This window comes from Phaseolus vulgaris, chromosome 11, assembly GCF_000499845.2.
Source record: "Phaseolus vulgaris cultivar G19833 chromosome 11, P. vulgaris v2.0, whole genome shotgun sequence".
Lineage (NCBI taxonomy): Eukaryota > Viridiplantae > Streptophyta > Magnoliopsida > Fabales > Fabaceae > Phaseolus > Phaseolus vulgaris.
Window position 1 is genome coordinate 52,962,270 of NC_023749.2, and position 61,669 is coordinate 53,023,938.

Sequence of the window (61,669 nt, forward strand, 5' to 3'; positions counted from 1 at the left end):
CAAACTCATATAGAAACCCATAATATGGCATATGAACCGATTAAAACAAGATAGAATACAAATGAACCGATTAAAACACAAGGAAACACAAATGAACCGATTAAAACACAAGGAAACTCAACCAAAACCACAAGAACAGCAAGCTAGAAGAAACTACTGAACAAAAACACAAAATAAGCAAGTTCTACCGATTGAAATGACTAGAAACATCAAAGACATGTTTTAGAGTTTGTTTTAGAATGGAAATGGATGAAGAAGATGAAAAGAACTCGGAAACTTATGTGGTTGTAGCTCTTGGAGATGTGCACGCCACTTGAAGGATGAAAGGCTTCAAGATGAGTGTAGTTGCTGCCACTTGAGAGTCCAAGAATGCACTCAAGATAAGACTAGAAGAGAAGAAGACACAAGTCTCTCTCAATTCACTCACCAATTTGGGAGAGGTTCTTTACTCAAAAATCAATTCTATCATTTCAAAGACCCAAGCCCTCCTTTTTATAGGGAGAAGGACCAGTCACCTATTACAAAAGAAGCTTACAAAAGAAGCTTTCTAAGGTAGCCTTTTAAACTCTTCCAATTCTAGCGCCTAAATGGAGAGTGAAGAGACACCTTCTAGACTTTTCCTAAAACTAATGCCTATAGGTGTTATACCAAAGATGATGGAAGAGGCCCAAGCACAAGCCCACATGCAAGCCCACCAAAGGGTAGATTTGGGCCAACCCTAGAGTTATGGCCAAGAGGATCCAAGAAGACGTTCTTTTACATGTTCAAATGCCATAAACTCTAGTGTAGAGTAGACTTTAATTTTTTGTCAAAATTAGCATAGGAACTTTATTTGTAATTTTTCTTAGAATTAATTTTGGCACCTAAAACACCAACCTAGGTAAACTTAGAGTTTCTAAAAAAACCTCTAAATTTACCAAGGCCGGTCTAGAAAGCCCATGGAGGGGGTGAGCATACAAACTAGACACACCCATCCCCATGTGCTCATTTAGGCTCCACTTTTGGGAGGGAATTCATTTGAATTTCCTTCCACTTTCTTTTGAATTTCCAGCCCTCTAAACACTATAAATTGAAGTGCTTGGCTCTCATTTTGTAAGATTAAATTGAGTATTGTTATGCTGCCAAACTTGAGCCATACATTACTCCCTTGCCTAGAATTTAGGTCTTAATCTTCAATACTTTCACCTTCCAAACGGGCTGGCCGAACCTTCCTAAATTCCCTACTCTTTCTGCACCTACAAGGCATCCACACCTCTTAGGAGGGCCTTGATCCATCAACAAACCACTAAGCTTCCACAAACCACCCCAAAAACACAAAAGAGAAGAGCTCAATGCCATCAAAAGAGGTGTCTTAGGTTTCCCTCTTTATCACCTTCCTAAACACTATTCTATATTATCTACAAATTTATACAAAAGAAACTATAAAGAGAGATATTAATTGGAGCCCATTCTTGAATGCTTGTAGTCTTCTTTTGGCTTTAGGCTTGGTCCTCTCTTTATTTTAATTCTTCTTAATTTTTTAGAAGACTAGAAGGAAGAACTTTAAATGTTTGGGTGGATGGCCTCTTCCTCCATTAGTAAAATCCTCTCTTACTTGATCTCTATCAGTATTAGAGTTTGAAATTTTTACCAGACGGTAGTCACTGTGTCTTTTGTGTTTTGGCTGAGATTTGAGCCCCAGATTCGTCCCACAAGATTAGCAATAAATTTTTTATTCATCACTGCCAAGTTGAAAGGAAGGTTCGTTTGTCTGTGAAACTGTTAATTTTTTTTGTCTTTTAATAGTCATCCATTTGACATAAAAGCTTTCTCGTTTTGTCCCAATCTCAGTGGAGATTCTTGTGTTGAATTTCAGGAAAAAAACTATTTCGGGATAATTTTTCTGCAATTTGGCGCAAACCAAGGTTATCCTCTACCAAAACTTGTGAAATTTCGCCCTACTTTCTGCAATTTTATTCTGGGTCCGTATTGCGCTGAAAAAATTCGATCAAGTACTTTCATATGTTGTTTCCATCTAGATAAGGAGGCATGTCTATAAACAAATCACAAAAAGAAGATACGGGGAAGAAAAGCCAAGACGTTTTGTTTTCGGAAAACCAGTTTTGTTCACACTTAGTCTAGGACTTACTACTCCTTACTCCTTGGGTATTTTTGTCTGAATTTTTTACCATACGGTCTTCAGTGTGTCTGTTGAGTTTTCGTTGAGATTTGAGCCCCAGATTCGTCCTACAAGATTGGCAATAAATTTTTTATTCATCACTGCCAAGGCTGAAAAAAAGGTTTGTTTCTGTGTGAAACTGATTAATTTTTTTCGTGGGTGAGTACTCATCCGTTTGACCTGAAATTTGTCGTGTTTTATCCCAAATTCAGTGGAAGGTCTTACGTAAAATTTCAGGAAAAAACTATTTCGGGAGAATTTTTCAGAAATTTGGCACAAACCAAGGCTATCTTCTACCAAAACTTGTGAAATTTCGCCCTACTTTCTGCAATTTTATTCTGAGTCCGTAATGCGCTGAAAAAATTCACACAAGTACTTTCTTATGTTTTTTGGACCCAGGTAAAGAGTCATGTCCATAAAGAAATCATAAAAAGAAGATACGGGGAAGAAAAGCCAAGACATTTTGTTTTCGGAAAACCAGTTTTGTTCACACTCGGTTTGGGACTTACTACTCCTTACTCCTTGGGTATTTTGGTCTGAAATTTTTACCAAACGGTATTCACTGTGTTTGTTGACTATTCGCTGAGATTTGAGCCCCAGATTCATCCTACAAGATTGGCAATAAATTTTTTATTCATCACTGCCAAGGCGGAAAGGAAGGCTCGTTTGTGTGTGAAACTGTTTTATTTTTTCGTGGCTGAATACTCATCCGTTTGACCTAAAATTTGTCGAGTTTTGTTCCAAATTCAGTGGATATTGTTACGAGGAATTTCAGGAAAAAAACTATTTCGAGAGAATTTTTCAGAAATTTGGCACAAAACAAGGCTATCCTATACCAAAACTTGTGAAATTTCGCCTTACTTTCTGCAATTTTATTCTGGGTCCGTATTGCCCTGAAAAAATCCATACAAGTACTTTCATATGTTGTTTGCACCAAGGTAAGGAGGCAGGTCCATAAAGAAATCACAAAAAGAAGATACGGGGAAGAAAAGCCAAGACGTTTTGTTTTCCGAAAACCAGTTTTGTTCACTCTCGGTCTAAGACTCACTATGCCTTACTCCTTGACTATATTGGTCTGAAATTTTTACCAGACGTTCATCACTGTGTCTGTTGAGTTTTGGATGAGATTTGAGCCCTAGATTCATCCCAAAAGATTGGCAATAAATATTTTTTTCATCACTGCCAGAGCTGAAAGGAAGGTTCGTTTGTGTGTGAAACTGTTTGATTTTTTCGTGGGTGAACACTCATCCGTTTGACCTGAAATTTGGCGCATTTTGTCCCAAATTCAGTGGAGATACTTACGTGGAATTTCAGGAATAAAATATTTCGAGAGAATTTTTCAGAAATTTTGTGCAAATCAAGGCTATAGCAAAACTTGTGAAATTTTGCCCTACTTTCTACAATTTTATTTTGGGTCTGTATTGCACTAAAAAAGTTCGAACAAGTACTTTCATATGTTTTTTGCACCCAGGTAAGGAGGCATGTCCATAAACAAATCACAAAAAGAAGATACAGGGAAGAAAAGCCAAGACGTTTTTTTTTCGGAAAACAAGTTTTGTTCACTCTCGGTCTGTGACTTACTGCGCCTTACTCCTTGGGTATTTTGGTCTGAAATTTTTACCAAATGGTCATCACTGTGTCTATTGCATTTTGGCTGAGATTTGAGCCCCAGATTCGTCTCACAGGATTGGCAATAAAAAAAATTTTATCACTGCTAGGGCTGAAAGGAAGGTTCGTTTGTGTGTGAAACTGTTTGATTTTTTCGTGGGTGAACACTCATTCGTTTGACCTTAAATTTGTCGCGTTTTGCCCCAAATCCAGTGGAGATTCTTACGTGGAATTTTAGGAAAAAAATATTTCAGGAGAATTTTTCAGAATTTTTTTGCAAACCCAGGCTATCATCTCTAGCAAAACTTGTGAAATTTCGCCCTACTTTCTGCAATTTTATTTTGGGTCCGTATTGCGCTGAAAAAAATCGCACAAGTACTTTCTTATGTTGTTTGCACCCAGGTAAGGAGGCATGTGCATATACAAATCACAAAAGAAGATATGAGGAAGAAAAGCCAAAACGTTTTGTTTTCGAAAAACTAGTTTTGTTCATATGGACATCAAGTAGAAGAGGAAAGTGAGGCCCAAGCTCAAGAACCTCATGGAAGGATTACAAGGAGTAAGGCTAAAGTTTTGGGTAAAGAGCATCAAATGCTTTCTCTTTTTGTAATAACCCTTGTGTAAATTTGTAAATAATATAGGAGTAGCCGTTAGGAGAATACCAAAAGTGGAAAACCAAAAGACACATCTCATATAAGGCATCTTAGGTGCTAGTTATAGGAAAAGGCTAGAAGAAGTGTCTCTTCCTACTCCTTTCTCTCTTAGGCGCTAGATTAGAGAAGGAACTAGAAAGGTGACTCTTCCAACTCCCTTTTCTTGTATAAATAGAGGTACATGGTGCCTTGTATCATAAGTTGAAATGAAATTTTTTAGTAAAGAAAGTATACCAAATTGATGAGAGAGTTATGTGAGACTTGTTCTCTACTCTTCTTCCTAGTCTTATCTTGGGAGGTTCTTGGGACTCTGAAGTGGCGGCATCCACTCATCTTGAAGTTTTTCCACCCTTCAAGTGGCGTGAAACACTCCAAGGATCATCAACCACATAAGTCCATCTCCCTTCATCTTCCATAATTACCCATTTGTTGTTTTCTTGTAGTTTTTCAATTTCAATCGATTCAATTGTTTCCTTTTGTTGTTTCCTTTAATTTGTTGTACTTGTTCTTCACTTTGTTCGATTATTTTCCATTGTTCTTACAGTTCTTGTTTCGTTTTCCATAGAAACCCAGTTCTATATTGAATTCTTGAGTTTCAATTGATGAGTTTTATTCTTTGTTGTGTTTCAATCGGTAGTTTTAATTCTTGTTGTGTTCTTGTTTCAAATTTTATGTTTTTTTGTGTTCTTGATGAGTTCTTGAATGTTTTAGAATCTTGATCCAATTCTTGAAAGTGTCTTTTCATATACCAACTCACATCATGTTCACTCTCGGGACTTACTACGCCTTATTCCTAGGGTATTTTGGTCTGAAATTTTTACCAGACGTTCGTCACTATGTCTATTGAATTTTAGTTGATATTTGAGCCCCAGATTCATCTCACAAGATTGGCAATAAATTTGTTCTCATCACTGCCAAGCTGAAAGGAAGGTTCGTTTGTATGTGAAACTGTTTGATTTTTTTCGTGGGTGAACACTCATCCGTTTGACCTGAAATTTGTCACTTTTTGTCCCAAATTCAGTGGAGATTCTTACATGGAATTTTAGGAAAAAACTATTTCGGGAGAATTTTTCAGAAATTTTGTGCAAACCAAGCCTATCCTCTACAAAAACTTGCGAAATTTTTCCCTACTTTCTACAATTTTATTTTGGGTCCGTATTGCGTTGAAAAAATTCACACAAGTACTTTCATATATTTTTTGCACCTAGTTAAGGAGGCAGGTCCATAAAGAAATCACAAAAAGAAGATACGGGGAATAAAAGTCAGGACGTTTTGTTTTTGAAAAACCAGTTTTGTTCACTCTCGGTCTGGGACTTACCACGCCTTACTCCTTGGGTATTTTGTTCTGATATTTTTACCAGACATTCGTCATTGTCTCTTTTGAGTTTTGGATGAGATTTGAGCCTTAAATTCATCCAACAAGATTTGCAAGAAATTTTTTATTGTGTATGAAACTATTTGATTTTTTTTCTAAATAAATACTCATCCGTTTGACTTGAAATTTATCGTATTTTTTTTCAAATTCAGTCGACTCTTTCAAAAAAAACTATTTCCAAAGAATAAGTAAAGTATTATTAAAAGTTATTATTAACAGTAAATTAGTTCGGTACAACTATATGATAATAATTAAATTGTAACTATCATCATTAAATATCACAAACATTTTTATCATTAATTTAATATAATACTAAAAAAAATAATATATTACAAAAGATCTATTTAAACAAATTTCTTCATAGATATTTAAATAACCTAATTTTTATTCTCTTCTATCGGTTTGTCCAACAGATGAGTGTTTATAATTGAAGACCATTTTGAAAGATAAGTTTCAGAAACATGTTATTATTATTATTAACCCTTGACACATGGCTTCAAGTATTCTCTCACACGCTTACACGTGTGAATAACTATCTTTCTGCATGTTCTGAATAAACCACGTGTTGCTGCATGCAAATCTCCAACACCGCCAAACAAACCCTTATCCATGCATATATACATATACATATATATATAGCTTTGTTTCTGTGACAGATAACATGGAATTTGGTGTGCATAGAAAAGTTTGAAGATGGCACAACAACAAGTGGAGCTGCGAGATGAACATGGAAACCCTGTTGAACTGACAGATGCATATGGAAACCCTGTTTGGCTAACAGACGAGAAAGGAAACCCTGTGCACCTCACTGGTGTGGCAACCATTGCAGATCATCACACTCTCCAAACTCCACACCATGCTCCTCTTCATTCCAACCCTACTTCAACCTCACTTTCTGTAAGTATATATATATATACACATCAACTATGTCATGTAATCCTATTTTCTTGTGGTATTGTTCTTTGATCTGTTACATATTAATTTAGTGTTGTAATATCTGTTGGATTTTCAGTGTTATAATAATGTCTTTTTGGATTTTCAATCAGCTTGGGTATTAAGAAATTTGATTGGGTGTTTTTTTTTTTGATAAAAAAAAACTATGTTATGTATATATTTCTTATGTTTATTTCATCTATATATATAAAAGTAGATGAGAGATCTGAAAATTTTCTTTCTCAAATTTGAAGTAATTGCATTAGAGTTTTTGAATTTGAAATTAATGATTGAACTAGAACAATTTCACACTTATTCATGCATTTTTTTAAGTTTTACTTCTTCCCTATGTTGACTATAGATTTTTGCTAATTTGAAAATTTTAAACAAAAATTTTAGATATGACCCATTTTAGTTTTAATTTCTCTAGCTTTTTTAAATTAGTTTTGTTTTTTCACATATATATATATATATATATATATAGTTGTGAAAATTAGTTAATTTCATCATGTATATAATTAAGACGATTTCTAACTTTTTAATGTAACTCATTTATTTTATTTCTAATAAATCTTTAAAATATTTTAGATAGATAAATACTATATGCTTTAAAGATAGTAATCAATGCCTTAATTTTTATATTGTTAATTTTTAATATAAAAAATAAATTACCTATCTAGTTATATACTTCACTTATAAATTAATTGAATTGAATTTTAAAAAATATATATATTTCTCCAAGGCATAAAACCCCTTAAATGCTTATAGTTTTGCATTTTTCCAATATAGTTTTTTTATTCTCTTTTTTTTCTTTATATTTTTTATGATACTATATTAAAATATTTTAATACACCATTAAAAATAATTATTTTGAAATTAATAAAGATTATATAATCTTCCATTGCCCAAATTTGATTATTTTTCTAAAAAATATTTATCAATGGAAACTTTTTAGTATCAAAGTTGTGTTTCTTCATTTTCTTATATAAAATACATAATCATTATAACTAATTTACAATTTGATTATAATATACCTTCCCTCATTGTAAAGAACTCTAACCTTTTGTGAAAGTGTGAATGATAAATTTGCATAAGATTTTATATAATTGAAAACTTGTCCATTATAAACACTACAATGAGGAGAGGAAAAAACTTATGCATTGACTCTAAAAGATATATACTCCACTTTCATTTAATCAAATCATGAACTCATTCATTTTTACCAGATTACTTTAAAACTTCATTTAAAGTTTCATTAAAATATTTATAATTGACAGAATACTTTAATTTATGATGATTAATTAGAAACATAATTTATCATGTATATTTATATATACACATATTTTACTTGATTTTGCTTTAATTGTTCTTCAAATGTAGTTTGATGATGAAGGGTTTGTGGATAAAGGGTTTGATGATAAAGGGTTTGTGGATAAAGGGTTTGATGATAAAGGGTTTGTGGATAAAGGGCATGTAAGGAGGAAGAAGAAGAAGAAGAAGGATAGAATAAAAGAGAAGTCTCCAACAGAAAAAAGTGAAGAAGAGATGAAGGAACATTCACACAGCAAAACATCACCAAAAGATCCAATAGAAGAAGAAAAAGAAAAAGAAGAAGAAGAAGAGGAGAAGAAGAAGGAGCATTCACACACCAAAACTTGCACCATTAGTGGTGGTGGTGACCACCACACAAGCACCACCACCATCACCACAAGAAAAGGGATAATAGAGATGATCAAAGAAAGATTGCCAGGTCAGGGCAACCACTAAAGTTTCACCATATCCCCAAAGAAGTAAATTTCACAATCAATACATTCATCAACTTGTTAAGCTTTTTATGTTATGTATGTTTCTGAGTTTTGCTTCAGATAAGCACATATATTTTAATAAGAGAAATGTGTTATTTCTCACAAACATCTTTTACAATAAAAGAGAGAGTAAAAGAAGGAGAAATATGAAGTAACATGAATGATGTGATAGTAAAATGTGTTTAATTTTTAATGTATTAATGAAAAATAATTTTATACACTATTTTTAGTTATTTTAAAAGATAATAATATGTATTATCAATGTAAACAAGAAAAAAAAAATCAGTAACTAAAAACATCCAAAACTGTTGTCTTTGGAAGGTAATAACTTCCTACTTTTCCAATAATTATTTTTCATTTTGTATACTTATCTAATACTAAACAAAACAAAACATATTTTTAGTCATAACTTATATAAAAGATAAGTATTTTATTTTATATTGATTTGGGGTGCAGTCTATTACGATACTTGATAATTCAAATAGGACACATAAATTTTATTATGATTATAAAAATAAAAAACAAATTATTTTAACCCATTATAAAAAATTTCTTTTAAAAAAATTAAAACATATTTATATATATAATTTTTTATTATTAATTTATATAATTCATAGTTATAATCATTGAGCTAAAACTAGTTTTTAGATGTGATTTTAAAATAAATATAAAAATAACTTAACCATCTTTTTATATAGGAGTTCTACATTGTAATGATTGGTCTTAAACTTTTTAAATTGAGGGAGCTCTCTTCAGAATATTAATTGTTGTCGTCTTTTGTAAAAATGCTTATTTTAGTGTTTTAAATTTTGAAAAAAGATCAAAAAAATTTAAAAAATCTCACACAAGTTGACTTTGTTATTCTATGCTTAGTAACCCAATTCATTTACATTCATGCTTGACATGTTCTCTACGTGCAGTCACATAATGTGCATATGGTTTATTCATTAAAAATATATATGTATTAAATATTAATCAAATAAATTATAGATGACTAATTATGATTAAAAAGTATAATTTACTTTTAAAAATTATCTACCTATTTTTTAATCTTAATTATTTAAATTTATTTTTTTCATTTTTGTCAAACTTCTGTGCTTACAATAAACTATGAAACAAACTGATCTAACAGTTGAATTTTTATATGACTTAAATAACATTTTCTATCAAATTTAGGTCAACTTTTTTTTTATTTTTCATATTAAAAAAAAACAATCTCTATATATAGTCTTGTAATTGGTAAATATAAGTCATTTTTTATCCTTAAGAACTCTTTTTTATAAGAATCAAGAGTGTCTTATTTCTAAATTAAGAAGACTTTATCTAAATTTAAGAAATCAAAAAAAAGAAATTGATAAAATGACTCTCACTAAGCAGATATACATATATGTATGAATCTATATCAGTGAGTCTGAAGGTATAAATGTAAATCAACTTGTTAAAAAAGAACCATTATGATCATCAACTTATGATCAGTGAACTTTTTATATATAATCACTGTAAAGAATTTTACTCCATCCACTGATCATCATCAAACTTGTATTTTTTAATGCAGCTATGATGATCATAACTGAAATAGTAAAAACATTAAAAACATGTTGTTGATTTAATTTAATTAGCTTAGTTCGGAGTGTGTCTACATGTTAAAAAAAAAATTTGACATCTGACAATTCTAACATAATTTTAAAAAAAATGTATAAACTTCTATTTTGATTATAAAAATAAGCAACCATGATCTTTGACATAATAAAAAAATTTATAATTTATTGTTAATTTATATAATCAATTTATATAATTCATAAGAATATAGTAGGTAGATTTGTGTTTAATGTTCTACAGATTATTATTTGTATTATTATTCGAATGGAAGTGTCTGTGTTTATGTCGTAGTAGTGTCTGTGTAATTTGTATTATTATTCGAATGGAAGTGTCTGTGTTTATGTCGTAGTAGTGTCTGTGTAAAAAGTGTAGTAGTGTCTGTGTAAGAAGTAAGAAGTAAGAAGAGAGAAGTTTAGTTATATTTGTGAGAATCTATTGCATTGAGAGAATCAGAGAATGCTCCAAAAATCAGTGCAAAAGGTGGCTAAAGGGAAGGGAATGGTGAGTTTGACCTGTTCAAAGAAAGAAAGGAACCGTTTGGTTTGGTTGGTTTTGGGAAATGCTAAATAAAGCAAACAGAAACATGCAATGAACCAGAATTGAGGAATCATTGGCTAATTATTGGGAGCACAAGGTTGTGATCCCTTCATTTTTCTCTCCAAAGATTGAAGCAGTTAGAGAGAGAAAATCCCTTATAGGGATACTAGAACACCACATTTGAGACTTCTTTGTTGTTATTATTGCTCTTTCATTCTAAATTGAAAAATCCTCATCCTCATCAACCCCAGGAGGTATGGGGAAGATAGAAAAAAAAATGAAGGCAATGACACAACCTTTTCTATCACCCTTCAGCTCATCATCTTTGATGGCTATCCTCCTGGTCATCACCATTCTCTTCTCCTTCTCCTCTCCTTCATTAGCCCTTCCTCCCTCAGAATCCTTCCAACCAAGAGACAATTTCCTCATTGATTGTGGTGCAGATGTTCAATCCACCCTCCCTGATGGAAGACAATTCAAAACAGACCCTCAAGCAAGTTCTTTCTTGAATGCCAATGATGAGTTCAAAATCAATGCACAAGATAGCAAATTATCCTACCCTGTGTACAAGAGTGCAAGGATCTTCATCCAGGAAGCAAGATACTCCTTCCATCTGGTTCAGCCAGGTTTTCACTGGGTTCGGCTTCATTTCTACCCCATCAAGAACAACATCTTTGATCTCCAAAAGGCCACTTTCTCCATCTTCACAGATGCCTATGTGCTCCTCCACAGTTTCAATGTCAACAACACTGACAAGCCAATCCTCAAGGAGTACCTCATCAATGCAACTGAGCCTCAATTCACCCTTTCCTTCATTCCCCTGAAGAACTCTGCTGCATTCATCAATGCCATTGAGGTTGTTTCAGCTCCTGATGAACTCATCTCTGACACTGCCACTGATCTTTTCCCTGTTGGCGAGTTCTCAGGCATCACTGCCTATGGCTTGCAGCCTGTTTTCAGGGTCAACAATGGAGGCCCTCTCATCACCTCATCAAATGACACCCTTGGGAGGACTTGGGAATCTGATGAACCTTTTCTCACAAACAAGAATTTGGCCAAGAAGGCCTCGGTGGCAACCACTGCTGTTAAATTCCCTCAACACAACCCTGCAATCTCCCCTCTCACTGCTCCACAAACTGTGTATGCCTCTGTCACTGAGATGGCTGATGCTGGTGTTAATCAGCCAAATTTCAATGTCTCATGGAAATTTGATGTGGACAATTCTTTCTGCTACCTTGTTAGGCTGCACTTCTGTGACATTGTTAGCAAAGGGCTGAATCAACTCTACTTCAATGTGTATGTTAATGGGAAAACAGCAATCTCCAACTTTGATTTATCAGCAGTCACAGGTGCCTTGTCAACCCCCTATTTCAAAGACATTGTGGTGAATGCAACACTGATAGGGGAGGAGGGGCTATCAATTCAGGTTGGTCCAGCTACTGGTGTTGGTGGAAGTGCCAATGCCATTGTGAATGGTATAGAGGTGATGAAGATGAGCAACTCTGTGAATAGTTTGGATGGAGAATTTGGAGTTGATGGAAGAAGTATTAGTGGTTCAAACAGAGGAACAGTGGCAGCAGTTGGATTTGCCATGATGTTTGGAGCCTTTGTTGGGCTGGGAGCCATGGTGGTCAAGTGGCACAAGAGGCCTCAAGACTGGCAGAAGAGGAACAGCTTCTCTTCATGGCTGCTGCCTCTGCATGCTGGTGACACAAGCTTCATGAGCAGCAAGAACTCAATGGGAAAGAGCAACTTCTTCTCCTCATCAATGGGACTAGGCAGGTACTTCTCCTTGTCTGAACTTCAGGAGGCAACCAAGAACTTTGACTCAAAGAACATCATTGGTGTTGGTGGATTTGGCAATGTGTATTTGGGTGTGATAGATGAGGGGACTCAAGTGGCAGTCAAGAGAGGGAACCCTCAATCAGAGCAAGGCATCAATGAATTCCAGACTGAAATCCAAATGTTGTCCAAGCTCAGACACAGGCACTTGGTGTCCTTGATTGGATACTGTGATGAGAATGATGAGATGATCCTGGTTTATGAGTACATGCCTAGTGGACACTTCAGAGACCATCTTTATGGAAAGAACATGCCTCCTCTCTCATGGAAGCAAAGGCTAGAGATCTGCATTGGTTCAGCTCGTGGTCTTCACTACCTTCACACAGGCACAGCTCAAGGCATCATCCACCGTGATGTCAAGACCACCAACATCTTGCTTGATGAGAATTTGACTGCCAAGGTTTCTGATTTTGGACTTTCCAAGGATGCACCAATGGGGCAGGGTCATGTCAGTACTGCAGTGAAGGGTAGCTTTGGATATCTTGACCCTGAGTACTTCAGGAGGCAGCAACTCACAGAAAAATCTGATGTATACTCATTTGGGGTGGTTCTGCTTGAGGCACTCTGTGCAAGGCCAGCCATCAACCCTCAGTTGCCCCGTGAGCAAGTAAACTTGGCTGATTGGGCTATGCAGTGGAAGAGAAAGGGCTTGCTTGACAAGATCATAGACCCTCTCCTTATTGGATCCATCAATCCTGAATCCATGAAGAAGTTTGCTGAGGCTGCTGAGAAGTGTTTGGCTGATCATGGAGTGGATAGGCCTTCAATGGGAGATGTTTTGTGGAACTTGGAGTATGCTTTGCAGCTTCAAGAGGCCTTCACACAAGGAAAAGCTGAAGATGAGACAAAGTCATCTGCAGCTGCTCCTACTTCACCACATGTTCCACCAACACCTTCCACTCCTTCTGATGACCCTCCGGCTCCAGCGGCAGCTCTGGCGGCATCTCCGGCTGCTCCACCACCTGCCGCTGCAGTGGTGCCGCCACGTGCTGAAGTGAACAATGCTACACCAGAAATGAACTCTATTGATGACCATTCTGGAACTGCAATGTTTGCTCAGTTCAGCAATCTGAATGGCAGGTAAAAGACCAATTCAGTTTAGTGATGCCTAACATGAAAGTTTTTATAAAAAAAAACGGATTCAGTTTTTTCATAAATGGCACCCCCAACTGAACTGCCACAACTTTGATCATCTCTAGGAGATGTTATAACTTTGTGAAGGCTTGGACCAAAAAAATCCTGTGTAATGGTGTGATATTGGTGTTGTTTCTGGAGTAGGTTCTCTTGTACTTTTGTATTGTGTGTGGGGTATTGTTCTGCATGATAGTAAAAGAGTGTATCAAATATGCAATGTGATTAACTTATTGGCTTGTGAGAACACAGTACCATTAATGATGTATGGTATTACATAAATGAATTGTTGTATATTGTTATGTAACTTGTAGGGAGATAATTGTAGAAGCATGTTCAGAGAAACTGGCTACTTCAGGTAGTGAAGTTTTGACTTCAATTTTTATGTAATGGACCAATATTCTAGCAGAGTTTTCGAGTCCTTCTACAAAAATCTCCTATTTTTCTCATTTGGCCATATGAGATTTTCTACTGTGTGTTTGTTCTTTTTTAAATGTCTCTTTCATTCTATTTCTCATTTTTTTTAAATTCGAAACAACGCATTTTTTTAGTTATATTATTAATCTAATTGATGTGGAGAGAAAAAAAACAGTTATCTTAACTGAGATAGAAGATGTAATGACACATAAATATCAAACGAGAGCTTCAACTCTTGGTTTACACAGGTACTGATATAAACAGTGTCTTCTCTTAAACTTTTTGCTGTCAAAAAGTGAAACACGTAAATAAATAGGACAAAGACAACATAGCTGAATCTGGTGATAAAAGTAGAACAATCTCCTTTTCCTACCTTGTAATGATCCAAATGGAGATAAAGATATCTTCTGTCCACAGAATATTCTAATATTAAATTTAAATTCGACATCAAGTAAAAATAAAGAATATTTCATATGTATTTTAAAAGGTTTATCTTAATTAAAATGGATTAGTACATAAGTAAATTTGCACGATTATGTTCTTTACTTAGTTGATCCACTAGCATAAGACAACCATTATTGTGTAAATTTATTGTTATTGTCAAAATGACAATTATTTTATCTAGTCTCGCTTCTAAATTAAATAGTAGAACCAACAATTATTCCATAAATCTTCATAAGGTCCATACTTCTTTTTTATTACATTCCTATTATTAAAAAAATCAATAAATAAAAATTAATTTTAAATATTAAAATAATTAATTACTATTTAATTAAATTATAAATTATTTTATAAATTAAAAAAATTATCGATATTTAAAGTAATTTTGATTACTTTGAAAGTGAAGAAAACATTTTGGTCAAGCATTACACTTTCATGCTGTTTCAAACTTTCAATGCATTCCGCAATAAAAAAATGAAACACCATTCGATTGTTTGTAGTGAACCACCATCATATTAGTCACATCCTCACGTTAACATAATGTACTCTTCTTCACACTATATTATGTAATTGCTAACTTTTGTTCAACATTTTGATATGTTCATTTGTTCAACATCTAAAGTTTGATATCTTCCTTGGACATTCTTCTTAAATGTTTGATATATCATCTATGAACTTGAATATTCTTCTTAAAAGACATGTTCAACATCTAGATGTACACGTTTGATGTCACCTAAAATTTGGATACTCTTCTTAAATGACGTGATATCAAACACCAACACTCAATCTAACACTTGTAAGATACATATCCATGAAATGTCTAATTCAAAAAATATTTGTTAAAATTTTAACAATTCCAACACAATTTTAACACAATTTTAAAATGAAAAATACATTAATTTTCTAAAAACTCAAACTTATTATATAAATTTTTAATATGATTATAAAAATCATTTTTGAAACAATCATAAAAAGATATTTTTCTGCTAAAAAAATCTAAAACATTTTATATACATAAATTTTTATTGTCAATTTATATAATTTATAATTATATAATATATAGATTTATATATTATATCTTACATTTTATTTATATTTTAGAAATTATATGTATTTTGTGTCCGTGTCATGTGCTACATAATTTCCAACTGTGTTCTGTGTATGAGAGAATTGTAATGAATCTTATGCACATGGTATCATTAAGCCATTATAGATGGCCATGCCTTGAACAAAAACTGTCAGATTCAGCAGATTCAAACAGATTCAGCAGATAAAAGATAAATCACATTTCAAATCTAGAATATAGTATACATGACAATAATTGAATAGGTAATCAGTTTGCAAAACTGTTGATCATCAGTAATGCCATGTGTGAGAAAGTTAATTCATGAGGTCAATGATCCTCTCTGTCAGGCGTCAGCGAGAATAATACATGCTGCAGCTACTGAGAAAGCACAAAGGAGAAGAACAGTATCTATGTCAAGCAAAAGACTATTAGCAACATTCCTAACAACTAATATGGCCAAAAGAATCGCCAAACCTCCCTATCAATACAAAATTAGGATGCAAGAATTCATGCTGATTTTAGTTCATGAACTGACTATGACAATCTTCTCTTTTTAAAGCTGTCTAAATCCCCATCAAGCATCACAAGATCGTCTTCGTCGTCGATTACTTCCAACTGCTTTTGATGCTTTGTGTCGGCATCGGCGGTGGTGGCGCTTGAAATGTCGGTTTCATCGGGAAGCTTTCGCTTCTTCAAGGTTGAAACTATAGTTATCTCATCATCCTTCTCAGATTCCACAGCTGTTACTGCTGCATCTGAGGTGCTTCCACCATTGCCAACAGATTTGTCTTTGTTTTCTGCTGCTGACACTGGTTGAATCCATCCTGAGAGAACCATCTCATCAGGTTCTTTCTCTTCATCAAACTCCTCTCTGAAAATTACCCAGAGAGAAAATAGTTTAAAACAAGCAGAAAAGAGATAAGGATTCCTGGAGATGGGAACAAAAACAATTCTAGCAGAACAAAAAACTAGAGTCGAGTAAAAACCTGTGTTTGATGTTAATATTGCAAACAAATTCCTGTTGCATATCCTCCACTGTAAGCATTGTTCCACCAGTTACTGGTGAAGGAAGCTCAGCTAGGACCTGAAAGAGATAGGAAATAGGCTCTGAAGCTTTGAAGCAATACTACAACACTACAAGAAAATCACTAAATAGAAATTAATTTTAGAGACCAAAAATAATTAGTCACTATATTAACTAAATTTGATATTATTTTAGAAAAAAAAATTATTGGTATCTAAAATAGTTTCTATTATTCATAAAATTTATAAATTAGTTTCTAAATTGGTATCTAATTAGCTGCTGAGATTTTAGCTACTAATTCACGATCATATATATTCCAAACAAAAGACAAGAAATATACCTTTTCAAGGTTGGACTCATAAATGGCAATCATGTCGTCCTCAACATCACCAGCTTCATAAAGGAGGTTTGAAGCACACATAATTAGAGGAATGTTCATCCCTAGTTTTGCCTTAACAATTTTTTCGACTAAGTCTTTCAACTTTGAACGGTTGGTGTTTATTTCAAGGGATAAAGGTGTCTGTTTAGCACATAAACGAATATATTGAGTGTGAGCATGTTTTTAACAATGACTTCAGGCAACAGATATAACAAAGGGAGATTTGCCAAACCTCGGAACAAACATAACAAGACTTGTTAGGTTCAAATGGCTCCACAGGCATAAGCAGCATGTTTCTTGATGGATGTTCCAGACAATATGTCATTCTGAGATGTCCAGAAAAGATTAGAAAAAACATTAAAAATAGTAAAGTTGAATTGTAAACTACAGTGTCTGTACCCTCTTTTAAGTCATGATTAAGGGCATTTTTTAAGCTTTTTTTTTAAGAAAAATGTTTTTTCAACTAAAAGCAATGGTTGACAAGTTGCACTTTTCTCAAACAAAAACAAAGTTAACTTTCTTTTAACCATTAAACAACAAACAAGCCCCAGGCAATCTTCTAAAATCATAATTTTATTCAGTGGCGATAAACTACACTGATTTAATATTTAACAAACAAAAATGATAATTATCAAGCATTCAAAGTGAAATTTGGGTGTAGCTCTACAATCTAGCCCCACCAACATGATTATCCTACAAATTACGTTTTGCCCGGTAAAAGAATTGTCAATAGCCAGTAGGTAGCATTTTCTTCCAAGGTATTTTTTGGTTAAAATAACATTTCACAATGTTTCCTGAAACCCAAACATTAAGGTAACAAAGCCACTTTCCCATCACTACAAATAATCCAAAAAAGAATACACAGGAATTGGAATCACATCATACCTACAACTTTCAATGTCATTTTGTAGCACTTTGATTGCTTCAATGACAATCAACCCAGCAATAACAGCATTTGTAGTCGCAACAGCATGCACAATATTACCAGCAATACCTTTAGCTTCAAAAAGGCTGTGCAGAGGGATGCCAAAGGAAGCAGCCCGTATGTTAGCAGCTGCAGTAACAAATTCAACAGCCAACTGATCATCTTTATCAAATCCTAGATTGCCAATCTCCTGCTCAAAGATGAATTTAAAAATAAAAACACAATGTTGTATCTAGATATGAAGATAATATTAAAATATGATAGATCTAAATAAGTATCGCAAAAGACCTTTTCCCTTTTTGTAAAAAATATTCGCAATGCTTCAAGAAATATTTTAGAATTTTCTCTGAGACTCCAAATATCCTGTGGATTCTTCATACCCAAAGATGTCATGGCAGATACTGATAATTCATCATTACAGGCACAATTTTTCTCCAAATTTCCATTTTGTTGAACCAGATCATCAGACAGAACATCCTTGCTGTATATAGGCTTTGGTCTATTACGATTTTTCCATGTCTCTTCATTAGACAAGGCCAATTCGATATTATACCCAAATACATGATCAAAAATTTTCCTTCCATATTGATCAATGTCTTCATCTTTCCTGCGTTCAAATACATCATCTACATTTTCTGAGGAACTAGCACCATCACTTGATCGAACATTCAAGTCATTATCCTGATTCTTATCCCCAAATAACTTGGCAAAAAGTAGGTCCTTTGCCCACACAACACAGTGAACAAACTGCCGTAAACAATGGGAGATAAAAGTTTAGAACTCATTAAACAGAAGTTTGAGGCAAATGTCAAAATTCATACTTATTTTGAAGCAAATTTTATCTATTTTCATAAAAAATGACAGCCTTAAATAATGTAAAAAGGTATTTATCTAGTAGCATCCTTCAAGATTCAACAATGCAACATAGATATCCCATTCATTGAAAATCCAAATAATCATGAACAACCAAAAATTTCTATGAACTACCACAGCTCCTATAGTTTCATTTTCTCTGTCCCAAGATACAAACTGTTAGATGCCTAGCAAAAGATATGACTAACCAAACACAATCAATGTATAACCAGTAATATCACATAAAAAAAATTTAAACAGTCATAGACTACATGTTCGGAGGCCTATAATTCAATATAACTTTTCCGGATAATCTCACTAGTGTTTTGTTTCTAACAAACACTGTCATTTACTACACACAAATGAAAATGACAATAAATCATACCTTTGATGGGGTACTAGTGATAGTACAGACAGGATATGTCTTGGGGGCTGGTTTAGGCTGACACTCATAGCACTCTGTTCTTCCCTTGACATGTACAGTTACCTACTTTCAATTTCAACTAAATCATAAATTTGATTGAGAAATAGCAACTTCATATATTGCAGTAATTAACAACAAATCGCATTAAATTGACATTATGAAGAAGTTGACAATAAAGACTGTAACACACATTTGCCATGAAAATCCATAGGCAGAAAATCCATGGGCAGATGGGGTAACAAAATTAGCAAAAGAAACATCAAGTATTAAATATCAAACCTCAAATGTCACATAATTATAAATTTTAAATTTAAGAATTGAAAACTTCAAATCAATTTAATCAGAGAACATGAACAAAACTGAAATAGAGGATGAACGTTTTAGTGGATAATCTGAGGACAGAATTTAAAATTTAGCTGATATCCACATGTTAAAGCATAAAAGCATGCCACATAAACACATTGCTTTCCCAATAAGAAATTTGCCTACCTAGGAACAGTGTTGCCAGTCACTAACAATAAACAATTTTCTTAACTAGATATATATGGACAGCCAGATAATCAATAATTCAAAAAAATATAGACACTTATATAAACATAACCATCAAAAACAAAAATTACCACTCAGAATCTACCAAAAATGATAAAAAAAGTCAAACCTAAATTGGATATCACTTACTCCGAACCAATAAATACAATTAAATTACCTGTCCAAGGAACCCAGTAGTTCCACTTTCAACCAAAGGAACATTAGCTGCCAGGCACAAGCGATTCACATGCCGGCGTGCATCTAGATTGTCAAGTCCATTTAGAACAACATTAAATTGCTTAAAGAAGTCCACATTGAATTCAGGATCTTTGACATTTGCATGGTATGGTGTAATATCTATGTGGGGCCTAAATTTTAACACAGCATCCCTAGCAACCTGGTTGAACACTTCGTCAGATGGATGCACAACTGAAACCTATACCATTAACAATAATAACCATAACGGTTCAAACTTACTTTAGCTTTAGATTGCCCAACATGAGATTGTCGAAATAAAAATTGTCTATTCAGGTTACTGACTTCTATAGTATCCATGTCAATCTGCACGTTAGAAATAAATTAAGAAAATTTGATAAAGTACATTCATAGCTTAAAACAATACAGTTAGATCAATAGAAAATTTAAAAAAATGACTAGTAGTAGTGAGCATGTGCACACACACAATATCAACTCCTCATACATAGAGCAAGAATCCATGAGGGGTTGACTGATTGCTGACAGTAAGACTGCCAAATCAATTGTAATGCTCAAGCCTTTATCCAGGAACTCAATTTAGTAGAAAGAGTGGCATTGTACAAAATCAGCATGAGACAATTGTAGGATAGATTTTTCAAGAAACAAGGATGGTGAAAAGTAACACACTTGAGCTATATTCAAGATAGTTTTCAACCCAGTATGCTTCCCTTCAAACAGCTCTGCAGCCTCCAAAACTATAAATCGAAGTTGTCCATGAAAAATAATTGTAAAACTAAAGTGACATGGCAAAATTTGGCTACACTTAATGATGCATTGATTACAACAAGTGAGAATCTAACTTGCAATAATAAATAATAAAGTCATCAATCTAGATAGCAGCAACACACAGTGACAAACTCTGAAAATGGTATAATAGGATAACAAGAAGTGGGAAGGCCGCTACTTTAAATATTATTATTATCTAATAATTATTATTTACTACGCTTTAATATTTTTAGTCCCTATAAAATTAGTAAGTTTTGTTTTTGGTTCTACAAAAAAATTTCTGTTTTTCATCCTTATAAATTTGAAATAGTTATTATTAGCCCTTGTAAAATGTATGAATCTTGATTTTAGTCCTTATGAAATAATTTTTCTCTAATTTTCATCCCTCTAAAATTTCAAATTACTATTTTTAATCCCTAATATTCATTTTAAGATAGAGAAATATCAATTATACCAATTAGCAGTTGACAAAGGATATACCAATTAGCAGTTGACATAGGATATACCAATTATTTAGTACAAAAAAATCAGTTGTATACCGACGCAAGACACATGCTGCAACCACAACACCCTAGCATCCACAACAGTGGCTGAAGTCACGATTGGGAATCAGAGAAATTCCTCAACATAATAGTGCTAAAGTACCACTATAGTGGCTATTTAGCAACACGAAGTAAGAACATATAATAAAGTCAAAAAATGAAGGATGATGAAGTTAATAGAAAAAGAACATAACGAAATACTAAAAATGGCTTTTTGGAGCCTATAGCATTGTTCTGCCATTATAACATCTGAAAAGCCATTACTGCGGCTGCAATGGCTGGTTATTGAAAATCACTTTGCTATTTGAATCCCATCGTAAACTACTATGATAATAGATATATACACATGTATAGATACAATTATAAACATATGAGAAGATCCTTGATGAAAACATGTATGGCACAAGGTCACAACACACTCATGATTCCATTCAGCAGATCCACAATTATCATTAACCTATCACCCTCAGCACTGAGTAGCTACACCATCTCTACCAAAAAACTCATTTTAATTAACATTCAATTCTCGAAGATCTTATTAGCCATAACTGTAATTACTAAAACTCAAGATTCCCAAATAAATACAAAGATCCACAACTACCCGACTAACTAACACCATAAATCCACTATCCTCAACATCAAATAGCAAAATAGCAATTCAAGTCAACAAAGGGTAAGCTCCAACACAGCAGTTCCAACAAGAAACACCCCATTCTCCACTGAATACAGTTCATACCCAAAAGCATAAAAACCTGCTCAAAACTCAAAAACTCTTCCTCCTTCAACAAAACATTGAAATTCGGAACGAGAACCTATCAGCCACCAACTACACGAAAGGAGAAAAAATCAAACTACCAATCAACCCTCCCGAAACCAAAACCTAACAAATCAATTTTCAGCACCATATTGCCCCACCCCAAGACCTCAATACAGTTATGGCAGCACAAACAACACTAACCCCTAGCGCTCATAGACACCTCCTTAATAAAACCAAGGCGCGAAACATTTGAAACACCCATCTCACGAAACGCACGAAGCTCGAAACTTTGACAAAACCCCAACAGCACAAAACCCTAAACAAAACACCCAAAAAACTCAAATCCCAAAAAATAACTCGAGAACCCTTTTCTAACTGAAAAACCCTTTTCTCAAAACAACCTCAAAAACCCAGATAGAGAAGAAAACTAACGATGTGAATGTCAGGAAAGCCGGAGAGAGCGAGAGTCTTGAGAAGCTCGCAGCCAATTCCACCAGCACCAACCATAAGCACTTTTGCATCCTGAAAAAAACCCAAAACGACTTAAGACTGTATACAATCGACGAGACACTCCCAGTGGAAACGACAGAGAGAAAGGATGTACCTTTACAACGGCGTAAGAAAAAGGAGGAGAAGCCATTGGAAAGTGAGACTGTGGAAGAAGAAGAAGTAGAAGAAAAAGAAGAAGAATCGTTGAAAAATCACATGAGAGAGAAGAAGAGAAAAAAATGCAACGAGGTTTTAAAAATTGAAAAGGGGAAAGTGGTGCAGGGAATCGAACCGTTGACGTGAGGGAAGTGGCAGAATCTAAAAGGGTCGTCAGGGAAAAAGCGCCAAACCCCAAGATGAAGCCAACTTCAGCAAACTAAAACATTATATATAAAACACACTCTATTGTGGAAACAAGAATACCATAACACCGACACAAGTGTGTTTTGTTTTTTGGTCAAGTTCAAACTTTTATTTTACCATTATTGTTAGCTTTTGAAAACTATATTCAAAATATGAAACTATATGCTTAATATATAATTCACATTTAAATATATTATTTTTCTTTAATTTATTTAATATTTTTTTAAATAAAATCATGATAGAATACTAACTTTTAAAACGAACTATATTTCGATTCCTCAACAAAATAAAACATAAAACAGTTGAAATTAATTTGTTATTAATTTTTTTCTTTTACACCTTATCTAATATCATTAATTCTTGTAGTTGTTTTAATAAGATGGTGAAATGAAAACAAGTTAGAAATAATTATATAATTTACAATTTGTTTAATTCTGTTAAATTTGTTTTTGTTGAATTTTATGTTAATCAAAATAAATATTTTTTTTCAATCAATTAATTTTATTGTAAACTTATTATGTTGGTCTATAGAAGTATTTGAATTCATGTTAATATGGAGATGAATAAAAATTAAAAATATTTTGTCACTCATATTTAAGTGGGCATTTACTTACGCAAACTTTAAGTGCAAATTACAATTGTATAATTTGTTTTTATGTGAAAATGAAAATCTTGGAATCTTCACTCAAAAGACAAGTTCCATTGATTATTCCTAAATAATATAAAACATCACAGAAACATAATCAATTCTTATTATAGCTTTTGACTAAACATATCAAGGTAATGTAAAAAAGAATCTACTTAATATTGTGATATTAGAAAAAATGTATAGAAATTGTTATTGTTCATATTACATGTGGTTCAACTTGTCTTTTGTAAGGGTTGAACTAAATATTTTGCTTGAGAGGTAACCATTACATTGAATAGTACATTATAAAAGTAGTGAGTTTCTTTATATTAATGAAAAATACAAGACAGAATAAAAAAAAATCATGTTATGCCATGTGATAAGTAAAAAAATTGTTCACTTGATTATTATTTTAGACCATTAACTTAAGTTGATAAATAAGATTTATAATATGCTCACATTTATCAATATGAATAAAATAAGATATAAACTTTAAAATTGGTTGCACAAGTTAATAGGCTATGATTTCACTATTGAGTATAAACCTGGAAAGGAGAATGTGGTTGTTGTTTCTCTTTCACGATCCTTTATGATGATAATATCTCAACCGAAACTACAACTACTTCCAAACTTAAGGGAAGTTATCGCACAAGATAATTAGTTAAGTGCAATAATGTTGTTTTGTATGCAGAACAAGCATCTCAATTCTCATTATGCAGTTTGTGATCAGTTGTTGTATTGGAAATGCATATTGATTTTACCTAAAGGACATGAATTGATGAGAAAAATCCTCCAGGAATTCCACAGTATATTCTTGGGTGGACATTCAGGATTCACAAGAACCTTGAAGAGAATTATAGTATAATTCTATTGACAATGTATGTATGTTGATGTAAAGGAGTATGTGCATTATTGTTTAATCTTTAACAAACAAAACATTATATAACTCTTCCATCCGGGTTACTACAACCCTTGCCGATTTCGAAGCAAATATGGAGGATGTGGCCATGGATTTTATCACCAACCTTCCCTTTTCCAATGGACGCACTATTATTATGGTGGTCATTTACAGGTTTTCAAAATATGCACACTTGGTTGGTTTAAAAGGTGACTTCAATAGTAAGCAAGTGGCTAAGTTGTTTGTGAAAACATAGTAAAGTTACATGGTTTTCCTAAAACCAGAATTTCTGATTGAGATAAGGTGTTCATGAGCCAATTTTGGCATCATTTGTTTAAGTCGAGTGGTACCGCTTTGAAATTAAGGATTGCATACCACTCGCAAATGGATGGTCAATAGGAGACATTGAAAAAATGCATTGAAATGTATCTACGATGCTTTACATATAAAAATTCTAAGGAATGGTCTAAACTGTTACCATGGGCATAATATTGGTACAACTCTTCCTTCCATTATAGTACCGACATAACACCCTTCAAAGTTGTTTATGGGAGAGACCCCCCACAAATAATTAAATATACCATTAGTAGCCAGGATCCCTAATGTTCAAAATCAACTCATATAGAGAGATGCAACAATCAACAAACTCAAAATAAAAAGACAACATCACATGAAGAAAGTGGTGGATAGAAGATGAAATCCACTACAATTAGAAATTGATGACATGATATTGGTTAAACTTCAACCCTTTAGACAACATTATGTATTGCTAAGAAAGAATCAAAAGTTTAGCCTTTGATATTTCAAATCCTTTCCTATAATTAAGAAGATTGGGAAAGTAGCTTATAAACTCCTTTTTTCCTTTTTGCAAAAAAATCATCACGTCTTTCACTGTACTCAATTGAAATTGTGTAAAAGTGATCATGTTAAGACATATGTCCCATTACCCATTACAAATTAAAACATAGGTTTTGTGATGCAACCATAAGTCATACTACAAAACAAAATCATTAGAAGGAATCAACAACCATTCAACAACACTTAATAAAGTGGGAAGACTTGGAAGACCACCAAGCAAAATGGGAGGACACTATAACTTCGAGGCAAGCTTTTTGCAGAATTCAACATTGAGGACAAGGTTTCTTTTAAAGAAGAGGATAATGTAACAAATAGGGGTGGCAAAACGGGGCGGGTCGCGCGGGCCGACCCGCAGCCCGCAACAAAAAACGCGGGAGGGTTCTCTTTTCTGACCCGCTAACCCATTTAAGCCCGTCCCGCATAACCCGTGGCCTGTGCGGGCTTACGACAGGGCAGGACGGGCTGGCCCGTCAACTCACTGCTGAATGTGAATCGTGATGTGCAAGTGTTGGTGCCATTTTTTTTCTCACAAATTCACAATCATTTTGAAACCCTACAAAAAACAAGCAGCATCCACGACCGCGAGCGACATCTGTCGTCGCTGCGATTCTTCCTCCACGAACACCACCGTATGTTTCCACCGTCCTCCACCGCCAACACCATCGTATGCGACCGCCTCCACCGCCAAGACCACCATCTCCCGATCCTTCCCTCCACCGCGAACACCACCATCTCTGCCACCATCGTCCTCCACCGCCAACACCACCATCTGTAACCGCCTCCACCGCCAACACCACCATCTGCGACTACGATTGCCACTTTTACTCATGAGATTTTTTTTTCCATTATCTTCTTCTCCAGATTTGTGGAGCAACAATTTTAAGGTTTTTTCATTTGTAAAAGTTATGCGGACCAACCCACAAGTCCGTGGGCTAACCTGATCCACATTTTGCGGACTTATGCGGGACGGGCCAATGTGGGACGAATCAACCCGCACCACTAGTAATAAACATAGTTATAATAAAAAAATTACAAAGAATAGTGGAAATATAGAATAAGAACACGTGGTAAGCAATGAAAAGGAAAAGGTGATCCAAAATAGCTAATTTATAGCTGACGAATTTTGAATGGTGCAAACATTAATATTTAAGGCACACAGAAGAAAGAGAGAGGGGGTGAAAGAAATTTGATGAAACCCATGCCTTTCTCTTCAATTTTTTTTTTCAAATATAGAGAAACAAATGTCACTTTAAAAAATCATTAAATAAAAATTAATTATAAAAACAAAAAATAATTAATTACTGTATTAATTAAATTAAATATTATTTTAAAATTTTAAAAAATATTATATTTAATTATTTTTATCTCTAAAATTAATTTATATTTAATAATTTTTTATAATATTTTTGAAAAGAAAACAATTAATATGTAAAAATCCAATATAAACCTATTAAATTAAGTAATAATATGTATAATCTGAAAAAAAAATCTAAATATTTTTTTAAATGTCAGGAAGTTAATTAGTATATATGACGAGAAAAAAATGCACAAGACCAAGATATAGAAAAACTAATTTTATGTGAAAAATTTTATTTATTTTTTATTTTATTGTAGAAGTGTTTACTTTGATACTTGAAAAAGTGTCTTTATTCTTTTCCACAGTGTCAGTATACAGAATAAACTTAGAGCCTCGTCAAATTCTTCACTCACTCTGTAAATTTCTCAATCCCATTTCCTCTCTTCAATCCCTCACACGTTTCATTCTCTTATTTTCAACCCTTTTCATCACAAAGCTGATTTTATTTATTTATTTATCATTTCATTTGCTACCCATAATCTGTTTTAGTTTTAATCTCACTTCAATTTTCAGTTTTTTCAACTGGGTGATGGAGCCCTCTGTTGATGTTGTGTCAAGTGCAAAACGCCCTCGACAAATGGGTATATTCATCATTTCCTTCTCAATCTTTCATTTTAATTTTAAATTTGACATTAATGTTCATCTGGGGTACACTATTTTGCATTTTCAGAATCATTTTCTTTTCCCCTCTTTAGTTAATGGTTGTCTCTTGTGGATTATGTGCATGTTACATGCGAAAAGTTTTGTCTTTTACATTTGATTCATAATATTCAATCTGTTTTCTTTAATTCTAGATTTAACGTGTTTGGTTTTGGGTGTGTGTTGCTTTATGTGTAGTTTGTAAGGACCAGTGAAGCCATTTGAGCTCTGCGATTGTGTAGATGATGTATTTTTAGCTCTGGGTGTTGTATTTTTAGCCCTTTTTAGATGGTGAAGTGTTGCATTTGCAACCCTTTCTGTCTGTTCCTGGTGATGCCAGAGAGTTATGTGTCAGTTGGTCATGGACATTCATTCATGGGTTGGCTTGGAAGTAGTGATGTTAGCTTGCAGAAACAATGTGATGATGTTTGAGTCAGTCTTTGTGAAACCTGAGGGTGTTGGTGTAGGTTGAGAAGTGAAGTTAAAAAAAAAAATGGCAACTCAGAATCCGTTCTGTTCTAAACTGGATGGGAACGGGGTGAGAATTGTGTGATATGAAATGGTGATTGGTTGGTGGACACCATTTGGCTTGGGCCATACAATTATCTAATGGTCCATATAGCTTTCCTGTTAAAAACATGTAAAATGGTAACTCCAATCCAAATATTTCATTTCATTTTTTGAATTTGCTTGGTTTGATTTGATTAGTTGTTGGCTGTGTTGAAACTGCACGGTTCTTGTCTGGTATTATGTTTCCCAAATCCCCATAATGCATGCACTTATTGGATTGTGTGGTTATGCAGAATATTCAATGTATAATAACACTTGAAGGAACATTTGTAGTTTGTTTCATTGAATATAGTTCCATTTTTTAAAACCAGGATTTTCTTCTGACCCGGGTGGAGACAAAAGACTGAAAGTTTCAAGTTATAGCCTGCCATACTCAACGCATGATAAGACTTCATATGTTGTTGATTACAGCAATCCATTTGCAATATCTGATGTTCTGGATAGTTTAGAGAGTGGAAAATTTGGAAGTGTCACAAAGGACATAGAGGACCTTATAGCCCAAAAAATGCAAATATTGGGCCCTTACTTTGTTAAATATCCCATTCTAGTGGATCAATGGGAGAAAGCGGTAATGAAACTTGATGAAGAAACTCCTAAGTTGGAAAATCAACTAGTTACTGTTTGGACGCATCAAAATGTCATAGATCTGGAGGGGGAACACACCAGAAAGGATCTCCCTGCAACACAAAATCATGTTGTGATTATTGATTCAGATGAGGAAGATGACAGAGATGAAAAATCTATGGTCCCATTTCATGAAGTTGTGTTGCCTAAACTAGTTGCACCGTCTCCTGCATTGAAGATACTTGTAAGTTTTTGCTCTTTCCTTGTTTTGGTAATTATGTAAATACATGAGCATTGAAATTATGAATGCTAATGTGCATGAGCTTTTATTTGGAATGATTTGACATAATTGTAGCTTCTATTGGAACATTGATTCTTGTAAAATTATCATCAACTCTTGAATTAGTTTCTTGAATTTTGGTTCCTTAAAAAATATATTGCCTTAAGTCACTTGTACATTTTACATATGCATCATCCTTATATGATCCATTCTATATGTTTTAACTTTTGGGCATGTTGAGTTGGCCTGTCATTTTGCTTTTTGGCATTTTATGTTGTGTTTCTATTAGCTGTTGCTAAAGTCTAACATGATTGCTTATGTTGGCTTTTTACCGTTTTTTATGGTTAAAAACATTTCCATATTTGATCAAGAGACCATTTTAATAGTTACAATAGTAATGAGTAATTAAAAATAATAATATTAATAATAACATAATTATGAATAATAAAGAAAACAGTGTTTCTTTTCCACTCATTTCATTCCAACCAAGCAACCCCCTTTTCTACTCATTTCTTCTTTTCTTTTCTCTTTCATTTCCTCTATTCCTTTCCTCTCTACCAAACTGAAGATCAGTTTTGTAATCATTGGATGTGTTGCTAAACTTGAATATTCTTATGTAATATGAAATTTCCTTTACGTTTGTATTTTAATGTATTCTTGGTAGTAGGGAAAAAGGTTGAAAATGAAAAAAATGAAAATATTGGATGTATATAGATTTATAATGTTTCTAAATTGTGTGTCTTTTATATTTTGTTTCTTTACTCTTGCTATGCATGCACTAGTGTTGAAAGATGAATAGGGTGTATTGATATTTGAGCTTTTCCATTTATTTCTCAGAGCATATTGTGTAAATTGTTTTAAGTTGAATCACCACATTTTCTTTTAATTACCTTCCTTTGTAAGATTTTTTGTAGTTGGATTTAGATGTGTATTTTTAAAAGATGATTCTCACTAAGTGGGATAAGGTTTGGTTGTTTGTTTGTTTACATGAGAAGTTGCTGGGTATTTCTTCTTTTCTTGTTCTTCATTTTAATGCAAGTTGTTTCACTGACATACCTTACTAATCTACCTGTAACAATGGATTTTAGGGGTATCAACCTCCCATTCCTTACGCGGGAGAAAGAGATCTAAAAATTGAGACAAGTATGGAGGATAAACCTAACAACACTCAGAACAATAAAGGTGTTTATGTTGGTGTACTGGAAGAGGAAGAAGATGACATTGATATTGAAGATGATGGTCTAGAAGATATTTGGAAGGAGATGTCAATGGCTATAGAATGTTCCAAAGTATCATACTTAAATTTGTTATATTTTTCAATAATAATAGTTGTCTCTGCCAATTAGTTTTTCATTTATTCATTTGGATGATCTTTTCATGTAATTTAATTTGTAATGCTTTGGTTATATAATGTTAGTTTTGAGGGTTGAGAAGGCATCACATTTTTCTTATAGCATAGTTACATGGTTGGGTGGGTTTGTTACTTGTTAACTACATTATTTATTGATTTATGTAGACAATTGTAGTATGTTTTTTACATGTAGGTTATTATTATTATTATTTTCTGATGTACACTGAAAATATTCTTAACATTTCTGTCATCTGATCTTAGATAAGTTGTTTGTGTATTGCATATTCTATATCTACAGTACTTCACTAAAGGCATATTGAATGTAATATTATGTTTAGTGCGTTAAGGCATATGATTGTCCTTATTAGCCTTGATTATTTTGCTCTCTCACTTAACCTTTCTATGTTATACTTGTTTGCATTGCATGTAACATGTAGATATCGCATGCTTTTCTTTTGTGCCCCGGAGAATTTACTTGCACACAAGTCATAGTAATTAAGCTTTATGTACATTATTTCTTACTTTAAATTTTACCCATAAATGGCATTTTTAAGAGGTCCTTTGGCATTGATCTGGTTTAAATGTATCTCCACTAGGATGTTTCGGTTGATCCTCACCCAGATGAAGAAGCAGAAGAAGAAGATGATGAAGATGATGATGATTGTGATCATTCTTTTTTCTTAAAAGATGACCTTGGCTATGTTTGTCGTGTTTGTGGGGTTATTGAACGAGGAATTGAAACCATATTTGAGTTTCAGTACAAGGTTAAACTCTAGTTCCTGCATTCATGCTTTTTTGTTTATAAATCATGATTAAAAAATTATTAAATGTGTGAAAATTGTGTTTTTAAGTATGGGGCTTGAAATTAGATGTACAGGTTGAAAGTCTGGGCAGAGCAGGACCTAACAATATGACAAGTGAATTGTTAAATTTCTCTATAAATCTTGTGTTAAGGAAATTCTTGTGATAATTTACTGTTTCCCACACCTGCTGGAAAATGTTTATTTTGTTTAATCCATCTGAGTTCTCTTTAAGGACTTATCAACCCCTTTATTAAACCAAGACAATACAATAGCAGGTAGATCATTATTCAAATCATGTGGTATTGGTTGCTTTATAGAAACGACTTTTAATTATCATATTAATTTTATTGAAGGTTAAACGAAGCACAAGAACTTATGCGTCTGATTCATGGAATACCAAGAAAACAGATGTATTTGGAATTAATGTTGTTAAAGATGACCTCATAGTTACTGAAATCCCAGCGCACCCTAGACACATGAAACAGATGAAACCCCATCAAATTGAAGGATTCAATTTTCTTGGTAGAAATCTTGCAGGTGACCATCCTGGTGGCTGCATCTTAGCCCATGCTCCAGGATCTGGGAAAACATTCATGATAATCAGTTTCATGCAAAGTTTTCTAGGCAAGTATCCGAATGCAAGACCCTTAGTGGTGCTTCCCAAGGGAATATTGTCAACATGGAAAAAGGAGTTTCAAATATGGCAGGTGGAGGACATACCTCTGTATGACTTCTACACAGTGAAGGCAGACAGCAGAAGTCAACAACTGGAAGTGCTGAAGCAATGGATGGAGCAGAAGAGTATTCTTTTCCTAGGATACAAACAGTTCTCCTCTATTGTCTGTGATAATGGGACCAATAGTACATCATTATCTTGCCAAGATATTTTGCTCAAGGTTCCTTCAATTCTTATTTTAGACGAGGGACACAATCCTAGGAATGAAAACACAGATATGGTGCAGTCCCTTGCAAAAGTTCAAACGCCTAGAAAAGTTGTACTGTCAGGAACCCTTTATCAAAATCATGTCCGGGAGGTGTTTAACATTTTAAATCTTGTTCGGCCAAAATTTTTGAAGATGGAAACATCAAAGCCTATTGTGAGGCGCATTGAAAGTAGAGTTCATATACCAGGAATGAGAACCTTCTATGATTTAGTTGAAAACACTTTGCAGAAGGACCCTGATTTTAAAAGGAAAATAGCTGTTATACAAGATTTACGTGAGATGACGAGCCAGGTACTTCACTATTATAAAGGAGATTTTCTTGATGAGCTTCCTGGTCTTGTTGATTTTACCGTGGTGCTCACTCTTAGCCCTAGACAGAAGCCTGAAGTAGGGAAAATAAAAAAACTATCTAGCAGAAAGTTCAGGATATCTTCTATAGGAAGTGCTGTCTATTTGCATCCTAAACTGAAACCACTAGCAGAAAAGTGTGGTGAAAATTCTATATCTGATCATGTAATGGATGATTTGGTAGATAAACTGGATATTAGAGATGGTGTGAAGTCAAAATTTTATTACAACTTGCTAAATCTGTGTGAATCAGCAGGGGAGAAGCTTCTAGTTTTCAGTCAGTATCTGTTACCTTTGAAATATTTAGAAAGGTTGACTATGAAGTGGAAAGGCTGGAGTCTTGGAAGAGAAATTTTTGTAATCTCAGGAGAATCAAGCTCTGAGCACCGAGAATGGTCCATGGAAAAATTTAACAATTCTCGTGAAGCCAAAGTCTTCTTTGGCTCAATCAAGGCATGTGGAGAGGGTATATCACTGGTTGGTGCCTCTCGCATAATTATCTTGGACGTTCATCTCAATCCATCGGTTACGCGTCAAGCTATAGGTCGTGCATTCAGACCCGGCCAGACGAAGAAGGTTTTTGTGTATCGTTTAGTATCCGCTGATTCTCCGGAAGAGGAAGACCACCATGTTTGTTTCAAGAAAGAATTAATTTCAAAAATGTGGTTTGAATGGAATGAGTATTGCGGTGATCGAGCTTTTGAAGTTGAGGCAGTTGAGGTGAAAGAGTGTGGTGATGAATTTCTTGAAAGTCCACTGTTAGGGGAGGATGTAAAAGCTTTATATAAAAGGTTAATGACCATTCTTTCCCTTTTTTCATATCATATGCCTGTCTTTTTACGTTTGTATCATAACTCATCTGAAAGTTTTCCTGCTTTAATCAGGATCTACAGACAAGAAAGAAATATTTTGGATAAAATAATTTTATAGAAGCCTATCTTTTTACAATAAATATTGGTCATTGATCATGTTAGAATATCTGATCTGGCTTTCAATATTTAGAACAATCTGGAGAACTTAATTTTACATGTTGTTCTGTGTTGTGTGTTTAAAATTTGTTTTGTATTTCCATCTGGTTTCTTCACTTGTTGCTCTGAGAAATTTGTGATTCTGGTTTAGTTTTAGTAGTATTCATGCAGTTTTGGTGTGTGTGCAGGTGGTCAAGTGAATCAGAGCCTGGTTATCAGTATAAACAGAACAAGAGAATTTGACCTGTGCAAGCTAGGAATCCTCTCCTTTTTTATGTCCTATACCTAATTTCATATGTATCATGTTTAATGGTTTACTCTATAGCCATTAATTTTTTAGTTACACTATGTATTATATACTATACTGCTCTTATATATGACATGTTCACCCAAGATGCTTGTGCTTTGCAAAGTCTGTGAAATAGCACAATGAATGGTCGTATAGATTAAACACATGAATAAGCTAAGAGATGAGTTAATCTCTTAAGCATTCTTGCTTATATTTTCATTGTCCACTGTCATCCTTGCCTCTTTTCCACCATTGATTAGCTCAACCCATAGGATGCAGCCCTTTCCCTCTCTTGGTTCCTATTTTTTTTCACCTTCCTTTACCTTAATTTCTTCAGAACTTGTCAACTCTTTCACTGGGGCTTCCACAATTACTTGAAAAAGCTTAATGGCAAAAATGATCTCTCTTGGTTTGCATGTGTTTGAGATGTGGTCTCTTACCAAAGTTTCCTCAATCACATGGAAGAAGTTGAATTTTCAGTTTTTTCTTTATCGTTACAACATGTGGAATCCGCAAATGATATCCATCGTGTTTGTCATTCTATCCATAAATTGAGATTTCTTAAACAAACAAATCATGACATTAGTTCTTTACTGATGAAGCTCAATTAGCTGCTAAGGAGGTTAATATGTTTTCAGAAGTTGATTCATTGGAAGAGATTGAGAAGAGGTTGAGTAAATTCTATATGGTTATGATCCTTATATTATGAATCCAAATTTTGATCATGTTTACAAGATCAAATCTTGACCAATCAAAGAGTTTTATCAATGGAAAATCTAAGTGTCAAGGTTTCTTATTAGTCAATTCAGTTTGTTATTTACCATTGATAACATGTCAGCAACGCCAAGGAAAACATTATGAGTTGAAGTTAAAGGATTTAAAGGTCAGGAACTATCTTTTCCAAGCTATTGAGAAGTCTATTATGAAAGTCATCACTCAGAAAGACTTCCAAGAATGCTCAACTTCAGAGACTTTGAAGAACCTTTGAGCTATTAGAGATGAAGGTAGGAGAGACGATCACCTACTATGTTGCATGAGTCATGGTGGTGGCATTGACTTGAGAAATTATGGAAATGACATGGTAGATGCTAAGATCGTTGAGAAGATAATACAAACATTCTTTGAGAATTTTGACTACATTCTGTGCTTTATCGAAGAAGAAATTGACAAGCTTACAATTGATGTACTTCAAAGTTTTTTTTGCATGTTCATCAACAAAAATCATTATGAAGTGGTGATCACATTCTTAACAAACTTAATTAGATTAAATACATATTTAGTGGTGATCACATATTAGTTTTAGTCTAATTTCTTCATATTTTTTTTTAATAATACATTTTTTTTTATGATAATAAATAATTGTTGTTACTTAAAATGTTAATATATCAAGTTGTGAAATACTGAAAACTTTAAAAAAAAAAAAAGGTGTTATAATGTTTTGTGACTACAATTCTACCATCAAACTTTATGAAAAAGTTGTCTTTCATAAGTAAAGTAAGTATATTAAAATACAATTCTATTTCTTACATAAACTCAATTGAATATATTTTTTATTTTAATAATTATGATAAAAATATTGTTTATTTTTTGTTATCATAATAAAACAAACACACATACCATATATTTTCAACTAGTTTGATATTATATTTTCAAAAAAATACTTTGATATCTAAAAAGTAAAAATATTTATTTGACAACTCATTATACTAATATATATTAGTATTTAAATTAAAATAAAATAATATAATTAAAATATTAATTTATTAAATTGTGAGGTAAGTGTAATTATTGTTTAGAGTGTTAAAATATTAGTGCTCTTTTATATTTTGAAATATACTAAAATATTAATCATTAACTATTTTTATATTATTATTTATTTTTCATAAATTTGATATAAATAAAAAGTAATATAGAAAATTATAATTTAACTCATTAAATTTTCTCATTTTTTTAAATAATGGTAATTGTGTTAAACATTTAATAAAAATTACATGTGTAATTTCATTGTTCTAAATTAAGCGCAATAGCTGTTTTTTAATCAATTTTTAATTAATATCTATGTTTATTTTCCGCTGAATTTTCTACCGGTCACCGGTTGGTAAGGTCTCCAGTTAATTTCGATCTCTCTCTGTGTCTCTCTGCATTTCTCTCATTAGAATCCAACTTCACACATTAACCGTGGCAAAGTTCGCCGGAGAATCGGGTTCGGCCACCGCTCTCCGATGAACGCTCCATAGATCATCATGGCGGAGCAAGGCAGCGCCGCCGTCAACAACGGCGAAACAGAACCGCAACAAAACGAACACCACCTCCTCAACAACCACACCGACAACAACGAGGTAGACAATGACGAGAAGAGTTCAGATCCAGAGTTGTTCTGCTGTTTGCTTCAGCCAGTCACCGCCGACGCCGATCCCGAGTACATTGGCGTTCGCCGCCTCCTCCTTCTTCGGAAGGCGGAGGCTGGAATTATCCGCCGCAGAGTACGCTCCGTGTAGAACACGCACTCTTATCTAAATCTAATGTTTCTGATAATTTTATCATCACAATCTGAAAATTGAGATTGTTATAAGTGCTTGTAGCTTAATTCTCTTTATAATCACCGATCTCGTTCTCTTATATGCATATAATTCTGTTTCTTTATGCAGATCAATCGTGACAGATTTGCATAATTTATGGTGATGATTTGGTTTTAGTGTTTCTGTATATTGTTACATTTTGACTTTTTGATTATAAGCTTGTTGACTTGCGTGTTCCTACAATGTTCTCAATTATCATAAACGATGTTTAAGTACGTTTAGTGCTGAGTTTATTATTATTATTATTATTAGGACAGTATTTATATACAGTTTCAAGTGCAGTTAATCAGAATTGGAGTTTTACATAGGTAATCCATGTTTCATTTAGTGCTAACCACCTTATATTACAAAGATTGCCGAGGTGAAACTTCAATTCTGATAAGAGAATAGTATAAAAAGTTCGGTCTTTCTTCTTCTTCTTATTACTTGTGATAGTGTTATCTTCTGGGGCTGTGTTGTTGTTACTATTTGACTTATGGACATGTGATTGTGTTGAAGGATTGGAGATGCAATGAGAAAACTTATGTGGCATACCGGAATTACATGAGTAGGTCTAAAAACTGGGAAAGGGATAGTTCGCGAGCCCCTAGTCTGCAGAGTACTCCAGGAAACAGGTTGCTGTTTTTTCTTTTTTTACTGGAACTAATGAGTACATATTTGCTTAATTTTGTATCACATAATTTGATGATATGGTTGCTGAAAGGAGATAAAATAAGGAATTAAAGATGCCCATGATTGGATACGGAGCTTCTAAGTGATCTGGATGTGCTGTTGGACAGTAAATTAAACTTTGATCTGTATGGAAAATTTTGGAAGACAGATGTTGTTATTCATTTAAATCTACTTTCTTTCTTCACATATGTAATCTAAAACATATTGACAAGATGATTGTGATTTATGTCTGGTTGTGTAGCAAGCTGGTTTTAGCTTATCTAATGTTCTTGACTGGTCTTTTCTCGGTTATGTTTTAGGTTAATTTAGGATGACATCATATTTTCCAACACTTGTACTTTGTCTCTTATATCAAAATTATCTTAATTTCTGTACATTTTTTCCCATCAATTGTCTTTCTTATTTTAATGTGAATTCGATTCGATGTACATCGTTGTGGTTAATTCTTCAATTTGAGTTTCTGTTTGTAATTATAACCACATTTTATGTCAATGCAGCTTTCTCATTCACGGTACTAGTTTAAATTTATGTTTCCATACAATTCTGACATCAGGATAATTTACTGGTTGATGCATCAGTGGCCGATTTTTTCCATCTCCAACTCCACACTCCCGTTGGTCTGAGGTGGATAGCTTGAGTTCTGGGAGGGTAAGTTGTGTGATGTAGATTTTGTTGCAATATACTTGTATTGCACATACCTTTTATCTTTAACTCTTAATTGGGTAGAAAAATGCCATATACATTAAAATTATGACCAGATAGACATATTCTGTTAATGGGATTTATACCTTTTAATTTAAGTATATCAGAGTGTACCATAATAACTGATAGGATAACCAGCCAGTCTTTTGAACTGGTACTGCTATTGTCCAGGAAGTGCTGATTGTGCTTTGGTGTGGCAACCGGTCAAGTGGGATTCTTACGGTTATTCAGTTTTTTTTTTTTTCCGTTCTTTTAGGAAGAAAAAGTTTGTAGAAGAGCTAAACAAAGCATTCAGAAACTAAACTAGATACATTAGAAAAAGGCAAGATAACTTTTTATTAGTCATAAAGCAGTTAACATTGCCCATAGATGATACACTATATTCTTTACTGATTATTGGCTTGAAACCAACCCTATACTTTGTTGGGTAGATTTGACTGTCACTTTCTTGATATTAGTAAGTTTTGCTCAATGCTTCTTGCTGAAACTACAATTATAGAAGTTGCTGTTAGTCAGTCTGAGTAAATACACCTAAGTTTCTTGGATTGGGGGAAATTTACATAAACTGACTTATTGGTTTAGATATTACATAAGACTACACTAATGAAATAGATAGACTAACCATATATTTAACAAGATGTTACAAGTATACTTTGGGCGTTTGTACTGTTAAGGGATATGTGGGTTATGTTAGGCCATGATAATTGGAGCTTTGTCTAATTGTTTTGAAATTGAAGGAGATCAGTACTGTTTAGCTCATATGCTGTGAGTATTAGTTTAAATTTCATGATCGTTTACTTTTTTTCGTCATTTATCAAAATTGTAGGATCTGCAAAATGCAAATCCAGTACATAATCATAGATTGAGTTTTGGCTCAAGTGTAAGTGATTCTGATCATCCTAGACACCGTGGGGCTGAGTCTGCTTATTCTTTTGTTGGAATGCATTGTATCTTTGACAAGTGCAAAGCCTCTGGTAAGTCTGATCTAAATTTGTCTTTTGTTACACTAATACCAGTCTCTGTTTTACTTTCTGGTGGAATAATCCTGAAAATCTTTATGTGTAGTTACCGTGTTGAAGTTTGGGCACATGAGTTCTGATCTACTTGGTTATGGGGCATCTGATGGAACCTTGACTGTCTGCAGTGTATCAGAGAATCCTTCAGTCATCAAACAACTGGATGGGCATTCCAAAGATGTAACAGGTTGGTTGGATAAACTGTCTTTGTTTATTTGATCTATATTTAATGCTGCATGACATATATGACCAAGTGCGCTAAGGAAATATCACCTAATGTATTATTTTTAATTGGGACATTATGGATCAATAAATCTTGGTCTGCATTTTTTCCAATTGGAGATCAAATTAGCCAGATTTCAGAAAAATACTGCAGCCATTGACTAATTATTCTTGCTGAATTTGTCACTTATTCCTAATGTGGAATTATGATTTTCCAAAATTTCCTAAATTGTAATGCTCCCTAATTTATTACATGACCTCATATGCTTGTTTATTTTCAGATTTTGATTTTACATCAAATAATCAATACATTGCATCGTCTTCATTGGATAAAACTGTGAGAGTATGGGAGATAGCGAAAGGTATTTGCATACGGGTGATATATGGAGTATCTCCACAATTGTGTATCCGTTTTCACCCTGTAAGTATAATTGGGGGTGTGTTTATGCATAAAGGTGTCTTCTTTTTTATTAAGAATGCTAGCCTTCCCATCTCTTTAGAGGATACCGTTGCCTTCTTTAATAGTTGGACAAAACACCGTCGTCTTAGATTTGAAAACTTTAGATATTCTGGAAATTTTATGGTAAATTTCATGTTTGTATGAAAAGTAACCTGTGACTTTTATCTCTTGCTTTGTGTGTATTCAATTTACTAGACTGTCACTCTTATGTCTAAATATTTTTCTAGAAGTTCTAATAGCCACTTTTTACACTAAGGGAAGTGATAAAATTGACTTTCGTATATTGAACATGGCTAGATTTTTATGGGTGGAATTGAATCTCAGTTTGCAGAAGGTCTCAGACATTCATTGTGATCTTGAACTTGGATTTATTTGTAGTTTTTTTCCTCTCTCGTCTTTTCTTTTTTTTGTTGATCAAACCTTTTTTCAAAAAGAGAAAATGGTGAGGTGGACCAGTACTTTTCTCTGTGGTCCATGTTAAAGAATTTAAGACTTCCTCCATACACATTGGTTTTATTTTGAATTGGTTGTGCTTGAGGCTGCAACAAATACAAATATGCTTTGAAGCATAAAATAGTGAGGGGAGGAGGCTGTGAATTTAGCATATAGAATTTTTCATCTTTGTCACATCTAGTGAAACTGAATGTTTTTCTCTATGATAGAGGGTGAGCATGGGAGGAGGGGAGTTTTTTAGTTAGGAAAGAATGGGTAAATGACAACAATTTGCTTCAGATTTCCTCTCATCTACTGAAACTTAAATATTATTTGCAACTTGTCCAATTTTTCCAAAGATATGGTTTCCTATATCATTATGCATGTGGATTTGGATATTTTATATTGGTAAATAATTTTTTTTCTTTTGATTCCATCCTTGGTTGCTACTGAAGCCTGTATTTTTTCTGTATTTGGTGCAGGTAAATAATAACTTCCTTTCAGTTGGAAATGCAAACAAAGAAATCAACGTAAATATATTAATTGTTTCCATTTTGTTATTTTAGAGAAGGAAGTAACATGTTTGACACTTTTGCTGAAGCTTTTCTGTTGGAATATATTTGGTTGTTTCTGTTCTTGCTTGGTAAACCTGAAATGTCTTTGATATGGTGGGGTTGCTCAGACCTTAAATGTTATTGAAGTAGCATTGTGTTATTTGTTTGTAAAGTATCGAGAACTGTTTGTTTTGTGTGGTTTGGTGCTATTATTATGCTCAGACGATTCACAGAGAATGGAGTAAAATGAATAGGGAATAGAGTTACCTTTCTGTGTTTGGATATTAATTAGGGAAGAAATAGGAAGGTCTTGTGGTTTATAAGTGGTGCGCTGTGAAATTAAATATAACCTTTTTATTAAGTTACTCAATTTATGAAGGTAAAGTAGTAAATGCAAAGTTTTAAAAAAATAAAAGTAACCCCTCATTATCCCTTTGTTAGGAGGGAACGGCTCAGATAGTTTGAATGGGAATGGTTCTACACACTTTCCCTTCCACAAAATTTCAACCTCCTAAATAAGGAGAATTATTCCTTTCCCATCATTTCCTTTCCACTCCCCATATTCAAGCAGACTCATAGATCATTTGATTGAGTCATTGAATGGTTGTTTGTTATTCAGACACTGGAATAAGAGAAAGGCAGTGACAGTCACTTCAATTCATCAAATGCTCCCACTATTAAATATCTGTGGCTTAGTTACTATGTGTATTTTTTACTACTTTCCACCACATAAAATCCTCCCTTATGATGTTGTAATTTTTTACTTACATTTCCTTTTACAGTAATTTATTATTTTTCTTAAAAGTGATATGATGTATCAGGTGTTCAATTTTAGTACCGGAAGGGTAATTAATAAATCACTATTTGACAGTGAAGTTACCTCTTTGGACCATGACCATACAGGACTTCTCATATTTTGTGGAGATGGACAGGTGAGCTGCTCTATATATGCACTGCACATGTATTTTGTTTTGTATATCCTAATTGTTAGGTTGATCTCATTTTCTTTAGGTACTGGATTGTATGTGCAGGGATGTATATACTCAGTAAATATGAACTCTCACACCGGTGTATTATCTCGCTCGCATCGTTATCGAAGTAGTAGCAAGCAAAAATCTCCTGTTACCACAGTGCAGTATAGGAGTTTCTCTCTGCTCGCTCGTGGACCTGTGTTGTTGACATGTACCCAGGATGGAAACCTGTCTTTCTTCAGGTTCAAAAAAAGTTTTCTTTAAGTTCTCTTTTTTTAACTCTCATTTTCCTTTGGAGCACTAATATTGGTGTATTGTAGTGTGGCTTTGGAGATAAATGGCTATTTAACTCTTCGATGCTCTCTAAAATTAGCTCCACGTATACACAAAATTCAAGCTTCTTTCTGTCCTCTCCTTTCCCTTGAAAAAGGAGAATTCATAGGTATGTTGATATCATTCTTGCAAACTTCTTTCTCTTCTCCATTTCCTCCCTCTTCCGTCTCTTGAAGGACTTTTAAATAATAATCTGGTTTTAATAACCCAAACTCTGCCTGTGTAAAACTAGAAAATAAGTCGAGGATTATGTACTGCTTGAATTTGTCAACTTCTCCATAAGTATTTATAAGAAAAGAAAAGAAAAGAAGTTTCTCACCAGTGAAAATCAATTAACTTGTGATTTAACTCACAGGAGAAATTTGATTTATATTAGACAGTTAGTTGCTAAACTGTTTTCTGTGTATCTCTCCTCTTTCACTCTGTATATAAACCCATCGTATACTTTCATAATAAGATCTTCCTTTTCTATATCTTTGTTATTCTAATAATTTATTTTAACTAGCAAGAATGTTTACCAAACGAGATTTAAATAATGCCTACAATTGAGACTTCAATGGAAACGGAGACTGATATGCTGCAAGTTTTTCTTAAATACCTTTTACTTAAGCAACATTACTGTGGTTGTCTTTCTTACATTATCTTATACTGTTTTGCCATGTGAAGTTGCTGGAAGTGAGGACTCAAATGTCTACTTTTATGATTTAACTCGGCCCAAAAATACATGTGTGAACAAGCTACAGGTTAGTCTTTTCTTTCATCCAAGGTATTTTGATTTTTTCTAAAAACTGATGACTGTCTCCGATAGAGAACCTGATTATAGTCATCTTTAGTTGAGTTTTGTCTTCCAATCATGTTTTTTTTTAAGGGGATTGAGTGTGGTTTTGTTAAACTAATATGATTGATGTTATAATAAAGGTGAAAATGCATAAAATGATTGTAATGCTGCAGGGTCATCGATTTCCTGTGATGGGTATTGCCTGGAACCATGGAGAAAATTTATTGGCTTCATCTGATTTTTATGGCGTAGTAATTGTGTGGAAGAGAGAAAGAACAAATCAAAACAAATATACACAACAATAGAAGTTTAAAGAAAGCCAATAAGTTCTCCTTCACCTCACCATTCTCTTCTGTATTTTTGTGCTATTATTTTTTTATTTTTTCAATTCTTAATGCAATGTACTTTGTATCCATGAATCAATCACCCACAGCCTCACATGATTAGGAAACCAAAGATATTATATTAAGTTTGTGTGGAAGAAAGAAATTGTATTCTTAGACATGATTAGGGATTTTGTATGCGAATTATGACGAATATATTTTCTGGACATTCTTCCCTATATGTAATTTTATACAAACAATAAATCACTTCTTTCTCACATTTACATATCTCTCTCCTTTTTCTTGGATGCTTCTGTTTGGATGCATAATCCAGACACATTGAGTGATAAATCTCATCTCAGGATAATTAATCCAAAATACTCAATTTTCTAAAATAATACAAAAATATATTATAAATATTTGTATACAAGATAAGCTAAACATCAAATTTATGTAACAAAATCAACCTTTAGAAAATTATAATTAAAATTTGTGTATATATAGCCACATTTTGTTACGAAATTTCCTATTGATTAATAATCAAGAACTCTACTAAATTAAAACAATATATATTACTCGCCAAATTATTGCCAACAAATTTTAATAACTAATATTTAATTTAGAAGTTGATATTAAAAAATACTAATAAAGTTGTTTAATTTCAAATAAAAACTATTTATAACTTTTCAAATAGTAGTTTCATATTATAAAAGAAAAGAGATATGACAGATATTTTATTTAAAAAGTAAAAAATATAATACATGATTAAAAATAGAAAATATAATACTGAATATAATTATTTACATAAATTACTTTTCTAACTAAAATAATTAACAGATATATAATCCGTTGAGTAGAAAGAATTTCCTGGTTCATATCTATATTATTTGTAAGTAAATATACTATGCACAGTTATCTCAATTTTATACCAAATGGTAAATAAGGTATTCTTATATTAAAATATTTAAAATATAAATATATAAATATATAAAATAAAAATATAAAAATATAAATTACTTTTATCATAAATAATATATTTCATTAAGTTATCTTTCTCTTAAAATTATCATTTACAATATTTTTTAAATAATTTATTTGAAGTCCTCTTAAAAATTGTGAATACACGTGTTTCCGCTCGTATTACAGAGAATAATGGTATCAACTTTTAATTGGCTAATATTTATATAAAGTTATATATACTTAAATATAATATATTTTAATTAATTATTCATAAAATAATAAAACTCTCTCTCTCTCTCTCTCTATATATATATAAGGCTTTGAACATTTTATAATCAGTTGATTCAACGTAACTGGATAGTAGAATTGCTATTTGCTACAAACTACTAAGAACACGTCACAAAATTGAACAGTGACATGAAACTTCACAAAAATAAAGACTAAAGGACAACTCATTCAATTCTCGGTAACCCAAGATTGTTCTGAACTAAGATATAATCAGATAATCACAAAAAATATTGTCTACTCATTCTTTTTTAATCGAAAGCCAAATTCTAGCAGGTACGTACAAATAAAACAAATATTAAAACACAGGTGTATGATTGGCAAATAGTAAGCAAACAGGGTTACAGCAACTCAAACAAGTTCAGAAAATTTTACTCACACTCAAATGAAACTGAAAAATAATTGCCTACCCATCCTACCTGACATAGAAAAATAAACAAATATCAGAAAAAAAAAAGTGTGTGATTGGCAGCTTATGAATATACAAAAAATGGGGGAAATGGTGACTGACCTTTTGTACAGAGCTTTTACATCTTCTCCTAGCAATGGACTCTCAAGAAAAAGATCGTTACAGTCTTTGAGAAGAACTTGCTCAACTTCAAATGCTCGATCACCACAATACTCGTTCCATTCAAACCACATTTTTGAAATTAATTCCTTCTTCAAACAAGTGTTGTTATCCTCCTCTTCTGGAGAATCTGCAGACACCAATCGATACACAAAGACTTTCTTCTGCTGGCCCGGTCTGAATGCTCGACCAATAGCTTGGCGAGTAACTGAAGGATTAAGATGAACGTCCAAAATAACTATGCGTGATGCCCCGACCAATGATATGCCCTCTCCACAAGCCTTAATGGAGCCAAAGAAGACTTTGGCATTTGGAGAATTGTTAAATTTTTCCATGGACCATTCTCTCTGCTCATAGCTTGATTCTCCTGAGATTACAAATATTTCCCTGCCTAGACTCCACCCTTTGGTTTGCACGGTTAACCTTTCTAGATATTTCAAAGGAAGCAAATATTGACTGAATACTAGAAGTTTCTCTCCGGCTGATTCACACAAATTTAGCATGTTCCAGAAGAATTTGGACTTCACACCATCTCTGGGATCTGATTTTTCTATCAGAGCATCGAGTATATCATCAGATATATTATTTTCTCCACATTTTTCAGCTAAAGATTTCAGTTTGGGGTGCAAATAGAGAGCACTGCCTACAGAAGATATCTTGAACTTTCCAGATGACTTCTTTAATCTTTCAAGGTCAAGCTTTTGTTTAGGGCTAAGATTGAGAACCACAGTAAAATCAACGAGACCGGGAAGCTCTTCAAGAAAATCCCCTTTATAATAATGAAGGACATTGCTTGTCATCTCGCGCAAATCTCGTATGACAGCCACTTTCCCTTTAAAATCTGTGCCCTTCAAAGTGTTTTCAACGAGATCATAAAAGGTTCTCATTCCTGGTATATGAACTCTACTTTCAATCCGTCTCACAATAGGCTTAGATGTTTCCATCTTCAAAAATTTTGGCCGAACAAGATTTAAAATGTTAAACACCTCCCTGACATGATTTTGATAAAGGGTTCCTGACAGTACAACTTTTCTAGGCGTTTGAACTTTTGCAAGGGACTGCACCATATCTGTGTTTTCATTCCTAGGATTGTGTCCCTCGTCTAAAATAAGAATTGAAGGAACCTTGAGCAAAATATCTTGGCAAGATAATGATGTACTATTGGTCCCATTATCACAGACAATAGAGGAGAACTGTTTGTATCCTAGGAAAAGAACACTCTTCTTCTCCATCCATTGCTTCAGCACTTCCAGTTGTTGACTTCTGCTGTCTGCCTTCACTGTGTAGAAGTCATACAGAGGTATGTCCTCCACCTGCCATATTTGAAACTCCTTTTTCCATGTTGACAATATTCCCTTAGGAAGCACCACTAAGGGTCTTGCATTCGGATACTTGCCTAGAAAACTTTGCATGAAACTGATTATCATGAATGTTTTCCCAGATCCTGGAGCATGGGCTAAGATGCAGCCACCAGGATGGTCACCTGCAAGATTTCTACCAAGAAAATTGAATCCTTCAACTTGATGGGGTTTCATCTGTTTCATGTGTCTAGGGTGCGCTGGGATTTCAGTAACCATGAGGTCATCTCCAACAACGTTAATTCCAAATACATCTGCTTTTGCTTTGGTCTTACAGGAGTCAGAGGCATAAGTCCTTGTGCTCCGTTTAACCTTCAATAAAATATAAAATTAATATGATAGTAATAATAAAAATAATAAATAAGTCAAACTTTAACACTTCCTGTCCCAGCCAGAAGTAATCTTAGTCTAGAATATACACCGTGAGCATGAAAACAAGGTATTATGAAGCAGTTAAGTCCACATGATATGAAGAATCTACCTGCAATATTATTTTGGTTTAATAAAGAGGTTTCTCAGTCCTCAAAGAAAATTTAGTGGAATAAATAAAATAAACAGTTTCTCAGTAGAGGTTGGCAAATTATCAGAAGAGGTTATTTAAGACATGTTGCGATCTGTTTCACTTGTCATTTTGTATGTCTCCCCAAAAATTAATGTGCTGTGCATCTAATTTCAAGCCCCATAATTAAAAGCGATCATAAGACTAAAAGCATATTTTATGTTTTTCACATTCATTGAAGTTTTATAATTAAGGTTTTTTAACAAAAAAACATTAATGCAAAAGCAATAGTCTAACCTTGTACTGAAACTCAAATATGGTTTCAATTCTTCGGTCAATAATGCCACAAACCCGACAAACATAACCAATATCATCTTTTAAAATCAAAGAATGATCGCAGTCCTCATCTCTTTCTTCTTCTTCATGGTCTCTTCCTACTTCTTCATCTAGCAGAGGATTCGCGGAAACAACCTAGTAGAGGGAACAATTAAACTACATCAATGACAAAGTAACCCTGAAACTGCAATTTGCAGGTAGACTTCAACGTAATAAATGATGTACTTAAAATTTAAATTACGACGTGTATACAAATAGTTTTACGTAGCAAAAAACAAACTAGCAAGTAATATTTAAATGTAATTTTTGGAGCCTTACATGTTTTATACATACATACAACAGGTAACATGCATAGAAAATTATTTACATTTGTCTACATAAGACAAAAATTACTATTGAAAAAATATTTAAAGTATTATACTTTGGAACACTCCATTGCCATTGACATCTCCTTCCAAATATCTTCTAGGCCCTCATTATCTGCGGTGTCAACCTGAAGATCCTCTTGCTCTTCTACACCGATATAAACACCTTTATCTCTAGTGGTACCTTTATCCGCCATACTTGTCTCAATTTTCAGATCTTTACTTTTGCCATGATTACGCATGGGAGTACGCGGCCTCTAAAATGCATTGTTCGACACAGAACAGTAAAGCATGTTAGTGAAACAACTTACATTGAAATGAAGAGAAAGAAGAAAGAGCTTGCATCTTCTCATGAAGAGTAGCTACAAATTTAAATCTAAATACACAGAAACTTAAGAAGTTACCTAAATGCAAATGTTAAGTGATTCAAATGAAAAAAGTTCACACAGTATGTTCAAAAAAAGCAAAGGGTTAAACTCATATATCATCATTCACTGTTCCCTTTTCGACATTGATATGTGATTAAAAGGAGCAAAGAAAAAGAATATATAAAAATAGCACGACATCTAGATAAAATATAAATCCAAACACATCCACTATTTCCATTTTAAACAACATCAAATGCCCAATCACCAAGCATAATATAAAGGATCAAAGTAAAAATCATACTTCGTCAAAACATTCAAGTTTAGCGATACATCCAATACAATAATTTCAGAACTAGAAAAAAAGTGAAACTCAGCCAAAGTATCTAGAAATTTAGAACTTCTTTTTAAGAGAACTACGCAGTGTCAAGAAAGTAAGGGATTGAGAATTTTTCAAGATTTTTGTTTCATGCTTCAAATCAGAAAAAAAAAAGAATAATACAAGAAAAAGTCAATGTTTTAAAAGAAACTTCAGCCACAACACATTAAAAAGTGCTATAATTTTGTTAAATCATCTGTTAGGCCTATAAGTCATGTTTGTATATGCAAAAGGAGGGTAGCCAAATGAAGGAGGAATTATTCTGAGATTTTGGGTGGTGATTTGAGTACACGCTGACTTTTCTCATCATCTGATTGGTTTTACTTGCTTGATGACTATTCCATATTTGTAAGGAGATATCTCAATCCATAATTATTTTCTGTTTCTCCTTGGAGCGTGTTACTATTATATTCCAAATTAAAAGGAATGCATATTAGTAACCATTATTTCAATATAGGTAACTCATATATTTAAATTATTAAAAAACTAAGTAAAAACTTACAGTTGTCTTCATCACAACAGGAGATGGTACAACTTCTCTCGGCAACACAATTTCATAAAACGAAGCAACAGATTTTTTTTGTCTATCATCTTCCTCTTCTGAAGCTTCATGAAATGGAACAACAGATTTTTTTTGTCTGTCATCTTCCTCTTTTGAAGCTTCATGAAAACGAACAATAGATATATTATGTCTATCATCTTCCTCTTTTGAAGCTTCATGAAAAGGAACAATAGATTTATTATGTCTATCATCTTCCTCCTCTGAAGCTTCAGGAAATGGAACAATAGATCTTTCATCTCCATCATCTTCCACATCTGAATCAATGTGGATAACAGGAATTGGAGCTGCACTAACATCCTTCCCCTCCGAATCTATGACATTATGATATGTCAAACCATTGTCTAGTTGATCTTCGAACATAGCAGTGTCTTCATCGTGGTCAGTTACCACATTGATCAATTGATCAACAAGTCCGGGATACTTTGCAAAGTAAGGTCCAAGTATCTGCATTTTTCGGGCTACAAGAGCCTCTATCTCTTTTGTGACACTTCCAAATTTCCCATGCTCTATACGAACCACAACATCCGAAATTGCAAATGGATTCGTATGGTCATCGACATCTGATAACTTCTGTCTTTTGTCTCTGTGAGGGCCAGGGGAAAATCCTGGTTTCACAAAATCAAACTATACTAAGAACAGCTCCAGATATATTCCATCATGAAGCACAACCAAATATTCTCAATGCTTACATACTGTACACACACCCCAATACAGTTTCAACTCCAATCACCAACTAATCAAATCAAAACAAAAGAAAATCATAAAATATAATCAAAGCAAAAAACTTTAAAATAGCACCTTACATGTTATTTATTTTATTTTTATGTTCTCTAATTAAAATTCAAGTATCACCATGATTAGCGTAAAAAAGGTACCACCTTGATAATTCACATAAATAATACAAACCTTTCTTAAGTTTTATTAAGCATATTACACAGCTAAAATTCCAATTCTGATTAAAAACACTATCTAAGTTTCTTCCTAAGTTTCTTACCACACTGCACACAAAAATATTAAGGAAAATATCCTCATCAAATCCTAAAATAAATAAATAAATTAAAATAATCTACCAAAAAATGAATAAAATTTTAAAAAAATGAAAATGTTCAGACTCAACATCTAAGTTTCTTACCACACTGCACGCGAAAATATTAAAGAAAATATCCTCATTAAATCCTAAAATAAATAAAAAAAATTGAAAGAATCTACAGAAAAATAGATAATTTTTTTTAAGAAAACGAAAATGATATTGAAAATGCAGACACTGTAAGTGGTTATCAACATTTTATTATGTCAAAGTAAAAGAAAAAGAAAAATAAAAGAGAAAAAAAAAACAAGAAAATGAGGAATATACCGGTTGAACAGTAGCGTTTAGCTGATGACACATCATCAGAAGATTCCATCGGCAACTTTCAACGAAATGAAGAAACTGAAAATCGAAGCAAAAACAAATAAAATGATTACAAACAGAAACAGAACAATAAAAAACAAGTGTTGAGTTTATCCATTTTCTAACAGCGATTGCAGAAAAAGAAGAGAACGAGGGTTACGAAGAAGATGAAGTGATGAAGAGAGAAAATGAGTGTGAGAAATCCAGAGAGAGTGAAAGCACTGAACATTTTATAGAGTAACTAGTGAGTTTACGACGCTTGAGTTTCCATGATCCTCTGTGTCAAAGCTGCAGCATTCATGCAGTGTGAATGCAAAATTAACGGCGAGTGTATTACAAGAAAATGGATCAAGAAATTTGAACAGTTAGATTCACGTGGTAACAAACTTTTTAACTGTTTCATTGGTGTTGGTCAAAAGCACTATCCAATCATGATGCATGCGTGATTGGTGAATAGACGCAGTTAATTGATTACAGTTAAAAAACATTTTTATTTTTTTAATACATAAAATTATTTTTTTTATAAATATTTATAATCTATTCATATATTTTTTTTAACATATAAGTTTTTGTCTAATTTTTTATAATTTTACTGTATTTTTTTTAATAATATCTTTTTATAATGATAGATAATCATTGTTACTTAGTGTCAGTATAACTGAGACTTCAAGTGTAAAGTTGTATAAAAATACCTAATATGAAAGTTTTATAAAAAAAAATCTAATCAAAATAGGGATTTTAAGTTTGATTAATGGTATGATTAATAAAAATTAATTAACATTATCTTATATTTTGAAAAGGGAATTTTAGGACAAGAATAAATGCATATATGTTTAGTGTGTTAAATGGAAAAACAAACTGATTAAGAAAATTTACAAAAATAGCAAAATTTGATGCTTCTTTTTTTACTTAAATAGGATAGTACGTTGAATAATTACCCAACTAGCATCATTTACTCTAATAGTTCATAGTTCAATTTCAGAAAATCAAATTTTAAACACGATTTGGTGTAAAAAAACAGAATTGGGTTTTATGTTTTTGTTTTTTTATTATTTAAAAGAGATGAAAGAATTTATAATATTATATTTTTAAAATGTATTTATTTTAAAAAAATATAAATAAAAAAATTGAAAGTGGACTCAAAATATATTTTAATATAGAATTTATTTTGATATATAATTATTTTTTAAATTAGTACTTTTTAATATATTTATGTTTCTAGAATATTATCCCTCAACATATTTTTTTTAAAATATGTGTTCTTCTACAATTTTTTATTTTAAAATTAATTTTCTTTTATTTTTAAATTAAAAAAAATAAAACCTAGGATTCAATTCCTTACAAATGTAAGTCAATCATCCCAAATTTATCATCCTAAATTTATTTGACACAGTATCCTATTAGGATAAAACAAAAATTAAAATGTGTTATTTTAGAAAGTATTTTAATGATTAAATATATATAGAAACTGCACAACTACTTTATTAGAAAGCGTGTCATAAATGCATAATTTTAACTCATGTGGGAATAGTAATTAATTTGATGAAAAATTAGGAAGAGAAGAATTAATGCTTCAATAGTTGAATTGATTTTTTTTTTCAAATCACTAAAAGTGGCTTAGATATTAATTATTATTTGAGTTTAACATGTTATCTATTTGGGACAATATTAGTTTTATCTCAAGTAATGATTTTTTTAAAACTGTTATAAAAAAATTGATAAATTTATGATATGTAATAATATTTAAAAAATCCCTTTTTCTGATGTTTAAAAGCTAGATTTGTTTGCTTCTCAGCTTTTAATTTGGAGTTCAAACTTTGAAGTTTAAAACTTATCAAAATCAAAATGCATAAAAAAACTTACTATATAGGAGGAAAAGATAATTGTTACATCTTTAGTAAAGTGACAATTGTTAAGAAGAAAACAAGTGTGTTACTTAAGATAGATAAAGCAAAATGAGCTATTTAAAAGGAATATCATTAAGTGATTTTGTCTCTTTTTAAGGATTTTTGTATTAATCCAAAATGACATTAATCTTAAGTTTAATTTGAAAAAAAACTTGTTTAGTCCTTTGTAACACTTTTCCAACATTTAAAGAAGTTTTTCAAAGAATATTTGAAGTTAGTTTTTTTATAGAAAAATTTTAAATCTAATTTAAACTGATAAAATGAGATTCGTATTCAATTTTATAGTATAAAATATTTTTGTATATTTGATCCAGTTTGAATTATGAATTTTTCTTTTTTTTAAAGCTTGAGTTTTAAAATATCTTGTTGTTTTGAAATAGTACACTCACAATCATTGTAAAAATGTCATTATAATCTAATCACATTCCATTGTTTAATGTAAGTGCATTTACTCTTATTATAATTATTTTAGAAACTACCAACAATAATTTCTAGGACAAACTTGCATGCACCTATGATGCTGTATTAATATTCTTAGAATTTTCCTTTGATAATTTATATTTTATTAAATGCATTGAATAATAACTACAGTGTTAAAGGCCATGTATGAATGTTTTCTTCAATGTTCTAATCAATCAATGGTATAATATGGTTTTAACTAACAAAGTATAAAAATTAATAATAAATGATTTTACTAAATAATACTAGTTGGTTTAATCAATTAGATATTTTGCACACACATTCCTCAAACACAAACACAGCAAAAAATACCAGAAAAATCATCAATATTTGAAATCTTGTTAGGGACAAAAAAAGGCAAAACAACATAAGATATGGTGCAACTAATGTTAGATTGCTTAAACTTTTTCAAAGGCAGTAAGAGAATAATACAAGTAACAAAATTCATATGAAGCAAAGAAAAAGTAGACTATGATTGGAACCATTTCCTAAGCTGTTTTGAAGGTTTTTTCTCTGCATTCTCTTGGGAACCCTTGTGTGAGAACTTGGATCTATATTGTTCTATAAGCATGTCAAGCTTGTCTACTACGTCCTTTCCAACTGAATTTTTATTCTTCTTAGGCCGTTTCTTAGAAACCACCTTATGGCCTGCTTCTTGTTCTTGATTCTGCATCTTTCTTTTTCTAAATCCAGTATCATCATCGACTTTGTTTCCTGATTTTCTTCTGTTAGTGGCAGTGGCAGTGTTTTGATCTTCAACTGCTGCACCACCACTTTTCTGGCCATTTTGGTTATTCTTTGGCTTCATGGACAAGGCTTCTGGATTTTCTTTCAGTGCCCTTTTGGTCTTGTTGTTGCCTTTCTGTCTTTTGAACTTTTGTCCTTGAGGGGATTTTCCATTTGCCTCTGATTCACCATTTGTATTCAGTACTGTTTCCTTTGCCGGTTCACCATGCTCCCTAGCCTTTCGTTTTCTGTCCGGCGTGTGAACTTCTTTGTTGCCAGGTTTGTCATTTCGCATGGCATTGTTGTCATCTTGAGGAGCCTGCTGCTGAAATTGTTGTAGCTTCGCCTTCCGAAGTTTAAGTGTTTGAACATTATCAAGCGCGAACTCCACGATCGGTCGATGTTCAGGACCGAATGTTTCTGTTGTCAATGAAAGCAAACTTCAAATTAAACAGAAATTGGAGTACAAAATAGTGTGATCCCCAGAGATGATGAGAAATGGTTGTACCAGGATTATTGTTGAGAACTCTCAGAGCCACAAGAGCATGCTGATGCTCAGAAAATTCAATAAAGGCAACTCCCCTAGAATATCGTTCTTGAGCTACCTTTCCATTCTTATCATTTTTCAAAAATTTTATCTGCAGATTGTACATATATTTTGTTATAAAATTGACACCCTTAAAGCTTTAGAGAAACAATAATTGACAACTTAAAGTCATGATCTACTTAACCAACCTGCCGAATTACAGGTTTTTGCTTGGTAGCTCTAGAGATGACTGCATCAATGCAAAGCTTCTTGAGTTCTTTCTCATGCATTGACTTGGGTAAGTTGTAGACCACGAGTCGAGTTCTCGAAACATGAAAATTCGGAGATTGAAGCTTTGTCTTCTTTTTCCTCTCCAACCTATATGAAATTTCAATAACTATATGTTGAGCACTAACACCAGCTGAAGAATTACACTTGAGAAAGAAGATAGCATTTTAAACCACTACATTTGCAAGATCAGATGCAACATAACATACAGAAATCAGAATAGTACCACTGATGATATTAGTTCGTTTGTTGATCTATACACAAAATGGATTGTGCCAAGAATTATTGTGAGCTAGAAAATATATCTAAACTTATCAAGAGGCCTTCTTTCCAGCCCTCTTTTGATTTTTCCCAACAAAAACTAAGCATGAAAAGAAAAAGGAAAACAAAGAGAAGAACACAATACAACTTTTTTTTTTCCTTATGTTCACATAGGGTAAGAACAGCACATATTTGTCCACTACATAACATGAACCAACTGGTCAGTCCCTCAATGGAGAATCAGTGGTCTATTATAACAATTTGACAGTTGGAAATTGAAAAAGTTGTGCATCCCATAATAACTAAAACCAACATCGTAGATGTGAGTTTAAATAATAAAACCACCAGCACTCTAGACCATACTCACTCTTGGCGTTTTAACATATCACTGGCTGAAACCCCTTCGGCGGCTGTAGATCCCTCAAGAATAAGTCCCTCCTGTTACAATTTAGTAGAATGCAAAATGTTAATCTTATGAATATCTATCAGCTTCAACAATGTACTCCACAAGAGTTACAAAGGAGAAGACAAACCTTTGCCAAGTAAAGATTTCGGTGGTCGTGAACCTCATTTTTTGCTTTCTCCAGTTCCTTGTCATGTGCCGATTTCTTATCCAAAGCCTTTAAAACTTTCAATGGTCTACCCTGAAGTAAAATACCTGTCCCAGAAGCAGCAATAGCAGTTGAAATTGCGGTATTAGCTGCTTCTACAGTTTTAAACTTTAGAAAACCAGTTCCTCTTGGTCGCCTGCATTGAGTAAAAGGGGACTATGAATAATGCCCAGTGAAATAGAGACAGAAAATAACACTAGGACATACTTGGTAACTTGGTGGAGAACAGGAGCAAAGTATTCTACTTCCCCAAACCCAGAAAATCGTTGTTTTACTTCTTCGTTATCACATTCAAAGGGAAGATTAGTTATAAAAACTGTTCTCTGCAAATCTTCTTCGGTTCCGTTAGGATTTGATAAGTTGTTTTTGCTGGAAATTTCAGGATTAGAAGCACCTGAAACCTTTTCAGAATCATCGGATACTTTTCCATCTGCATTCTTAAAATCTTCATCCGATCTTGACTCTTTCTTTTCTTTGGACAACATAGAATCATTGTTTTCAGATGTTCCTTTGCTTGAGGATCCAAGCAAGTTGTTAAGAACCTTTCTTGCAAGGTCTGCTTCCTCGTCAAAATTATCTTCAGGAGGAGCTCCCTCTTCCTCCATGGCACTAGGGCTGTTCATATCATTATCATCTCCTTGACCAGATATTTTATCAACAAGCTCGACATCTTCCTCATCACTATCTTCATCACTCAAGTTTTGTTGTCCTGAAGAAATTGCAAAGGACGTATTATTTAAATAGTTTATATTCTAAATAAAGTTTTTTGGCATACTAAAATAAACAGGGCAAAGATGAAGAGTGAGACTTATGTAAAGCTCCGATAGATAGTATATTTGAATACTAGAACAATGACTCAATACTTCAAATGTTATGTTAGCAGTTCATGAAGAAACAAGTATAGGAATACATTATGATTAATGGTGCACCAAACTAAAGCACTAAATGAATACACAATCTACCAGGGAAATCACAAAGGTTACAAAAAGAATCAATAAACTTTTACCTCAACATAGAGATAGTACCAAATAGAAATCTATTGAACTTAAATTTTGAAATTCCAGAAGAAAAAAAACGTATGATTTCCAACAAAGTCAACGACAATAATTAAGTTTGTAACAACTCAGCAGCATGGCTCCAATTTATTAACCACTGAAGAATTTATTTAAGTTTAGAACAACATAGAAATTAGAGGAACACTATACGAAACATGTATTCAGTTAAGTGTAATAAAGATTGAGCCACATAACAAGAAGCTGGCCTTTTACTCCACAAATCTACCAAACAGCTGACTAACGTAATGGAGAAATTGAGGTTAAAACCCAAACATGTGAACAGTGATAGACTAGTCCCAATTTCTAATTCAACAGTAGAACACTTACAAGCACCATGTTTTAACGTAATGTACTCCATTAAAATATTGCTGGCAAGAAGTTTTCCAAATAAAAATATTTATACCTCATAAAGTAGTACTATTAAATAATTGGTAATAAAGGAGAGCACTTCAAATAAGTATACATTTCTGCATTGAAACGCCAAAAGGAACTTCAACTGATTAAGCAATCCACCTCAGGTATTGAGCAATGCAGGGCAAGCAAAATTATATTTTTAAACTAAGATGAATAAGACCTAGACAACGTATAAAAATTACATAACTTCATTCAATTTCAAAATATAGACAATAAGAATGGCTGATGAAAGTACCATTTTCACTGAAGATAAAAATTACCTTTCTCTGATGCACGAGGATCATTCATTTCACTACTAAATATTTTCTTTGGAACAGCCCAATCAACAGCTATGACTCGTTTAGCAAACTTTGATCCATTCAGCTTTTGAATGGCCTGAAAAAGGAAAATGAAGTTTATATGCAGAACACAAACAGTAGTAGGTAAATAAAATAAAACAATGGTAACAGTTCATACATTTTCTGCATCTTGTTTGCAGGTGAACTTTACAAATGCAAAGCCCTTAGACAGACTGCACAAAGGAGAAGATGGAAAAAGAAAAACATTTTAAGAAACCATTATGTATGATAGCATATTGAAAATCTTAGTCAAGGAAAAGTAGAAAGAACTGACCCTGTGTCTGACTTTTGTGGAATAAATACGTCCCACACATATCCAGCAGATGAAAACATATCTCTTATTTCAGTATCTTTCGCCTGCATCCATGTTTAGTCAACTAGTCAGAAGTCAAGGTATCCAAAAATATTTGATTCAAGTTTTTTTAATTCTATGCATTGAACCTTGAAAGGAAGGTTTCTGATAATAAGCTTCCATTTCTGAGTCTTGGAGCCCTGATCCACATACAGCAGAAAATTGTTAAGAAACAAATATCTCATTCAAGATCATAAACAGTAAACAGTAAACAGGGAAGTTAACTTCACCTACAAACAATTAAAAATCATAGAAAAAAACAACAATAAAGCATAAAGCATAAACAATATGAAGTCTATATTCCACCACCTAATAGATTATTAGATGAATCTGACAAAGTACAGTTTATAGTTACTAAATGCATTCCAACCAGGCTAAAAAATTCTTCCAAGTCCATATAGACTTCCAAACGTTGGGCAGGGTACATACATTTACACAACTCCTACTTTCAAAGACTATATTGTCATGTATTGAAATAGAGACATCAAATAAGAAAATACTTTTCTAAGCCAACATAAGAAACAGAGACTAAAACCAAACTCAAGTGAAAATCCTATCAAGCCTTTAGAAGCAACACACATCACAAAAATGGAGACACCGAATAAGAAAATACTTTTCTGCTCAAGCATAGGAAACAGAGACTAAAACCAAACCCAAGTAAAAATCCTATTAAACCTTTAGAAGCAACACATAAAAACTCACTACTACTAATAACGAGTAATGAATTTTGCATAAAAAATAAATTTAGAGAACAGGTTTTTGACCTACTCAGTTTTTAGAAAATGAATAACATTCAATATAACTAATTAGTACCATGGAAAACAAATTTTAAGACATCAAGCAAATTATGAATACAAAACAAAATGATACAGCTTCTCTCAGCTGGCAGTTATTCATATACAAATTATGTTTTGCTGGAGCTGATGATATTGTACTGATTCTGTTGAGTTCTACGACAAGTACTTTACCTCTCCACCCAGTTGGCGGGCCCAAACTGTTTCCCCTCTTATCACTTTTTTATGCAACTTTGCAACAGAAGCTCGGGCTGATTTAACACTTGTATAAAGTACAGACGTAGCATCCATGGTACAGCCATCTTGCATGAGACCTGGAAAATTTCCATAATGAATTATACAATCCCAAGAAATTTAAAGAATCTTTGAATAAATGATGTAATGTATTAAATCTTGTTCAACGTTCTAGCTGGAAAGCCACCTCTTTGACAATTTCAGTGGAAGAACAAACTTCAACATCCATATCATCACTCAATATGATTACATGGCAAATCTAATTAGAATCAGTTTCACACACAAATTACAAATGACTTTACACCAAGTATAAAACAGGTCAAATCTTACAAAGAACACTAATGCAGCCTGTTTTATTTAATAAAAAGAAAAGAGTGTAGATCTTTTTATATCACTTCTAAATATAACTGACAAGTTACGGTACTAGATAAACACAAAAACCTACTTCCTCTGCATTATATATCATTAGCTGAAAAGATCAAAATCCACAGTTACCATGTTGATCAAGATCTTTCCTTGAAAGAGGGTAGTTAACAGAACACACAGTGCCAATCTCTCTGGCTTGGTTGTGAACTTCTTCAGCCATATCAGAATCGATAAGGCCACCAAAAATAACAGTTCTAGCAACCCTGTCCAAAAAAAATAAAATACAATAAGAAACAGCATTTTAGGAACAATACATAATTCAAATATAAGATACATCCGTAAGTTGGAATCAGGTCATCTCATTAGTCATTTCCACTTAATCATAGCTATGCTAAAATCAACTTCCTGGATTCATCTTTTATCTCTTTGGAAACTAACTGATTTAGAAAGGTTGGATTAAGTACAATTGCAGAGAACAGATAAGTAAATACCTCTGTTTTTCTGAGCAACCACCATCATCTGCTGCATCTTTACAAAGAGCTGATTTTTTCGTTTCCACAGGCTTCTTAGAGCTTTTCTGTTTACTTGTGACTTGTGCTTCTAGAAAAAAAAAACATAAAATAAGGGGGAAATTACAAATGAAAAAAATATAAAATAATCGTATAAACAAATTCACAACCTTCCTTCAAAACTGAAACATGCTTCTCTGTTCCAGATGATATGCTGTCTTTCACATCATCATCTTTTGGTTTTACAAGATCATCTGGTGTTCCCGCTACTACATTAGCTACTACATTACGAAAGAAAGAGGGGGAAGAGAAAACAAAGGAATAAAAGTATCAACAAGGTTAAAATAATTTCCATAACTTTTCAAACATGGAATATGAAAATATCACAGTGTGCTGAGCCATAATTAAGTTAGCATCAACCTTTATTTGGTTTCGACTTTCGTTCCTCACGGGGAGGACGAGGCATTGCATTCTTCACTCCAATTTTACGGCCTTCAACAGATACACCATTCTTCAGCTCAATAGCACGGTTGGCGTCTTCCTCAACAGCACTGAAGATGGAAACAATTAATTACAAACTAAAAAAAAGCTAAGTCACAGATTCTAATTCTGATAAAGTTGAGAGAGAAGAACCATACATTTCAAACAAAAATAGAGACAACGAACATTATGATTATGGATTAATTTACCAATAACCACAACACTGTTATACAGCACAGTCACCATCAACAGAAGACAGGTTTCATATTATTGAAGCACTACACTATGCAACTTGAATATCCACAATAAACTTTGTCTATTTATATCTTGAGTGATTTTCATAAATCATGGTGCTTTAAGTTTTCTTAGCAACTTAGTGACAGGATCATGGAGGTTTACTGAGATACAATAGCAAGAAGAGCATATTCCAGTCCATATTTGAGGACATTTTCCAAAAAGGGAAAACTTTCACTTGGGTACTGACTACTGAGTATTCAAATTTATTGACAGCTTCAGTTGAACTGAATGATTTTTTAGTCAAAACATGAGCAAGAAACCATATAAAAATTAATATCCAATCATGACATAGAGAGCTTATTATTTGGACAAACTTTTCCACAAGAACTTCTGCGAGAGAAGTCCGTCTCATTTTTTAAGAAGTCCATCTCATTTTTTTCTTCTTGTGTTTCTCTCCTAGAAGTTCTTATGGAGAAATTTCTCCAAACAAATCCAGAGTACGCTGACAACTGCTAGTGATAAGACAACCAAAGAATGTGATGACAACAAATTAAACTTTTGGAAGCTAAATATAAACTCACAATTGGACATAACCGAAACCACGATGCTGTGCTGATCCTGTGGATTATTAACCAAAGAAAAAGATGTTAGAGTATAAAGAGCAAAATATATTATACACCTCAGTTATGCCTGAAGTCTCTATAAACATAATTTTCTTTTACCAGTAGAGTTGAACACATATCTTGGAGTTTAGAACAATTTTCTCACCCTTTTCAACTAAGCTCAACCCTCTTGACCCACATACATAATCTATATGCATAATCTAATATACATCAATTACTAAGCTCATGAAAAAAACCTAAACTTTTACCTTTCTGTGTGACCATGAAGCAACGCCTCACAGGTCCAATCTCACTGAACGTCTCCTCCAACTGATTTTACATTTTTTTGCAAAATAAAATAGAAAATATATTATCAGAACAAAAAAACATATTTAACAAGTAACAATGAATGGAGAAGAACAGAGGAAATAACGAATACCTGAGAATTGGAAAAGGAATAGGGCAAGTTGGAGACAAAAAGTGTGGAGGAGCAATGCTCTTTGCCTCCATTATCCTTCACTTTGTTCTTCTTTCCCATCTCTCTTCACACCCTCTTCTTCTTCTCCTTCTTCTTCTTCTTCTTCGTTTCTCAACCAAAAATCCTTGTATCTGTAAAGGAGGAATTTTGATTCAGCATTATACACGATTACTCGTTTATTCGAAAACCCAAATGGAAAAATTAAAAAAAAATTACGTTGCCGCCACCTGAGGCAGAGAGAGTTGAGTTGGGTCTGTGTTAGGGGTTGCAGTTTGCGCTGTAACCAGGGTTTTGTTGAAGAAGAAAAACCCTTATTTTATTAAAGATGTAAAATTTGTATTCTTATAAATTTTTAATTACATGTTTGGTTTTCTAATTATTCAAGTTTAAAATATTTCATTTACCCTTATTTAATTATTACTAACTGAAAATTATTTTAAAATTTCTTCCAGATTTATTCTATACCGCACAATAATTCTACATTGGATGTTTTTAATCAAATGAAAATAATGGTGTTATTCCAAAACTTGATGAATGTTGTTTTCAAAAAATAATTAATTATTAAAATACAAATTAATATTATATCATAACTTAGTTAAGTAAAATATCATTAAAACTTATAAGTTATTTAAAAAATTAGATAATATTTATATTCGCATACTTGAGAGTTTTTTGTCATATTTTAATTGAAATAGAAAAAAAAAGTATGAATGTATTCTAAATATATAAAACAATATGTAAAAACAAGTAGAGAAATACTACTTATAAAGTTATTTTGATAAGTAAATTAAAAAATGATTTATATTTAAGCTAAAAAGAATTCTTAATAAGAACAGAATAAACATAAACATTTATTAGAGTGAAAAGGAGAAAAATAATTTTACTTTTGAAATTATTTATTTAAAATAGAAGTAAATAAATATTTTTATTATTACAATTTATTAATATTAATATTAATTTCATTATTAGCATTTAGTTTATTTTATCAATATTTATTTTTATTGTTGATATTGTTTAATTATTTATTTAGTATTGTTATTAACCGTGTGTTTAATCATGCTGTTAATAACCATTTCATTTTAATTTAATAGAATTTTAGAATATAATTAATATTACATTTTCTTAATTTAGAATTACCGTAAGTATCCATTTTTATTATTAATTCGGGAAATATGTGAAACTGTTTATAATATTTGTAATATTTCATTTTTAATTAGATTTTTAGTCTTCAAAAATATATTTTCTTCTGGTTTTAGTTCCTCTTTTTTGTTTGTGGTTTTCCTTATTTATATTTTTTTTCTTTAAGTCCATTAATAATCACGTCATTATCATGTTATTATAATGTCTTCATTATACGTAAAAATTGTTAATGGGTGTTGTCATAAAAAAGTGTCAAGTCAACAAATTATTGAAGATTAAAATAAAATAAAATAAAAGTAATATATTTATAGAAACTACAAGAAATTATTATTTTATTTGATTTTATTTTAAAAGTATATCTGTAGTTATTTAAATATATAGTATCTTGGAATAATCGTCATTGAATAATTAATATATATGCAGTAAAGAATAAGATTTGAAATTATATTTATTAAAC

General features: G+C 32.7%; 7 protein-coding genes across 14 annotated transcripts; 4 read left to right on the forward strand and 3 right to left on the reverse strand.

The window, feature by feature from the left end:
* Positions 1-4,681: 4,681 nt before the first annotated feature.
* On the forward strand, positions 4,682-8,554 carry LOC137838400 (late embryogenesis abundant protein). 2 transcript variants are annotated; one of them, XM_068647654.1, is made up of 4 exons: positions 4,682-4,812; positions 6,451-6,691; positions 8,108-8,117; positions 8,148-8,554. In XM_068647654.1, exons 2-4 carry the CDS (start codon positions 6,488-6,490, stop codon positions 8,492-8,494), a joined length of 561 nt encoding a protein of 186 aa, XP_068503755.1. In that variant the 5' UTR covers positions 4,682-4,812; positions 6,451-6,487; the 3' UTR covers positions 8,495-8,554. The 2 variants fall into 2 exon arrangements, with proteins under 2 accessions (XP_068503755.1, XP_068503748.1); XM_068647647.1 differs by lacking the exon at positions 4,682-4,812 and having other exon boundaries at positions 8,108-8,554.
* Positions 8,555-10,613: 2,059 nt separating this feature from the next.
* LOC137830626 (probable receptor-like protein kinase At4g39110) lies at positions 10,614-13,948 on the forward strand. The gene has a single exon (XM_068638082.1). It carries the CDS (start codon positions 10,925-10,927, stop codon positions 13,592-13,594), a length of 2,670 nt encoding a protein of 889 aa, XP_068494183.1. The 5' UTR covers positions 10,614-10,924; the 3' UTR covers positions 13,595-13,948.
* A 1,813-nt stretch (positions 13,949-15,761) lies between these two features.
* LOC137826541 (SUMO-activating enzyme subunit 2) lies at positions 15,762-22,970 on the reverse strand. 2 transcript variants are annotated; one of them, XM_068632540.1, is made up of 12 exons: positions 22,759-22,970; positions 22,582-22,629; positions 22,410-22,499; positions 20,175-20,258; positions 19,876-20,094; positions 19,131-19,232; positions 18,182-18,640; positions 17,854-18,083; positions 17,201-17,294; positions 16,930-17,109; positions 16,552-16,649; positions 15,762-16,436 (listed from the first exon to the last, which is right to left on the reverse strand). In XM_068632540.1, exons 2-12 carry the CDS (start codon positions 22,615-22,617, stop codon positions 16,100-16,102), a joined length of 1,929 nt encoding a protein of 642 aa, XP_068488641.1. In that variant the 5' UTR covers positions 22,618-22,629; positions 22,759-22,970; the 3' UTR covers positions 15,762-16,099. The 2 variants fall into 2 exon arrangements, with proteins under 2 accessions (XP_068488641.1, XP_068488650.1); XM_068632549.1 differs by lacking the exon at positions 22,759-22,970 and having other exon boundaries at positions 22,582-22,741.
* Positions 22,971-26,837: 3,867 nt separating this feature from the next.
* On the forward strand, positions 26,838-33,430 carry LOC137826527 (protein CHROMATIN REMODELING 35-like). Of its 2 annotated transcripts, XM_068632521.1 has the most exons (7): positions 26,838-26,926; positions 27,084-27,151; positions 28,091-28,587; positions 29,712-29,912; positions 30,571-30,738; positions 31,131-32,860; positions 33,226-33,430. In XM_068632521.1, the coding sequence occupies exons 2-7, from the start codon at positions 27,100-27,102 to the stop codon at positions 33,278-33,280; spliced, it is 2,703 nt and encodes a 900-aa protein (XP_068488622.1). In that variant the 5' UTR covers positions 26,838-26,926; positions 27,084-27,099; the 3' UTR covers positions 33,281-33,430. The 2 variants fall into 2 exon arrangements, with proteins under 2 accessions (XP_068488622.1, XP_068488631.1); XM_068632530.1 differs by having other exon boundaries at positions 26,924-27,151.
* Positions 33,431-35,409: 1,979 nt separating this feature from the next.
* On the forward strand, positions 35,410-42,652 carry LOC137826555 (uncharacterized). Of its 2 annotated transcripts, none has more exons than XM_068632560.1 (12): positions 35,410-35,809; positions 36,404-36,519; positions 37,156-37,225; positions 38,106-38,253; positions 38,345-38,482; positions 38,799-38,938; positions 39,892-39,939; positions 40,785-40,895; positions 40,995-41,176; positions 41,255-41,376; positions 41,934-42,010; positions 42,219-42,652. In XM_068632560.1, the coding sequence occupies exons 1-12, from the start codon at positions 35,570-35,572 to the stop codon at positions 42,348-42,350; spliced, it is 1,524 nt and encodes a 507-aa protein (XP_068488661.1). In that variant the 5' UTR covers positions 35,410-35,569; the 3' UTR covers positions 42,351-42,652. The 2 variants fall into 2 exon arrangements, with proteins under 2 accessions (XP_068488661.1, XP_068488671.1); XM_068632570.1 differs by having other exon boundaries at positions 35,664-35,820.
* Positions 42,653-43,730: 1,078 nt separating this feature from the next.
* LOC137832405 (protein CHROMATIN REMODELING 35-like) lies at positions 43,731-49,631 on the reverse strand. The gene is made up of 7 exons (XM_068640565.1): positions 49,562-49,631; positions 49,400-49,474; positions 47,986-48,650; positions 46,796-46,996; positions 46,336-46,509; positions 44,125-45,851; positions 43,731-44,032 (listed from the first exon to the last, which is right to left on the reverse strand). The coding sequence occupies exons 2-7, from the start codon at positions 49,446-49,448 to the stop codon at positions 44,029-44,031; spliced, it is 2,820 nt and encodes a 939-aa protein (XP_068496666.1). The 5' UTR covers positions 49,449-49,474; positions 49,562-49,631; the 3' UTR covers positions 43,731-44,028.
* Positions 49,632-52,110: 2,479 nt separating this feature from the next.
* LOC137819679 (uncharacterized) lies at positions 52,111-60,393 on the reverse strand. 4 transcript variants are annotated; one of them, XM_068623605.1, is made up of 19 exons: positions 60,300-60,393; positions 60,034-60,203; positions 59,864-59,924; positions 59,574-59,610; positions 58,696-58,826; positions 58,446-58,556; positions 58,258-58,366; positions 57,896-58,029; positions 57,341-57,480; positions 56,462-56,512; positions 56,295-56,377; positions 56,139-56,193; positions 55,943-56,057; positions 54,421-54,922; positions 54,136-54,349; positions 53,970-54,040; positions 53,263-53,431; positions 53,036-53,165; positions 52,111-52,947 (listed from the first exon to the last, which is right to left on the reverse strand). In XM_068623605.1, the coding sequence occupies exons 2-19, from the start codon at positions 60,130-60,132 to the stop codon at positions 52,271-52,273; spliced, it is 2,889 nt and encodes a 962-aa protein (XP_068479706.1). In that variant the 5' UTR covers positions 60,133-60,203; positions 60,300-60,393; the 3' UTR covers positions 52,111-52,270. The 4 variants fall into 4 exon arrangements, with proteins under 4 accessions (XP_068479706.1, XP_068479721.1, XP_068479713.1 ...); XM_068623620.1 differs by having other exon boundaries at positions 58,446-58,553; positions 60,300-60,390; XM_068623612.1 differs by having other exon boundaries at positions 58,446-58,553; positions 60,289-60,390.
* Between the last annotated feature and the right edge of the window lie 1,276 nt (positions 60,394-61,669).

Excerpts from the sequence above, each read along its gene's own strand:
- LOC137838400 (XM_068647647.1), top strand. The coding sequence starts at position 6,488 with ATGGCACAACAACAAGTGGAGCTGCGAGATGAACATGGAAACCCTGTT. Across the intron at positions 6,692-8,107 it reads CTACTTCAACCTCACTTTCT|TTTGATGATGAAGGGTTTGT; the intron begins GTAAGTATATAT and ends CTTCAAATGTAG.
- LOC137830626 (XM_068638082.1), top strand. The coding sequence starts at position 10,925 with ATGGGGAAGATAGAAAAAAAAATGAAGGCAATGACACAACCTTTTCTA.
- LOC137826541 (XM_068632540.1), bottom strand. The coding sequence starts at position 22,617 with ATGGCTTCTCCTCCTTTTTCTTACGCCGTTGTAAAG. Across the intron at positions 18,641-19,130 it reads TCACTAGTACCCCATCAAAG|TTTGTTCACTGTGTTGTGTG; the intron begins GTATGATTTATT and ends TGTTTACGGCAG. Across the intron at positions 17,295-17,853 it reads AATGACATTGAAAGTTGTAG|AATGACATATTGTCTGGAAC; the intron begins GTATGATGTGAT and ends TGGACATCTCAG.
- LOC137826527 (XM_068632521.1), top strand. The coding sequence starts at position 27,100 with ATGGAGCCCTCTGTTGATGTTGTGTCAAGTGCAAAACGCCCTCGACAA. Across the intron at positions 28,588-29,711 it reads CTCCTGCATTGAAGATACTT|GGGTATCAACCTCCCATTCC; the intron begins GTAAGTTTTTGC and ends AATGGATTTTAG. Across the intron at positions 32,861-33,225 it reads GTAAAAGCTTTATATAAAAG|GTGGTCAAGTGAATCAGAGC; the intron begins GTTAATGACCAT and ends GTGTGTGTGCAG.
- LOC137826555 (XM_068632560.1), top strand. The coding sequence starts at position 35,570 with ATGGCGGAGCAAGGCAGCGCCGCCGTCAACAACGGCGAAACAGAACCG. Across the intron at positions 36,520-37,155 it reads CAGAGTACTCCAGGAAACAG|TGGCCGATTTTTTCCATCTC; the intron begins GTTGCTGTTTTT and ends TTGATGCATCAG. Across the intron at positions 38,939-39,891 it reads TGTGTATCCGTTTTCACCCT|GTAAATAATAACTTCCTTTC; the intron begins GTAAGTATAATT and ends TATTTGGTGCAG.
- LOC137832405 (XM_068640565.1), bottom strand. The coding sequence starts at position 49,448 with ATGGAATCTTCTGATGATGTGTCATCAGCTAAACGCTACTGTTCAACC. Across the intron at positions 48,651-49,399 it reads TAAACGCTACTGTTCAACCG|GATTTTCCCCTGGCCCTCAC; the intron begins GTATATTCCTCA and ends TTGTGAAACCAG. Across the intron at positions 46,997-47,985 it reads CTGTTGTGATGAAGACAACT|AGGCCGCGTACTCCCATGCG; the intron begins GTAAGTTTTTAC and ends AATGCATTTTAG.
- LOC137819679 (XM_068623605.1), bottom strand. The coding sequence starts at position 60,132 with ATGGGAAAGAAGAACAAAGTGAAGGATAATGGAGGCAAAGAGCATTGC. Across the intron at positions 53,432-53,969 it reads GATATGTTAAAACGCCAAGA|GTTGGAGAGGAAAAAGAAGA; the intron begins GTGAGTATGGTC and ends AATTTCATATAG. Across the intron at positions 53,166-53,262 it reads AAAAACCTGTAATTCGGCAG|ATAAAATTTTTGAAAAATGA; the intron begins GTTGGTTAAGTA and ends TACAATCTGCAG.